Consider the following 55,044-nt stretch of genomic DNA (forward strand, 5'->3'; position numbering starts at 1 on the left):
TTTATATCATTACTATTCCATTACAAAGAGGACGGAAACTAAATAGGGACTATTATATTTTCTTTGCCTTTCCCAGAGAGTAATCATGAAAACATGTTTAGACAGATTTATTGTTGGTTGGTTTTCTTTTCCAGATAGTATTTCTAATTTTTATTAGATTAATGATGAAATGTCTATTTAGCATTTTATATATTCTTTATCTTTTTTTGTAAAGAAGTGGCAAATCGTTACGACTCCCACAAAGGGAAAAAAACGAACTACTCTTACACGTTTAATCTCTTTGGTCAATTTCAGACTTTTGAAAAGACGAGTTTTAGTTTTGTACGAAGAGTAAATGTTAAATACGAGTAATTGTACAACTTAATCGGTGTGAAACAACTGGTTAATTATTGTGTGATACCAAGTATGTATTCAGAAATAAAATAGAAGAATGTCAATAATATTGCAATGAAGGGCGAAATTAATAAAGATGAGAATGGAATATGGAATATGTCAAAGAGACAAGAACCAGATCAAAGAGTAGAAACAGTATAGGGCCACAAATGGGTCTTCAATGCAGCGAGAGAATCCCACACTAAGGTGGGTATCAGCTGGCCTCTAAATAGAACTAAACCCCAGAAACAATTTTGATTTTGCCATTTGCTTAGGGACTTTCTGTTTAGAATTTTCGGTATGTTTGTTATTTTACTTTACATTATAAGTATGTAATGTAAGAAATATGCATATACATATGAAGATTGATGGTGGAAAGAAGGACAACAAAAATTAAAAGATATAACAAAAGAAATAATATATAAAAACTTGCTTATTGAGTACATCTCAACGGTGCCCATTTGTTTTCCCTTACAAAATAAGATTAATGGTGTAACATGGAAGCCAAAAATAATAAAGAAAAAAAAGCTTAATTATGTAAGCATTAGAAAGCATTCATTCTAAGAAACAAATTATCATTTGACTTTGTACACATTTCTAAGAACAATGCGCATTAGCTTGTACGTCAATTTATAACCTTTAGACATATATACTGTTTGTCTGCGTAGTGAATAAAGCGAATATAATATGAGCAGACGTTTGTCCTTACTGAATACGATGAGTATTGACAAAAGCGAAACCCGAATCTTTATCAATTTAAGCATGTTCGCTTGTCATATTTTGGATTTTTTGTCAGATTTTAGAAACCCTCTGGTTTCATCCATTTGAATGCCTTGAAATTTTTTTCCAATTGACCCCCATTATTCTTTTGATATTTCTTAAACATTTATAATCTGTAAAAGTCTTATAAATTATTTCTTTTAATAGTTTTTGAAAACTTTAACTGGTCAATGTTAAAGCTATGCAAACTCAAGAGAGAACATTTTCCCGCCAAAATCTCAATGGCTAATATCTCGAAAGCAAGCACATTGCCCTTTATATTTTTTTTTATACTATTTGTTTCTTAATGAATCCCCTATCAATATATATTTGTGTTATGGAAAGCTTATCATTTTGAAACTGAGTAGCGAACTTCCTTAAAGATCTTCAACAAAGAATTATTTGCACATGCTATGCACTTTCATTCAGATATTCCATAAACAAGGGCATAATATATTCCCTCGTAGTTTTTCTTGTAAAATCGGTTGCTAATGCAGATTTGCAATCGTACTGTCGACATTTTTATGATAGCTCCAATTCTTATTTCCTACCCTGATTATTTTTAATTTAATATGTTCAACACATGTTTTTAACTAAAGTTGGCCTTACTGTAATTTCGTATGCTTAAATTCCGTGTTGATAACTTCAGTTCTTACTACCTAAACCTCAGTTTTCATTTATTTTACCATGCGCGAGAAATTTACGATACCTTTAATTGTCTAGAATAAAGTGCTTAGTTCCCCATTTATACCAATAATAAGTTCCTGCAGCTCAGAAATAGACTATACGGTCACCATAGTCAGAAAAGAATGAACTGTTGAGATTTCTTTCATGTCGATGAGATTAACTATTCTCTTAATTTTCAATTTTACAATGGGCAGTTCCGTTACAGGAGAGATAACCTCGGACAAAATATAACAATCGAATCAATTGTTTGTCATATTTGTCAGAGTGAAATGGAGCATGTTTTTCGTCACCTTGGGGCGTTCACTCGTTATGATAAATCGGAAGATCACAAAAGACTATATCTTAATACGATTTCGTTAATAACATTAACGGTAAAAAGCTTACAGAATCGAACGTGCATTTGTCATTAAAATGGCAGTAATGCACAACGAAAAACTATTGGGAAGTCATAACCTTTAAGGTAGCACGGTAGTATTTGCAATCCAGGTTGCTCTTTTATGTACCCTACCTTTAGTCAATGTATCTGAACAGTGTGATTAGACAAAAAGTACTGTTTCAACTGAAAACACTCTATCAAACTGAGGGATGATTCAGGCGTATAAAAATATGAAATAATTTTACATACAGATGAAAATGAATTTTTGAGATTTTTTAACATTTTGAATTCTCTGCTCGATAAAAGACCTAAATGCACAAGTGCCATTAGGTTTTTAAAAATAGCCAAACAAAGTTAACGGTCATGATACACATTCAAATTCATTCCTGAATAGTAAAACGAAAGTACTTGAGGTAACTGTGAATGTAGATTTTTTGCAGTGTTAGAAATTGGTGAAAATTCTAAAAAGGCTATCATTATCCCTGAGGGGCCAGGAAATAATACCGTGCCACCAATAAAAACGTTGAAGAGATAAGAAAGGGATAGAAAATAAAGTACAACTTGGATAAGGAACGTGTGTTTTTTCACGATAACGACATTTCCTTTAATTTAAAGATATTTCGAACTTTTATAGCAGTAATTTTGAAAATTACAATATACTCATTAATTTACCTAGCTTATTTAATGACTCACTATACGGATTACATTGATCACGGTGTCGATACATCTGATGGTCGATTCTCAGTCCGAGGGTATCGGCAGCTTTAACATGCTATCTAATTGTGTCCGTTTATAAACATTGAAATTATACAAAAAATTAAAGTTTCAATTCCCTCAGGCATAGTTGGCCTTCAGATGGACTTGGCTCTTTTGTGTGTCCTTTTTGGTTTATAGCTCTCCAACGTTTTCGGTCTTCATATATGCTTGGCGTTTAAATATTCGGCTTTGAGCGTTCTTGATGAAGGTAAATCAGAAAAAGCAATTTGAACGCATGCAATTTATAACGTGTTTTTTTTTACGTTTTCGTGTGTCGTTTGAATAAACACAAACAAATTATGAATTTATGTTGATGGATAGTTTACGACAAGTCCGTTAGATTAGACGTAGTGCAGGAAATCTTATAAGCATTACTACGGTTTTCATAACTACGATTTTTTTTAAACAATATCTGATTAACACTGCTATGATAAAAATGTAATGTTAATTGTTTTACTGTATTTTCCCCGTTGATTTATAAACCAATCAAAACACCCAATACATCAATTACGTCTAATTTCCATACTTACGCATCCGTTATCACTATGTTTACGGAAAATATTTGTGAACACCACGTTGAATTTTAACGGACGTACACGTTAACGTCACCGTTAAGTTAACGGGTCAGTTAGTTACTTGATGCTTCACATACGTCTGCATAGAACGTAATGCTTCATCGACACAAGACTGGAATATAGTAAAGAAGATATGAGTTTAATGCGATATTATTACAGTAGACATTAACAGAGATTAAGGCTGAGGTGTTATAAACTTTCTGAAAATAGACAAAACATGCGGAAAACTCAACAATCATAAAAACGGGATATAACATCAAATTTGTACGTTGGTGTATATTAAAGAGAGCTATGAATTAGATACGATCTTTGTAAAGTTATTGACACTTCGAATAAAATTGTTGTTAAGGTTGACAAAAAATAATGTGTTTTCACCTCAAATCTACTCATGAGTAGAGTACAGTCTAACATGTCAGTCAATGTAACAAAGTTTAAAGGCCTAGCATCCAATAGATATATAAAGGTTTAATGCATTTCTTCGTGATTCATATTTTTATTCCGAGCATTTTATTCCGAGCAGGAGGTGTAAAAGCTTAGTTGGAATAAATCTTTCAGATGCTCCCACTCCGGTAACAACTGTATTGAATTATATTGATTATCTTTGATTGGCATGACAATTAGACAGACAATAGATATCTTCACAACTATTGGCGAGTTAAAAAGTGTAACTGAGTCGGCAGTTTCAAATGTAATTCAGGTTGGGTTTTTAAAACCACCATGCACAAAAAACAAAATGCTCATCAAATCCAGGAATAATTTTATCTGTCTGAAACAGTAAATGCATTTAACTTTAAAATATCTAGTAGATGACCGGCCTTAAAGGAGCACTAGCTACATATATAAAAAAACCCTAATATATTATTGTTTTTGCTCAATCATTAATGAAATGAAAATAGTGAAATAATAATTTGATTTCAGCAGCCAGTATAATTCAATTTTGTCTAAATAGCATAAAAAAACATTGATTATGAATTATTCACTTGTAAGTGAATAATTCGCCCTCATTGAATCCGTATTCATGTGAACTTCAATTTAACCCCTTACCTTGGGACGAATAACACGTGAATTGTACGTGTACAGATATTTAAAGGAAAAGAATGTCAACATTGAAAGTGAAACAAAGGTAAAACATTTGATTCGATCAACAAAAAACATTCTTATATAGGTAAAAACGATGATAAACATTTATTTTTCATCTATAATATGAAATTAACAAGACCTAGAATAATCCAACAGCACGAGTTTGGTTACTCTATTTATATCTATATTTATGTTTACATTGCTTATATAGTCATCGGATGACTTAAGAGGTCAACTCGATAATTAATTATATGAGCGGTAGACTAAAATACACACGAAACGAAGCTACGTATTTCCGTGCCCGTGCCGTATTAATTGTTAATTTTAGACTTTTAATAATTTGGATAAATATTTCACACTGTTATAAATCAAATATGAATATTTGATTAAAATCGGTGAACAAGAATTTGAAAGCTAGTGCCCTTTAAAACTTTTCCAACTGCACAGGTAAGTATGTGCTCAGAGAGCACTTTTTGAGATGGAAATACAGCCAATTTTGACCATTTGTTTTGATGAACCTGTAGGGTTATCAATTTAAAACTGTAGTAAAATCTTGAACTGACAGATTGCTATAAATAAACAGGGCAATGAAATATAATTGCCATCGCACAATCTGGCAATATGGAACACTATTCTTTGGTACCATTTTCCATGTATTAAAGAAAAATTGTTCTTCGTTGGAAATTCATGGTTTACCAATACTCTAGAATTCCGCGAACATTGGTACCCATGAATAATAATGGATACACAATGGGTCGAATCAGTTAACAAACAGATAGGACGACTATCATGGGATTCAAAGATATAAAACTGCGAAAACTTGTCTCTCTTGAGTCTACCCAGAGACATATTGTGTCAGTCAACAAACTTGTGATAGTGACCGTAGTACTAACGTTGTATCGATTCTTTCTCATAGCTCTGTTGGAGCACTTTACGTAAAAAACACACCCATACTATGAGGCGGAGGATATGCTGCTACTAAAAAGTAAAATCACAAAAAAAAACTGAACTTAGAGGAAAATCTAATCGGAAAGTCCATAATCACATGGCAAAATCAACTAACAAAACTCATCAAAAAACGAGTGGACAAGAACTGTCATATTCCTGACTTGGCTAAGGTATTGAAAGTTGACAATTAAGGTTGAATTTACCTCGTTTGTCATAAATTATAGTTTATAGTCGTCCAGCTGTGTCAATATCGAGGAAAAAAAAACAAGATAAAAAGACACTTTCTGCTTTGGGTGTATATCCTCAATCTTAAATCAACGATATATGAGATGCAAAAACTCACTGAAATGTTGGTTATCGAGAGACAGGACATCATCAATATATCTGAAAGTGAAATTAAAAGCTTTGCAATATTTGTATACCTTTAGTTTCTTTGAGAAAATGTTGAATGAGTTCTGTTTCATATAAGTTCAAGAGAAAGTCGGGTTATAGGGGCACATAATTATTACCTATTCGAATAACCAATGTCTGTTTAAATGTTAACTAACTAAATATTTCATCGATCAAAAGTTTATTTGAAAATATCTGCCTTTGTTTTTCAATCATTTTCTTTCTTCACAAAATAAGATTTTTCATGAAATACAACAATCAGGTCCCCAACTTAACAAAATATATAATAATTCATAGGAATACACTGGTCTGGTTTATGACAAAACAATAAACGAAAACAAACACAAGAGACAGTGACCAATGCCAACCACTGAGAAAAGGTTCCTGACATGAGAAAGGCCAATATGAGTGGTAAAGATAAAAATGGAGTATGATTGCCAATGAGACATTTATCCACCAAAGTTCATATGAAGTTGATATATTCAATTATAGGCAAGCATACGGCCTTCAATATTAAGGAAAAAAAACCCAACTTATGAACTTCTATGAAAGACCCAGACATGAAAAATATGAAACAAGTCAATTGATAAAACTAACGACCTATTTATAACAAAGTTATTTACGAACAAAAACAAATATGACAAACATGAACCAACGACGACTGCTTAACAACTGGCTTCTGACTTGGGACATGCACCACAAGAATTCGGGAGGTTAAACATATTTGCGAGCGCTCAACTCTCCCCTTACCCAAGACAGTATTGTACAGTACAACATAAGAATTATATAAAAAACAATTGAAAAAGGCTTCACTCATCATATGGATACCAATAGAAACACATTTGACAAAGTCAATGAGTGGACATGGACGGGTACTTATACATACACACAACAAAATGACACCGAGAATAGATCTTAGAGTACTCACAGTTACTGACAGCTAGTTCTAAGCAAATAACAACTAATAAGATAATTTAGTGTCTTAGACTTACTATCGAGCATTACATCCAATGGATTTAGAGTAAACACGTCTTTAACAGTCAGTGAAAAAACATGACCTTGTGCATTGCCAAAATTAAGGCATACCGAGAAAGTACATATGTGTAATATTTAGTACGGTTTTAATTTACTGATATCAAAATCCATATTAAAAGCAATAAAACAAAATTTAAAGATATAATTACAGTGTTGAAATAGGTAACCTTTTAGAATAAGTCTATTTAAGAGATGGATAAGTTTACACAGATCGTATAGAAATTTCGGGGCTCGGTTTACAACATCACCGTAAAATTTAGAGTGTGATATGTGATATTTCGTTCAGAATAAATTTTCTACAGGTACAGCTAAACTTTAAGACAAATCTTTGTATCTCAGAACGGATTTAGTAAAAGTTTTAATTAATTCGTGGTAACGGAATAACTAATTTGATAATTTACAAATAATACATAGGTTACGCTCATTGAAATATAAAAAAAACCGACACTACAGATCCAACTCTATTCGGTAGAACTGAATCTGCATTAACTAGGTTCAGAGGAGCAACACCAAAAATTATGATTTCACAGTTATACGTCGACAAAGTTTTGACTCATCAGATTTCCAAGATGCACAAAATGGCTAATATAAATACAAAAGACACAAGGTTTCGGTTATTGAGCGTACAAGTTAATGAAAGCTAGTTCAAAGCTGGATACAACGGATAAATAAATATTGTACACTCGGACTATAAGTATCATTACACATCCACGGATTAAATGTAAAACAACAAGCGGAACCGGATATTTTGCGTACTTATACAGCCAAAACGGACGACCCCCATAAGAAGAGGTTTTATAGTTCGTTTCTGTGTGTGTTGCATCGTCGTTTGTTTTTTTGTTTCACATCAGTGTTCTGTATAGTTGATGTGTTTCGCTTGATTTGGTTTGTAACCCGGATTTGTTTTCTCTCAATCGATTTATGACGAACAGCGGTATACTACTCTAGCCTTTATTTACTGCCGGACGGGAAAGGTCCAGGGAGCATAATCATTGACTGACTGTCAAAAAACGGTCACCGCTATGATGATAGCTATGATAGCTATGATATTTCTACAAATTACAATGAACTTTATTCAACAGTGAAAAAAGGACGATAAGCGTAGTATTAAATGAATTTGAAATAAACATTAACCCTAACTCACAAAGCAGTACGAGGGATTAACTGAACCAAGGCAGTACATCGTAAACTAATGTCCCCATAAATATATACATACACCATTTCTTTAAAAATCACCTATTAATTGCATGAATCCTGAATGTTATTACTGACAAGTGGTCCCCTCAGGATTAATTTAATTAGATAATAAATTCAATTATATGGTCATTTTTTTTTATTTCCTGTTTCCTAAGGTATGATTTTTTCGAAAAAATCTAAGGCCTTTCTTATCCTAGGTGTAGATTACCTAAGCCAAATTTGGCAAAACTTTTTGGAATGCTCTTCAACTTTGTACTTGTTTGACTTTATAATTTTTTTGATCTGAGCGTCACTGATGAGTCTTATGGGAAGACGAAACGCACGACTGGCGTATTGAATTACAAGCCTGGTACCTTTGATAACTTTTTGATACATTCCTTGAAAGAAATGAATTTTATCACTCGTGTTTTATCAGTTCATATTTTCAACTTACACAACAAAAACGAAAGCAAAAATAAAACTACCCATAGGAAAACCACATTATTAAAAATACTTTTTTCGATAAATATGATCATAGGAAAAGTCACTACACTCATAATGCAATACAACTGCAATATTAAATGACCAAGGTTGCAATGAATTGTTCCTAACCACTCACCGGTTAAATGTGACGATAAAATAATTCTATTCAATGTGCTTCACGTCTTCTTTGTCAGATAGACGTCTAACAATGAAACTTATATTTTTTATTTCTATTTGTCTAAGTGGGCTAGGTTTTGCTATATCGACTATATCACTTACAGGAAATGGATACACAGACATATTGGTAACAATTGCAGATGATATTGCCGAAAATACACAACTGATTTCGATTCTTCAGGTACTTATAAAAGCTTTTTCAAATAAAACATTGAATTTATTAACTTCATATTGATAATACAACTGTACTGACTTGTACTGAAATAATGAAGAAATGGTTATTTGAAGAAATTCGAAATACATAGTTAAAAGATATTAATAAGTAAAGATTATTTAACTTTATACAGTACAGTGAAATGGTAGATCGTTGTTATCTAGAATTTTCATTAGATAAAGATAACAAAGTTATCCACTTCGTAGTTCAGGACAGCATATACCTCAATAGCATACTGAAGCCTTTTAATTATTTTAATATATGTGTAAAGGGCCACTAGTTTCGAGATATAAAATGACATTTTAAATATGACATTTTTTGTTTAATCATTTAACTAAAGTGAAATAGTGAAATGATAATCGCCAGTATGGTTCAATTTTGTCAAAATAAGCTAGAAAACATTGATGATGAATTATTCACTTGCAAGTGAACAATTTAACCTAAATGAATCCATATTTATGTGAACTTCAATTTAACCCTTTAGTTAGAGATGAAAAACGCATGAATCGTGCGTGGTGAATTATTGAAAGGAAAAGAATGTCAACATTGAAAGTAAAACGTAGGTAAATCATTTTATCCTAAAAACATCATTTTTATACAAGTAAAAACGATGATATCATATATTTTTAATCTATAATATGAAATTAAACAGACCTAGAAAAATCAAGTTACACGAGTTCTATATCTTTCTATATTTTGTATTTATATTTATGTTTATATCGCTTATTTAATCATCGGAAGTCCTCGCAGGTATAGTCGGTAGTTAATTAGATGGCGTAGAGACTAAAATACAAACGAAACGAAGCTACATATTCTAAAGCCCATGCCCTGTAAATTCTTTATTTTATACTTTTGATAATTCGGATAAGTGTTTTACATTGTTATAAATCAAATATTAGAATTTGAGTCAAATCGGTGATCCGGTGCCCCTTTAAGATAAGTTCATTGAATAAATAATTACGAATCATTAAAATATATTAGTGTTGTCAACGGTTAATCTGTCGAACGACCGAATACCGAATACACTAAAAAACACTAACCGGTTAACCGCACTTTTTTTCAATTTTGATAGATTCGATATATATTTGTATTGAAATCAATAAATAGTTATTTTTTATTTAAAAAATGGCGTCGAGGTAATTATTTTGACAGATCAGTTGTCCAGTATATTGTTGCTATTGTTAATCTTAAAAACATAAAAATTAATCAAAGCTAGAGGCAGGATATTAAAGAAACATAATTAGTACACATGTGTTTTTAACAGTAACTTTAAATCAGTAATGGGATTAAATTTTACTCATTACTTCATTATTTCATTTTTGATCTAATATTGTGTAAACCTACATCTAAATGCGCAACCTCCGTAGTGCAAGGCTTGGTCTTACATTAAACGAAATGCTAACTCAATAATTGTGAAATGCAAACCAGTGTGAATGTACCCAATGTATACGTGATAGTACGAGTTACATGCTTAAAGAAACAAGCAAACAAAGTAGAGAAACATGTCGTACGGTGACCTATAGTTTTCATTTCTGTGTCATTTTGGTCTCTTGTGGAGAATTGTCTCATTGGCAATCATACCATATCTTCTTTTTAATAATAAATAATTGAAACACTCCACATTATTTTCGGAGACAACAAGACAAGAATAGTTGGTTTCAGACATATTCAATTCTACGAGATCAAGTTTTTTTTTTTAATTTTTCAATCTAAAGTTGGTACAAACGCCCAATATAGTTGATACGGTGTATTTGATTACATTAAATGTCAAAATTCGCAAGGAATCCTCACAGGCAAGCCTTATAATGCCAAAGGACAAACTTCAATTCAATAAGCGTAAATTTATGACTTGGATGAAAGGTTGTCAAATTGACACTCATACCACATCTGATCTATGTGTAGGATACTATTGATAAGGCTTTCAAACACTAACTTAAACTACCGGTGAACCGGTTAATCGGTCGAACGATTATCTGAGTAACCGGTTAGGAAAAAGTGTACGATTTGACAACACTAAAATATATCGATATTTCTGACAATCGGATCAAAATTTAATCATATGATGGTTAAGCTTTTTGGCTTGGGCCAGGCATATCCGCAAGGTTATGTAAAGTTTTTTTCTTCTAAATTACGAGAGAGGGACGAAAGATACCAAACAGATAGTCAAACTCATAAATCGAAAAAAAAAACTGACAACGCCATGGGTAAAAATTGAAAAGACAAACAGACAAACACTAGTACACATGACACAATATAGAAAACTAAAGAATAAGCAACACCAACCCCACAAAAAACTAGGGGTGATCTCAGGTGCTCCGGAAGGGTAAGCAGATCCTGCTCTATATGTGGCACCCGTAAGATACGTCCCTGTGTGACTCATTTGTTTTGAAACTTTAATGCAATCAGTTTTCAATGCGCTTTGGCGAAAATTTTGCGTAAGCTTCTATACATTTGTAGGAATGTCATGGTTTAAGAGCAAACACACGGGGATCATGTATATTTGATATGGGGCTAGTTATTTAAATATACGTCTTAAAATTACGTCCCTTTATAAAAACAAACTTGACGTTGGTAACAAATCTGAAACATTTTGCCCAAACAAGAGATGAAGACATTGATGATGAACGACTGGAAATAAATGCAGTCAACACACCAAAGTTTACAAGTTGTTATTGTTGTTATTTTGTTTTTTTTAAATAGATCAATGAAAATATATAATTAAGAATTGATCACATTGTCACTAGTCTAAATACTACATGCTATGATAGTTGGTAAGATAAATTAGTTACACAGTGTGCTAGTGACATCATATTTCAGACCTATATACACTTTAATGCGTAGAATTTTTTTGTGTAACATATATGTACTTTAACTGACTCCATATTTATCGTATTAGGTCATTATGCTCACTGTGTAACTAAAATAATCTACCTGAATTCACAAAAAGAGGTATTATAAGAGCCTTCATTGTTTTCTTCTGACCCCTGAAAAATGCAAAAATAGTAAAACTAATCAGACATTCACTACAATGGTAATTTGATCGATAAATGAATAGGTTGGTATAATATGAACACTTTAGTGCATAAAGGAAACTTGGACGTCATGAATCATAAAAACTTCGAATACTTAAATCCGACAGACTGGTGTCGTTTATAACATTTGAATAATCTAAAGAATGTTGTGCCGTACTTTTTTTTATTTTCGAGTTCAAGATCTAATAAAGTGACCACAAAGATCTTGTAGTAACAGTCATACATGTTAACCGTTTGTTCTGCTTGTTGATATAGGACACCTACGGGTGCAGGAGTTTCATGCTACACTGAAGACCCATTGGTGGCCTTCGGCTGTTGTCTGCTCTATGGTAGGGTTGCTGTCGCTTTGACACATTCCCCATTTCCTTTCTCAATTCTATTTAACATTTGATTTGATCTAGTTTTATGGATTTCCGCTCAGATTGACTTTTGTTGCTACTTTTTATATGGTCCTGATTTTGTAGTTTTATGTTATAAATAAGGAATATGCAACATTGGATCACTAAACACTGAGAATGCTTAACAGCCGATTTCAATATTCAAATTAGAGACACTACATTACTCGACGCGAATCAATATTCCTTACAACTTATTTGATCTGTTTTTCAAAAAAATAAATAGAATTTAGAATGTCTAGAGAAAAGATTGAAATACAATTATTTCGTAACTATAGGTTAACCGACTTTTTGTATTACTCATATACATTTTGTGGACAAGCTATTTAAATAAAGTACATGATGTCACGTTTATAAAAAAATAAAAATAATTATATATATCTCTTATAGCATAATTTCATCAGCTCAGTTGTCAGTGTTTGGAAACTGACATGATTTACAATACATATATATCACTTTGTAATACTGATAATTTTGTAAATTATTCAGATAGCAAGATAAATGTAGCATATGTTCTAATAAACCTTTTATTTTTGTTAAACGACCGCAAAGTAATAAAAAGTAAAACCAAAAAAATAATGAACTCCGAGGAAAATTCAAAACGGAAAGTCCCTAATCAAATGGCAAAATCAAATGATTGGACAACAACTGTCATATTCCTGACTTGGTACAGGCATTTTCCAATGTAGAATGGTGGATTGAACGTGGATTTATAGTGCTAAATCTCTCACTTGTACGACAGTCGAATCAAATTCCATTATATTGACATCGATGCGTGAACAAAGAGTAACAAATAGGGGTACAACGACAACACGAACCCAACAAAAATGTAGGGGTGATGTCAGGTTTTCAGGAAGGGTAAGTATATCCTGTTCAACATATGGCACCCGTCGTGTTTATAAGCCATTCATAAAATATATCCTGATATGAGGATAAGAAAATGTTGTTTGATTGTCAATGAGACAACACTCAAACAGAGAGCAATGACATCTATAGACGTTAACAATTATAGGTCACCGTATGCCTACAAAAATGAGCAAAACATCTATCTATTTATTCCTATTGTTCCCACTCTTTAAACTAATGAGTAACCTTTAATGTTTATTGTCTTCACTATAGTTTGTTAAATTCTAAAAAAATGTCGATAAATTAAAATGGACCGATCCAGTAATATCTAAACAGAGTTATTTCTGTGTTTTCCATTAGCATATGACGAAACCCATCAACCATTCACCCCTAGATAACTTGAGTATATTGATATGTAATAAGTGGTCTAAATGTAGAAAATTGAGTTCAAGGTCAACTGCCAAGGTTATGTTCTAAATTTGGAAATTTGCTTGTTATCGTTTTCCTAAGCAGTAGCAGTTAACGAAAAGTTTTGAAACTTGTCGATTACGTCATAAAGCAACTTTGATACATTTGAGTGGAATTCGTTAAGTGACTTTTTATAGTCCCCCCTGTTATGTTCGAAATGAGTTTACTTGATTAACTACAGTCATAAGGTCCGTTTATATTTTTCATCATTGTATATTACATTTTTGTATTCTAGGATTGGTTAATTGAAGCATCCAGGAAACTTTACATTGCATCAAAATATCGTTTTTTCTTTAAAAAAATAATAATTCGTATCCCAGAAAAATGGTCAAACAATGGCCAATACATTGTAACAAGTGCATCAACTAATAAAGAAGGAGATATACGTATCGAGTCTCCAAAAAAAGACATGAAAAGCAATCCTCATGCATGCTGTTTGCCCGCGTGTGGCGTTGGAGGACAGTTTATACATTTTACAACAGATGTTATGATTAAAGGAGAAAATGCAGGATTTGGAAATTTAGGTAATAAAAGTAACTTTTTAAGTTTTACTATTCAATTCAATTATTTATTAACCAAATGTTTACGACATATATGTTTAAGTGACATATAAAACTTTTGTGAAAGTCACATTTCATTTCACTTTGGTATGTTGTAATTCATTGTTGCCTGGATCTTTCTTTTTCAAATGAAAAAAAAATCATTATTTCACTAATTTGTACCCAAAATTTCTTCTTGAAATCTACCTATTCGGAATTCAAATTTAGGATTCAAAGCATCGAGTGTGATACGATATTTTTCCACTCGAGACAGTTAAATATTAGAAATTTATCTGTCAAAGAGTGGATAAATTTCGCATTACATGCGATTTGGTTGTGGAATCTGTTTCTCTGATTTTCAAACGATACGCAGTCAAACGTATTCTTCTTTCGAAGTTGAGACATCAATACATAATCAAATCGTGAAGGTGACTGTAAAACTTATGTTGTTTCATTTTCAGTCATTCTTCTTCATACTCAGTTTCGTTTTAATTGTTAAAAAGTGCTCAAACCTTTAGCCTGGGATAGTGTTTTATCAGTACAAAATATTCAATTTAAAAAAAAGGCATAAAACATCAGATCGTCAAAAAGCAGAAAAGAAAACACTGTAAATAAAAAATCTTAATGAAAAAAGTTATTGAACTAAAAATGTTCAAAGTTACTGAAAGCTTATCCAAAGTCATTTATTTATATTACATAAATAATATTTACCAGACTTAATTAAATCAATCTGTACACAACCAATTGATTAAGTATGAAAAAACATAAAACAGAATGGGAAAAACATGATTCAGTCAATTTTCCATGATTTAATTTTATCACTCTTTGAAGGTACACATTTTATGTCACCTTTCCGAAGCAGTATTTGTGAGGGCATGTCCTCATTTTGAACTACCGAATAAGACTATTTACCGCATTTTTAATAACATAAGCAACACGACGGGTGCCACATGTGGATCAGGTTCTGCCTACCCTTCCGGAGCACCTGAGATCACCCCAAGTTTGTGGTTGGGTTCATGTTGCTAAGTCTTTAGTTTTCTTTGTTGTGTATTGTGTAATATTTTTTGTCTGTTTGTCTTTTTTTTAAGCCATGGCGTTGTCAGTTTATTTTCGATCTATGAGTTTGACTGTCCCTTTGGTATCTGTCGCCCCTCCTTTAAGCTGTGTTTGTAAAGTCTCTCTTCATTTATACATTAACCAAGCGACTGGGCACACATGATGGCGATGGCTATATGAATGTTATGCTTGTTTTTTTAAATTGAAAAAAGTCAGCATAGATACCAGGATTTAAATTTTATATTTACGCCAGACGCGCGTTTCGTCTACAAAAGACTCATTGGTGACGCTCGAATCAAAAAATGTTTAAAAGGCCAAACAGAGTACGAAGTTGAAGAGCATTGAGGACCAAAAGTTCCTTAAAGTTTAGCCAAATACAGCTAAGGTAATCTTTTCCTGAGGTAGCTTTATACACAGAAGCCTAAGATTTAAAAAAAAATCAAAGTTTTGTTAACAGTTAATTTATAATTATGAACATATCAATGATAACTCAAGTCAACACAGAAATGCTGACTACTGGGCTGGTGATACCCTCGGGGAAATAAATCTAATTGCGTTTCTTCCGCTGGCTTATCAGTTTAAAGATTTTGCTGACGTATCAATACAAATGCTGAGAGTAAATTTAAACGTTAGAGTCATAACATTGCAACCTCATGCAAATCACAGCATCTTATATCATTTGAGGAGAGGAAAAGCCGATGTTATAAAACATACAAGTAACTGTCTTTAAAAAAACCGTAAATGAGTAATCAATAATATTTTAAGTACTCAATACTATTTTGTCCGTTCGACCTATTTAGTATGAAATCTTTTCCCTTTTATATGATATCTAGTTTATGTTTTATACATTTATTTACACAGCTACAGTGTTGGTACATGAATGGGGACACTATAGATGGGGCCTTTTTGACGAATATCCCACTAGCAGAGATACATATACAAATAAAATCATCCAGTTCTACTCACATAATGGAGGTTGGGAACCAGTAAGGTAGCTATAGTTATTCATGTCAATACTATTAAAGTTATTGCACTAATTTTTAGGAACATTGTCGAGTAGTATATATTTAACAATCCTGCAAATGATCTTAGGAAGTGATACATGATATACAGTGTATAATATCGCTTTCGAAAATTTAATTTAAAGGGAAATGCGCATTCTTGAAGTAAAATTATTAAAGTATATCAAGACCTCATCATGGCATTTAATGATTTCTTCACCGACATAGTTTGCAAAATGTTTGGCATCGAGTGTTTTTTTGCTGGGATAAATATAGACAATTAAGACGCACACATATTTTAATTTTTTTTTCATCTAATAGCATTTGGTCGATATTCCTTTGTATAGACTATTACTCCTTGGAAATATCATCAGCTCAGTATTCACCGAGTTTAATTCGGACATGATTTTGACATGCCAATTTTTAAAACCTTTTTGTTACATTGAGAAATGATTACATTATAACTAATGCGATCAAAGTTGACCTTATGTGGATAATGCTCTTCTTTTTTTACTCTTTTGACCATATAATATATGAAGTATTCGATTATTTATACACTCTTGTCTTTCAATAAGACAGTGTTTGAATGTTTTTGGTGAATGAAAAAAGATTTTGCGGAAGAATTGAATGTATAAAGAGTCATTGTTTATCACACTATGTTCTACAAAACTACAAAAACTGTCATATTTAAGCTTTTGAAATTTTATTAATAGAATGGAACCAGTCGTATAATTAGATAGAAAAAGTCAGTGAATGTATATCCATCAGGGATGGGGTAATTAAAAATGTAATGGTAATTAAGTGTAATGCATTACAATTTTCCATGTAATTGGATGTAATGTGTAATTGAGCATTTTTTTAATTACTTGTAATGGTAATTTAATTAATTACATTGAAAAAAACATGAAATGCTCAATTACTTTTGAATTACATTTCAATTGCATGTACTGTTATGGTGTTACAGTTAAGGATTTGTGTTTAATAATATAAATTGTAAAATTATATATATTTTTCAAATATTAATATCAATGCTTTTTTAATATATAAATTCTGTAATTTATTCTGAAGTTTATATCATTTATTTGACCTACAGATTTTTTTTAATAGTCTTATAATTTAAAAAAAATGTGATAATCAGTTGTTCAGTTTTTACTAAATAGATTGATAAGTAATAAACACCTTGTTAAACAAAAACAACAAAATGTGTCATATCTTTCTGAGACAGTTCATTTAGAATTTAAAATCACTGCATACATTGTACAATCATTTTGTCAAATTTAAAAGTATACACAAAAGGATTATAGAAATAAAAATTAACAGCTGTAAAAACAAACAGCAATTAATCAGATTAAAATGTCCAGGGGCAATGCCACTATTACAGATATTTTGTCTAATTAGCAAAATATTGCTAATATTTAGACATTATACACATTGTTTGTACTAAACATTATTTTCAATATAATGTGACAAGCACACTTTTTAATATTTTTAAAGAAAAATAAAAAAAATATTTTAAATTCATTTATAATTTCTTTATTCATATTATGTTTTATTCAAATGAGTTCATTTCTGAGATGTCAAAATACCCCTTGATGTATTGGCAAGGTAATATAGGAAAAAAATCCCTCTCCTATCAATATAATGATATTCTAATCATAAAACTTCCATGTCCTGATCAAGCAATATCTTGCACAACATTAGCTCCAGTCGAAAGACTGCTTAAAATTGCTGTTTTCAGACCAGAAGATTCAGACTAATTGACAAAACATTAAAATGACTATGTTAAATGATTATCAAATGCAACGCTTAAACTATGCTTACATGAATATTTTACACATGCATTATACAAACATGTAAAAGATTGTTAAAAAATATCATGATGAAATGTAATGTGTAATTTAATTAATTACTTTAGTAAAGTAATTGTAATTTAATTAATTACATTTCAAAAACTGTGTAATGTGTAATTAGTGTAATTGACCATTTTTGCAATGTAATGTGTAATTTAATTAATTACATTCCAATGTAATTGACCCCAAGTCTGATATCCATACACAGAAAGACTACATCTTATTTCAGCTTCGTTATTTTGAAAGTTCACGATGAAGTGTGTCGGTTTTACGAAAAATGGCAGTATACACGGAAGCGTATCAGGACCATATTTTGTTCTTTTTGTTTTTCTATCTTTTGACTGGTATCTTGGATTTTAACTTTAATCTTCGAATCTTCAACTTTAATCTTGGAATTATCAACTTTAATATTTGAATTATTAATATTTCGATTTTAAGAAGTATTTATTGCATGTTATTATTCTTACATACAAAGTAGCATAACAACATAATGGTTAAAAATAAATGATGTATATCACTTTAAAATTACTCATTTAGAAAAAATTCAGGATCACCCCCATACAAATAACGATATCCAAATTTCTACAAGTATATATTGGAATTCTAATTTGTATTGGATTTTAATAAGTTGAAATGAAAATTATTAATAATAATACTTTATTTCCAACAGCAATAAGCTTATAACTTAATATACATGTTTATATAGATTGCAAGTTCGTCTGAAATATAATATAAATATTTCTGTGACTGTATGTTGCATTAATTTGTAGGATCCTTAACAATAGATATTTCAGGTGATCTGTAATAATTCCATCGTCATGCCTTATATATGATGTAATGTATTACGACGCTGGATTCAAACTGACGAGGAAAGGTAAACCCGGCCACCGAAAGCTTTATTATTTGTGAAGCCCATGTGGTCGAGTGGTCTAGCGCGTCGGATACAGTGCAGGCGATTTCGTATAACGATATCTCAGTAGCATGAGTTCGAATTACGGCGAGGGAAGAATAAACATTTGCGAAAGCAAAATTACAGATCTAACATTGTTTGGTTGATGTTTAGACGATATATATAATTCGTATATATATATATCTACAACCAGTCTTAAAGGGTACAACATCATAAAAAATAACAATAAAATTAAAATGAACAAATTTTAGATATTTGGGATAACGAATATCTGAAGGCGCTCGATTGCGTCATAAGCTGAGCATTTCGATCTATACTTATGCTATGTTTGTTTTCGCATTCACGGATACCATATCTTTTAGTAGTGATTTTGTACTTGAGAATCTACGGAAACCTAAAACAAACTGTATCCCAGTTACATTTCAAAGAAATACTATAAACTGCGTGATCGACATAACCACGCCCACTGACCGTGTTTGTAAAATAAAACACGCCCAGTGGTCTTATCCCAAATAACTAATGGTATTCCCGTAAGTTTATTAGAGGTCAAATAATCATATAGATCGTGATTTCACCATAAGGCGATACTGGAACCGAAACCAAAATAGTAGTGAGGTAAATGGTAAATGTTTATAATGTTAATTAACTTAATTTTACTCAACCCTTTAATTTTATTAAATTGTTTAAAATATTATGACACTAAATTGATTATAACTTCACTTCATCAATTTACATTGATTCCCAATCCACTATTATAAATAAATATATTTAAACTAAAAGAGATTATGTTTCATGTCCTTTGGTTACTTATCTATTTGAAGATGGTAACCGGTGACCCACACTTTGGATGATATATGGGGTCTCAACAATGATGAAGAGAGATATCCGGCTTTAGTGATTTAACAAAAAAGCTAATGATATCAATGAACACTGCCCTTTCCTGGATCTTGATATCTTTATCTTAAACGAGAAGCTTAAGGTGGTACCTAACACTACAGGGAGATAACTCTGTAAAATCACCTAAACGTTTTAATGACGTTGTGTTTTTAAGGGAATAATAAGCTTCTCAATGATCAAAATTAGTGTTTGTCAAACTGCTATTTAACCAGTGTAATTTTTTTGACAAAACGCTTGGTTCAAATTTTTTGAAATTCTTATATTTTTGTCAAAGGGTCAAAGTAAATACTTTGTAAAAATTTTGTGTAAATTAAACGAGCCGAATTAATTTTAGTGAAAGTGTTGGGTACCACCTTAATACCAAAAAATATGATAAAAGACATGATTTTTCATTTTCTATTGTTTAATATTCATTTGTAGATGGTAACATTCACTTGTCACCATCCAATGGTGTTTAAAGTTATCAATCTGTTCAAATCGCTCGAGTATGTAACATCGTATTTGATTTGTAACGTCAGAGATCCCAGGGTTTTCGACATTACCAACTAGTCACAACATTTACTTAATTTTATCAACGGTGCAAGGACATCATTCGTAAATTCAAATCAACATACATACATCTTATACGTTCAGGTATTTCACATCAAATCCTTTATTGTAATATTCTTCACAAAGCACACACATTTCGTCATTCTACTCAAAAGCTAACCAAACCTTTAAACAGACTTATTTAGAAGGATATAGTTACGAGAGTTTTATAAAGTCATTAAATATAGCATATTTTGGAATTCATATTTATTCAGTTTTTTCATCGATAATCAACACATTTATTATAAAACCATTTCTTAATATGATACGAGTTGTGTTCTCTCATATATTTTATGATGGCAAGAAACTTAACCCCAGACGGAAGGGTTTGTGATTGATTTATATATGATGGAGACATAATAAAGGCAACAGTAATATACCGCTGTTCAAACTCATAAATCCATGGACAAAAAACAAAATCGGGGTAACAAACTAAAACTGAGGGAAACGCATAAATATCAGAGGAGAACAACGAAACAACACTACAATGTAACTAACACACACATCAGATAAAATCCCACGAGAATTCAAAGAAATACTACAAACTGCGTGATCGACATAACCACGCCCACTGACCGTGTATGTAAAATAAAACACGCCCAGTGGTCTTATCCCAAATAACTAATGGTATTCCCGTAAGTTTATAAGAGGTGAAATAATCATATAGATCGTGATTTCACCATAAGGCGATACTGGAACCGAAACCAAAATAGTAGTGAGGTAAATGGTAAATGTTTATAATGTTAATTAACTTAATTTTACTCAACCCTTTAATTTTATTAAATTGTTTGAAATTTTATGACACTAAATTGATTATAACTTCACTTCACATAACTTTTCAACAGTTGAAATTAAGGTGTGAAGTTGGCATGTCAGTAACTGCTAGAAGTCCTTTGTTTATTCGAGCGTCACTGATGAGTCTTTTGTAGACGAAATGCGCGTCTTGCGCAAATAAAAAAATAAATAAATCCTGGTATCAACGATGATTTTATTATTTTATCATTGTAATTTTTATTAGTTTCTTCAGTTACCTATTCTGACATCGGATTTGGACTTTTTCAAACTGAGTCTATAATGCGTATTGCCTCGTGTTTGCTTATTCTTCATCGGCTAGATGTCTAGAGGGAAGATTAAAATTTCATAAAATTTTCTAGCCTGCCAAAACTAAGGAGCCTGTGTTTTTTTAAAAGTTTATTTAAATATTTCAGAGTTTAGTGTGACGTCTATTTTCATTGAAATTGTACACATTGCTGTTTAGATGCCAGCTGAGGTCTACCTCCGGATGAGGGATTTGTCGCTGTGTTGAAGACCAATTGATGGCCTTTTTTGTTTTCGGGTTTTTGTGTCTTTAATACATTCACTATTTCCATACTCAACGCGTTTGGAAATTGACAGTTCACATAGTTGTCAATATTTATACACCTGTAAAAAAGTTAGTAGCTTATGTGGTATTGAATATCGAATAACGAACTGGCCGCTTACTTAATATTCATTCTTTGCTGTCAATTACCTACAATGCAAAATTCTTTCATATGTTACATATTTAAGGAATAACAGTACTGTAGTTGAAGATATGCCACCGTCAAATAGGGACGAAAGATACCAGAGGGACAGTCAAACTCATAAATCGAAAATAAACTGACATCGCCATGGCTAAAAATGAAAAAAAAAGACAAACAGACAAACAATAGTACACATGGCACAACATAGAAAACTAAGGAATAAGCAACACGAACCCCGTCAAAAACTAAGGGTGATCTCAGGTGCTCCGAAAGGGTAAGCAGATCCTGCTCCACATGTGGCACCCGTCGTGTTGCTCTAGTTATAACAAATCCGTCAAATGGTCTAATTCGGTAGGTCAAAATCATGAAAGGGAAGGGGATTGTTGTTACGACATAAGGAAAATATCCGATATAATTTGAGAAACGGTTATTCCATAACGGTCAACCAACTCGTGATGGTGTCCGTAAATTAACGAAGGGATGATTTCAATTTTAACATTTGGAACTCTTGGTTTGATAGATTCCTTGTGAGCAGCAACCCTCTATCAAAAAAAAAAAATCATGATAGAAAATGCAAGCACGGGAATATCGTTTCAATTGGGAGACATATACCTCGTATGCAGGTGCTACTGGAATGTTGCTACTTAGAAATGGAAAGTTCAAAATTGGAAAGCTGGAATCATCTCTTTTGTCGCAAAGTTTTGTTTTCAACCGACCCTCATTGTCAAATTCTAGATGTAAGTCAAGATATGAGGCCGAACTGTATCGGTTGTATCCCTTATTTCTAGTTCGATGGGATAGATGCGGTCAACATAGTCACCAAATTTTGAATTATTTAGTGAAAGAACATCATCTTTATAGCGGAAAGCAGAGTTAAATGATATTGCTAACTTCTTAAATGTATAAATTTGACATTCAAAACTTCATGAATGATTTTGGTGCAAAGACGTCATGGCTGAACATGAAGTCATAAAAATGAAAACTTACAACATGGAGGTTATTACGTTAACTCTGCGATTCAAATTCGGATATCATTACATTTAAACAGCGAATTCGAGGTAGGTATGGTTTTATTTTTGATAATATTGCAGTAATCGACAATAGTTGATCCAATCAGTTCAAAATGGTGGGTCCCTCCTTAGTTACGCCTGCTCAACTGTGGATTTGACGGTAACTTTTAGCCAATGAAAAAAGTTGTTACAACTTATTGCATTAGAACCTTGAATATTCTAAATTCTTAAGAGCAAAAATTTAAGTAAAAATCTCACACCATTAATGTTGACATACGATAAGATGAAATGTATTATCAATAAAATCATATTTTTAACAGTGTGATTTTTTGTAGGTGTACAACGGAAATTGAGGGAAAGATGTTTAATTATGTTTCCAACAGAAATTGTAAACTAGATTCGAAAGGTAAACCAGAATCGGACTGTTTTTTCCAACCAAATTCTGGATCGAAAGCAATAGCATCAATGATGGGACATGCATACATCAGTTCGGTAAGTAAATATTAAAATTTAAAATTAGCAAGAATTATCAAGAAATTTAACATAAAACAATAGCCCCTAAATGTTAATTTACGTCAATTTAAACGCTTTTCCACCAATTTATAACAAAAACACATACACACTTAGAAAACGCATTTTTTTTTGTTGAATTGATGTAGCTTTTGCTAGTCGCCTGATGCCTTTCATCGTCGGGATGTCACACAGTACATACTATGATTTTACTCCATCAATTTTCTTATTTTTCTATATAAAATGACAGTCACGTACTTTATAATGGGGTGGCAGGAGGAAGTAAAAGTTCTTATCCTGATTTTCAGTTGAAATTAAATTTTTCCAGACAAAAGAGAAAAAAAAAACAAAACACGAATAGCTCGTTAAAAACTGTTGAAAAATAATCTACTTGTTTGCGATGAAAATATCATAAAAAACTGAAAAATATATAACATTCATCCCATTTCATAGACTAAGATGATACAATCAATTACACAGAGACATTATTTTGACACCGTAACAATTCAGGTGAACCTTGCTTTATACAGTTACAGTATTATTTTCAAATTGTAACTAGATTTCTAAACTTTAACTTATATCTAGATATTAGTCAGTTTTATTTCATATTGTGAATGAGCCGTAAGGTGAACGCATCAGAAAAGATTATTCCATTTGAGTGTGGTAGGTAGAACACGTATAACACATTTTAGGATTGCATACAGAAAGACATGCCTACGGTAGATCTTTACATTTTATCAATGCTGAAACCCCTCGGTGTGTTATACGATAAAAAAAACTTTAAATACTTCATTCAAAAGTCACAATATAATATTTAATTATAACATATACAGTGTAAAAGTTCCGTCTAGCCATTGGAACGCAGAAAAAATCTTTGCAAGCAATAAATTTCAGGATAAACGTAGTCGGCGCGGAGGTACTCGGGGTAAAATCCAGTGCACTGCCACTGGTTGACCATGACTACTAAATTATTCATCTGCCACAGAATTCCCCATATCAAGTTATAGTGATACATGATGTTGATTAGAACACGAACAACAAAACTGAACTGCAACAAAAAATTATCAACCGCGCCAACATATACAGAAACGGACTATTTGATAACAACTGCTATATTCCTGACTAGGTACAAAACATTAAAAAAAAATTGGTGGACTGAATCTGATGTTATGTCTAGCAAAACATCCCAATCATATGGCAATGTTTAAAAAATTGCTAAAATGACAATGCTACGGGAAAGGATTACATAACAAGCAGACAAAAGTACACTCAACACAGAGACATGCATAAATAAATAAAAACATGTAAACTGCAGAACAAAACGTAACGTATTTTTGTGACGTATTTATAATCTTGAAATTCATTAAATTATACGGAATGAGATACTAAAATTAACATTTTGCAATAGTAGTCCAAGTAAAAAATTGACCAAGTTTATAGTAAATGGCGATTGAGAAGTTGTGAAAGAACGAGAATAATGATGATGAATGTATCAAATTTTCATATATTGAAATAGAACAAGCAAGATAATGGTGTCTCCTAAATTTGTCTTTCTGAAAATGTAGCACATTTCTTTGTTGACAACCCTAACATGGAAAGTAAACTTAAAAAAAATGGCCCTCTCCGTCTACATTCATGTGTAAGCCTTCAGAAATGTAAACAATGTTGCTGTTATTCAACAATTCCCGACTTCAGAATTATCTTGATGGCAATAAAATGTAATCATTTAGTGCTCCTTATCTATAAATTATTAATTATCAAAGTGCAGAATTATCAGGTTATGGTTTTTTATTTTCTTATTTATATCAATCATCCATCAATATAAATGTCATAATGCTAAAAATAAAAGTAAGTATGTTTTTATTTAGATTTCTCAATTTTGTGATTCCGATTCAACTGGCGAAAAAACGAAGCACAACGCTGAAGCCCCAAATATGCAAAATGATAGATGCAGTGGACAGAGTTCGTGGGACATCATAAAACATCACAATGATTACAAAGGTATTATAATATACGAATGAACATAGAAGTTTTTTTTTTAACTACAGCAAACGAACTTCAAATTCTTCAAATGCAATGTCGCTTGCCTTTTAATGTCTTGCTAATTGATTAGATGATAAGCTAGCTGATAAAAATATGCTCGTTTGATACTGCTTGAAAAGAGAAGTGAAAGATACCAGAGGGACAGTCAAACTCATAGAACGAAAACAAACAGACAAATAATAGTACACATGACACAACATAACAAACTAAAGAGTCAGCAACACGAACCCCACTTTAAATGTTTGATATCATAAGGCTTAGGTATCAAAGTGAAGAAAAAACCTTATAAATTATCACAGTTCACACGACCAAGATTTTTTCAGCTTGTTTTCTTATTTTTTATACCATTACTGTAATAAAATTATATTTTCTACACAGCAACATCTCCAGGCAATCCATTAGCTAATACCAGACCTGAAATTATTCTCCAGCAAACGCAAATTAGTGGACGGTTTTGCTTATTGATAGATGTTTCAGGGAGCATGAAAGTTAGTAGTTTCTTGTACTCAATATTTAATTTAAAAAGGCATGAGATTTGTTGATAAATAATTGAAACTAATAAAACTAAGTCTGAGTAATGTAGCCAGAGAGAAGTTATCGGACTATAACTTAAAAACCTTTTGTCTACATATTCAAATATATCAGACTGAACATTACACTTGTGTCATACTTGAGTATTTGGGAGTGTTGTTTTGAATACAAGTTTGATTTTTTATAGTATTACATGATAAATGATTCTGTTTCACCGTTGTAATTAATGATCTTGAAATGTTTATCGAGCTACCGTATTTCATCTTTCTTGAATTTTGTTGATTGATTATAGCTGGAAATTTGTTATCTATATACTTGTTTATTTTCAAGAAAAATACAAAGCTATGAACATATTAGAACTTATCGTAGTTAATAGGTATCATACAATGCTTATCTTATGTTTACGATATGGATAACAACTTTGAAATCCAATTAGATTACTACATTTTTGTTACTTTAACTAAAGCATTAAAACCAGGTTTAATCCACCATTTACTACATAAGAAAATGCCTGTACCAAGTCAGGAAAATAGCAATTTTTATCCATTTGTTTGGTGTGTTTCATCTTTTGATTTTGCCGTTTGATTAAGGACTTTCCGTTTTGAATTTTTCTCGGCATTCAGTATTTTTGTGATTTTACTTTTTTTTAGACATTATACCGTTGGTGAAATTGGAAAGAATGTTTAATAAAGAACAACGATTATAACAAGCCATAAACTTTACATTCCTTACAATTTGATATGTCCTGCAAAAAATAGTAAGGTATTTATGATACTTTTTAATATGCCTCAAGCTGTTGTTTTTTTCAGAATTTTATTGACGATGCAAAAGACGCGTTGACAACTGTTATTAAAACTATACTTCCGAACGAAAGCTATGTTGGAATTGCTAGTTTCAGTGACAATGGTCACCTGCTTAAAAGAATGACAAAGATAACATCAGAATCAGATCGAAATAGTTTGGCCTATAGTTTACCGGCCACAGCGGTTGGAGGCACATCAATAGGTGCGGGCTTAGAAACATGCTATCAGGTAACTCCAATTGAATAACATTTTAATTAAATAAGTACATATATAATGAAAAGATGCGGTAACTAAATGAAAGCGCGATACTAAGTAAAGGAAACACGGGAAAACACTAATACTTATCTTAACTAAACATTGTGCCATTAAATAATTTCTAGTTAAGGAACAATCACTTAAAGCAATAGACATGGAAACTAAAAACAATATATGTTAATTTGATGAGGCATTTTGAATTTTTAGTGGCGGATTCAACTAGGATTACAATTATTTTGTTTTTAGTTGTGTATCAAAACAGCCAATTGGGTTGTTGTTTAAATAGAAACGCCATTGATAAGTATACCGGTAAAAGGTCTTTCATTTAACCTTAGCTGAAGGTCTTGAGTATTGTAGTTCATATAAAACTTAACTGTAACAATTGTATCTTTAATAAAAAAAATTCTTTTAAGTTTTTAAAATATTACTTTTGAATGTCCCTCTGGTATTCACCCCTCTTTAAACTTGAGAAAATATGATAAATGCAAGTTTCTGATTGTTTATGAAAACGATATAAAGCATTATTTTTAAATATATTTTTTTTGTTAAAATGTATTTAATTGAATATTGTTTATTATGAATGATTATAGGAGCTTTTGACTTTGAACAATGTGACTGGATCGGTCATTTATTTAGCCACTGACGGAGAGGAAAATGAACCACCATATACAGAAGAAGTCCTTCCAAATTTGACGGAAAAGGGAATCGTGATACACACGCTGGCAATTGGAAGCTCGGCTGATGAAAAATTGAATAATATTTCAAAAATTACAGGAGGCTCCAGTTATTTCTATTCAAGTGAAACAGTTGATTCAACCTCCTTAATTGATGCCTTGATTGAACCTTTTACAGAATCTTCAAAAGATAAAATTATACGTGTAAGCATTAGTCCATGTAAATAATTACGAATGGAATTGGGGAATGTGTCAAAAACAACAACCCGACCAAAGAACAGGATACAGCCGAAGGGTCTGACACACAGCGAGAAAATCCCACACCCGGAGGCGGGCCTCGGCTGTCTCCTTTACAAATATGTGTACCAGTTCAGTGAAAATGAACATCTTACTTAGTTCTAAAACATATAAAAAATAAAAATAAAATCACAAAAATACTGAACTTAGAGGAAGATCAATTGGGAAAGTCCATAATGACATGGCAAAATCAAATAACAAAACGCATCAAAAAACGAATGGACAAGAACTGTCATATTCCTGACTTGGTACAGGCATTTTCAAATGTAGAAAATGGTGGATTAAACCTGGTTCTATAGCGCTAACCCTCTCACTTTAATGACAGTCTCATCAATTTCCGATATTTTCACATTGATGCGTTAAATAAACAGACACAATAAATATAATAGTCAAAATATGGGTACATCAGTCATCATCGTTTAACAATTTAACAAAAGAAATACAAAAAGTCGCAAATACAAAACAAACCACAAAAAAATAATGAAAGCCAATACAAACACATTGACGAGATGTATAAGTACCGAGCCACGTGAAACGGATATCACATGAAACCATTCAACAGTAAAAGTAATATTAATAATAGAACAAAGACAAATGAAAGAACTATAAAACACAAGATGATAAACAACATCAGTACGAAAAATCTATACATCAAGACCATCAATTAACTTAAACTAAAAATCTCAATAGACTATCAAAAGCCAGAGACTCATGACTTGGGACAGGTACAAAAATGCAGCGGAGTTAAACATGTTTAATGAGATCTCAACCCTTACTTGTTCATTGATAGTATTACTTTTGTAGAACTTAAGCCATTATAAATCTCTATAGTGTACTGTGGATTCATTTATTTTCGTGGGTATCACTTTTCGTGGATTGAGGAAAACTTGCATTTTCGTGGATATTTGATTTCGTTGTTTTGCCTATCTATACCAAACAAAGTCCATACAAAGTTTGTTATTCGCTGAACATTTGAAATCGTGGTTCACCTGTATCAACGAACCCCATGAAAATTGGTTTCCAACGAAATATAATAAATCAACAGTACTAACTGAAGATATCGTTATTGAGAGCCAATATATCACCCAAATATCTTAAAATGTTATTACGTTTTTGTATCAGATAATGCGTCGATGGGTCTTTTTAAATTTGAATCATAATTCGTAACTCATAACAATACAGAAACAGGTCCACAATAAGTGTACAGTGAGTCTCCATTGGAATTCCGATAACTTAACAAATATGCGAATTACCATATCGAACAAAAATGTTATTTAGTAAAAATTCAAGGGCAGTTATTGTATGAAAGCAGGTCCAATTGGTATAGATTTTTTGTTTGTTGTTATTAAACATATGTGTTCTCGAGTCAATATCATTGAATATAAAATTGAGAAAGGAAATGGGGAGTGTGTCAAAGCGACAACAACCCGACCATAGAGCAGACAACAGACGAAGGCCACCAATGGGTCTTCAATGTAGCGAGAAATTCCCACACCCGTAGGCGTTCTTCATCTGGCCCCTTTAAAATATGTATACTAGTACAGTGATAATGGACGTCATACAAAAGTCCGAATTATACACAAGAAACTAAAATTAAAAATCTTACAAGACTAACAAAGGCAAGAGGCTCCTGACTTGGGACAGGCGAAAAATTGCGGCGGGGTTAAACATGTTTATGAGATCTCAACCCTCTCCATATACCTCTAGCCAATGTAGAAAAGTAAACGCATAACAATACGCACATTAAAATTCAGTTCAAGAGAAGTCCGAGTCCGATGTCAAAAAATGTAACAAAAGAAAATAAATAAAATGACAATAATACATAAATAACAACAGACTACTAGCAGTTAACTGACATGCCAGCTCCAGACCTCAATTAAACTGATTGAAAGATTATGTCTTCATCATATGAATATCAGGCACAATCCCTCCCGTTAGGGGTTTAGTATCATACTTTCATAAAATATATGAGAAGAACATAACCCGTGTCATGCCAACAACTGTTTTTTAAATAAATATGTTTAGTTCCGATGCAAAGACCCTATAAGTGAATCAATATTAAAACCAAAATATGCAATCTTTAACGACCTGACAACAGTATCGTAACTATATCCCTTCTTAATAAGTCTGTTTAAAGGTTTTGTAAGCTTTTGTGATGAATACTGACATTTTTGTGCTTTGTAAAGAATATTACCATAAAAGATTGAATGTGAAATACCTGAACGTATTAGATGTCTGCATGATGAGTTATATTTACGAATTATTTCCTTATATCGATGATAAAATTTAGTATATGTTTTGACTAGTTTGTGATATCGCTAAAATCTAATACGTTGTTACATACACGAGCGAATCGTACAAGTTGAGATATATAAACACCATAAGATGGTGACAAGGGAACGTCATCATCTAAAACTGGGTAATTAACGATAGGAAATGAAAAATGATCTCTTTTATCATAATTTTTTGTATTAAGCTTCCCGTTATTGATATAGATATCAAGATCGAGGAAAGGGCAGTGGTCATTGTTAATATTAGCTTTATTTAAAGTAAGTTCATCAGGATAAATTTCTTTAGTATACATACTGAAGTCGTTATTATTGAGAGCTAATATATCATCCAAATATCTGAAAGAATTGTTAAATTTTTGTATCAAATGTTGTTTCGATGGGTCTTTGCTAATTTTATTCATAAATTATGACTCATTACAATACAAAAACAGGTCCGCAATAAGTGGTGCACAGTTAGTCCCCATTGGAATGCCAATAACTTGACGATATATACGGAATCTCCAAAGCGAACAAAGATGTTATCAAGTAAAAATTCAAGCGCATATATAGACTAGTTTTGAAAAATTATGACTCACTGTACAATAGCCTGCCATATACATTTCTGTCTTTCTCCTGTCTTTCACTTTGGAAAAAATTGAATTTCCACCACAAGTTATTCTTTGGTACAAAACAGATTTAAATAAGATAGAAACATAGGTAAGGCAGATAAAATTTATTCGTTCATAGTGTGTTAACTTACGTTGTTTGATGAGATTAGTCTTCCAATTGATATTTTATCGTGTGTTTTTCTATGTTGTGATGTTATACTATTGTTTCAGAAAAAGGGATAATGTTTGGTACCAAAGGTTTAACTGTTTCATCCCCCTGCAAATGTTTGCACCTGTCCTAAGTAAGGAATCAGATGTACAGTAGTTGACGTTTGTATATGTTATTTATACGTGTTTCTCGTTTCTCGTTTTTTTTTATATAGATACGACCGTTGGTTTTCCCGTTTAAATGGTTTTACACTAGTAATTTTGGAGCCCTTTTTAGCTTGTTTTTCGGTTGAGCCAAGGCTCCGTGAAGAAGGCAGTACATTGAAAAATCATGGTTTCCTTTTATGAATTGTTATTTGGATGGAGAGTTCTTTCATTGGCACTCATACCACATCTTCCTATTAAAAAATCTTGTTCCATTTTTCTTCAACACATTTTTAAATAGTTGAAATGAAAATAATAAAAAAGCAGTTGCTTGCTCCTATCTAAAAAAAAAATCATAAGTAGGATTATATCCATGTAATATATATTATGAACAAAAAGCTGTTTATATTTATCACATTTCAATCTAAATCAGCTGTGGTTTGAACAGGAATACACTAATTGTCTGATTCTTGTTGATTTAATATGTGCAAAGAATTAATAGTTCATGTAGTACTGTCTGTTTATTACTCAAACTGAATATTATTATAAGAGTTTTGTCTGTATGCAACGGATAAAAATTCTGACTGAAATAATTGTATGCATCTTCAATCTAGGAAATAGTAAAACACCTGAAACGAACTATTTGTTTTAGTCAATATCTATGATTTAACTGATCTTTTATTGTTTTGTTCAATGTCTAATTAGTATTTATTTTTAGATAAAAACTGTACATGCTGACATTTCGACACACCAAGTATTTGAAACAAATTTTGTCATTGATGATACCATTGGCAGAGACACCATCGTTCAATTAACGACACATGTAGTGAGGGATGTTAATTTGACAATAAAACATTCAGAAATGACTTTTACCAAAATAGGCACTGCAGGAGATAATAGTGTGATTTACGTCAAGATTCCAGGTATCGCACAGGTATGCAACCATGATGTACACTGTACCTGTATTGTTTTCACTTAACACGTTGATTTTTTTTTATTGTTTTGTAAATAAGGTGAATATATATCTAGATAACTTAAAGTACACAATTTACTATCGTTTTTTTCAAAGACGTCAATTTCAAAATACTGTGCTACCAATGCTTTTATTTTGTAAAAATTCAGAAAAAAAAATACACCTTAGCAATTCTTAAAATATTTGTGTAATTTTTGTTTGCTTCTTGATATGTTTTTTCCTTTATCTATCAACGATGCAATGAGCATTCAAATGATATCAGAAAAATATTTACAATAATAACTATTTTTTAATTGTTTGCTACTACCATACAAGTGAGAGGTTTAGCAAGCTATACAATTAGGACTAATTCACCATGTTCTACATGTGAGCATGTCTATACCAAGTCATGAATATGGCAGTTGTTATACAATTGTTTTCCGTGTTTGAGGTTTTCATTTTGCCTTTTGATAACGGACTTCTCTTTTTAATTTTTCTGCGGATTTTTTTTTGTTATTCTACTTTTTGCATATCAATCTATACAAAAGTTACATATACAATTATTGATCTTTGAATAAAACTTACTGCTTAATATGGTTGTATGAACTGGAATATTAATCACTTAACCCTGCTTATATAACATGCATGGTAAAAAGGTCAAGGTTTATGGTTACTATGCACTGTTCAAGACTGTACTGTGACGGTTTTATTGCAAAATTCACTACATAAACCTCCATATTTTTTAGATTGGAAACTATGATGTATTTCTCTCTTCTACAACACATGATATATCTGGTACACTAAGCATCTTTTCAAAACCTGTGTCATCAAAACAAGCTGTTCTACAAGTAAACGTTTTGAATACAGAGCCAGAAATACAATACAGTGCAAGTCTCCTCTTTCCGTTATATGCAGCTGTATACAAAGGATCACTGCCAGTAACCAATGCAACAGTCATGGCTGTTATTGAGAATGAAATTGGAGATAGTTTCAATACTGTATTGAAAGACAACGCTATAGGTAACCGTATTTAAATGTGTGTATATATATGAGTGTATGTGCGTTTTAAAGTCGATCATATTAGTTTGGATGTTATAAATCAAATGAAAAAGACACCTCTCTGGTGATGACTGACACAACATCGTGATACTAAATAAATAAGATGTTGTACTATTGCAAACGATATAACTCTCTTTTCAATAAAGACCAAATGACGGAGAAGTGACTTTGATCGCAGTAAAACACAAAAATTAATAAGTGCAGCATTCTTTTTATTATATTTATTTTATTTTATCAAAACACATAATGCATAATCATGATAATATACATAGGTATATAAATTATTCTTTACAATGCAGATAATACAATGTCAGATAATTATAATTAAGCTAATTTTAACAATTCTTACAATTACTAATTCTTAAGAACAGTTTCAGTTTTCTGCTGCAACTAATTTGTCTATGTTTTGTTTTATTTCTATAGTAAAATTTTGAAGGAAAAAAAATTTGATAGAGAAAAATATATAAGAAAAAAAATCAAAAATTTGACAAAAAAACCCAACAAAAAAACCCCAAAATACAAGTTTGAAGTTTTTAGGAAAAAAAAAGAAGAATTGGCCATCTGCGGTTTGCTCTATAAATTACTGCTATTATATGGTTTCTGATTAAAAAAAGATGGAAAGTAAAGAGCCAGATTTATAGGTTAAATTATCAAATTTAAAAAACAAAAGTCTCCTGTATTTGTGTGATTGTTTTCAGTATAAACACAGAAAGAGCCAGCTATTCCATTCTCTCTCAAACTGTTCTTGGTTTTGTTTGTAAATAGCTACAGTGTTTTCAGTACAGTACAGATCATTTAACTTATGTTTGATTGCCTGAAGTGATAGAACTTTTTTCAAACATCGACTTGAATAAATATAATACTTAATACAGAGTAATATCTTATTTTGTACAGTACAGTTTCTAACATCAAAAACACCAAATACAAAAGTCTTACAATTATAGTTTAGTGTTATGTGTGCTGTAGGTGAAGTCCATCTATCAAAATTTTCTAACAAAATTTGTACAACTTCACATTCCCACAATAAGTGTATAATGGTTTCTGGTTGTATATTACAAAAAGTACAAAGAGGACTGTGTACAAGTTTTATCTTTTCCAGGAAATAATTAGTAGTCAAAACTAAGTGGTTTATCCGGTATTGGAACCACTGTGCTCTACTATTTGTAGTAGTTTTAAATGGAAGTGTATATATGAGTTTCATTTCATCATTAGTGACACCAAACTTTTCCATAATTTTCTTTTTATTTGTTGGTTCGGTAAGATTTTTTTCTCAATATGAAGTACACATCTTTAGAACCTTTTTTATGTTTAAAAAAATCTTGATAATATTAGGAATGCTTGGGTAACAGTTCTTAATTGGAGATGCAGCATTTTTAACAAATACTGTGAATACTGTTGAACACAAGAAATTCTCCAGCTTCATCTAATTAATCATTTACAATGTGTACACCTTTGTCATACCAGTCTTTGTAGAAAACAACATCATTTTCTATTTTAATTTTCTCATTAAACCATAAAGGCATATTCAAAATATATTCCCATGTATATTCAATATTTAATGCAACAACTTCTTTCCAGGCACTCAAAACATCTTTCCAAAATGGATTTGTGCATACATTCATACTTTTTTCTATGTTTTTGACACCTGTATTTTCTAATAAATCAAAATCAATTTCATAGAAAGCAAGAGTTTCCTGTAATTTGTTTTATTATTATTCAACATTCTAACCCATGTACATTTCAGTGATTTTATGAAAGGTTTCAAACTTGTCATTTTTAGACCCCCTTCAAGATAATCTTTCACTAATGTTTCTCTCTTAACTTTACAAACTGGTTTTTGCCAAACAAAACTATAAAACAAGTTATCAAGTTTTTGAATAAATCTGGAGTCTGGATTTGGCAATGATGAAAACAGATGGATAAGCTTTGGTAATGCCAATGTTTTAACCACTCTTATACGCCCAATTGGAGTTAAGTTTCTCTTGCTCCATTGCTTTAAAAGAGATTCAATCTCCAATATTTTTTTATCATAATTTAATCGTATCATCTTTAATAAATCTACATCAAAGTCTATTCCAAGGTACGAAAAATTATGTTTACCCCATGATAAGTTTAAGCTAGTACAAAGTTCATTCTGACTGTTTATCATACTGCCAATCCATAAAACCTGGGTTTTACAGTAGTTAATTTTTAAACCTGAGATTTCCCAAAAATAATAAAGGTCTTTCATGCTTTCCATTAGAGATTCCTCAGATCCATCTAAAATGATAGCAGTATCAGCAGCAAATTGAGACAATTTATTTTCAATACTAACAGATTTTAACCCTTTTATTTTCTTATTGTTGCGAAGCTTAGTAGCTAGTATTTCGGCACACAATATAAACAAATAAGGAGAAAGCGTATCGCCTTGTTCACCCCGTTCAATGTTAAATTCTCACCCAATTACGAATAGATTGTTCAAAATTGAAAAAAAATTAATACTTCTTGTAGAAAATCCCATGATAGTGAATTGGAAGCTTTTTCGAAGTCTACAAGTCCTGGTAGGTTTTTTCTTCTGCTATTTGCATCAAGTCATATAACAATCTTGTGTTTTCTCCTATAAATCGACCTAGAACAAAGCCAGTTTGATCAGGATCAATCAAATTAATCCCAAAACTTGTATAAATCGATTAGCAATAACCCCTGATGCAATTTTAAAAGAAGTATTAAGGAGAGTAATTGGTCTCCAGTTTTTAAGAAACTGTCGTAGTTTGTCTCCTTTAGGTAGACATGTAATTATACCTTGCCTCTGTGTAATGGAGAGTTGACCTTTTTCAAAACCATAATTTATGGATCTTATAACAAATGGACCAATTTCCCCCCAAAAAACTTTGAAAAATTCAGCTGTAAAACCTGATGATCCTGGACTTTTATCATTTTTCATTGCTTTTAAAACATTTGATGCCTCATGTAGACAGATTGAACCCTCTAGATTATCTGACTCCTCATTTTTTAATTTGTTAACATTGTATTTATCAAAAACAGTATCAAAATTCTTAATCTTATCTTTAACAATATTTTTTTTGAGTACAACTCTTGATAAAAAGATTTAACCTCTTTGAGAATATCTTTTTGATTATTAATCATTTCTCCATCATCTTTTTGTACTTTAGGGATAATTTTATTCGTAAAATTTCTAGATTCCAAATTACAAAAATATTTTCTAGGTTTTTCACCTTCTGAGATCCATATTGCCTTGGATCTTAGTACACTCCCTCTTTATTTTTTCCCTCTAATGTCCTTAAGCTCTTGTTTTTCCCTCAAGACTCTGGAAGTCAGTATTGCTATTAATATTTTCTTCTGCCCTTTGAATCTCTTTTGTAAAAATTTCTACTTTGTCCCTCTCTGTTCTGTTCTTGTAACAACTAAATGCTATAGTTTTACCTCTTATTTCCATTAACATGGTTTCCAAAAAAAATTTGATCATCGATACTTAACAAAAAATCGTTATTTGTTATATACACATATTGTATATTTTATGTGAAAATAGTCTATTTAAAATCAATCTAGCGTTTTAGATTAAAGATTGGTTTAAAATTAAACACAAACTATTTGTTTAAGTATAGACATGATATAATAGAAATAAAAAACAAAAAAACCCATATAATAATGATATATCATATTTAAGACAAAAATGTACTATTGAAATTTTTATACCAATAGTTTCACAGTTAAAGTTGAAGATATTTAACTTTCACCATTTTCGTTGTTCACATCTTTGGTTCTTTCATATTCAATTCTGTAGCTTGTATCATCAAAAATGTCAAAAATGATTCGGAGCCCATCGTTTGTCGTCACAAATACAGCTCCATTGTAATAGTATGCTACCTAAATGTCTTTATGGTGTCGTAGTCCCTTCAGGAGATCTCTATTTCTGATGGTAATGTCATCATACATTTCACATGGTTCTTCATTTGTTTCTTTTTTCTCATAATTGCTGTTTTTAGCTCACTATTCACCACTTTAACAATCACTGGTGGTACTTCAGGTTTGTACGACCTCAGCCTGTGTATTGCCACTATATACCTCTTTTCCAGCTTTAAATCTAGGTCATCTTTCACTGTTTTTAAAAAAGACTCTCTAAGAAGTGCAGCATTCTTTATTCTGACAGCTGCTTTTCAAATGAGGTAGGATACTAAAATCAAATATGCGTATGTATATACATTTTAACATTTTAGGTGCTGACATCTCATTGAATGATGGTATATACTCTTGTTATATTCTACCAAATGAATTGAGTGCTAACGGTCGCCTAAGTATCAAAGTTATAGCAGAAGGATACTCTGCAAAAGTTGTTGTGGAAGTAACAAGGGCACCTGGAACAAAGTTTACTGGTTTGTTGTTTTTTACTTTCCGTATTTTATTAAAACTGATACAATATGTATATTGGCAATTTCGTTCTAAGCATCATGTGTATATATATAACAGCACTTCGAGGCAAAAAATAAGCTACTTTGCATGTTTGAGTTACTTGTTTTTTTTTAACTATATATAGAGATATTATCTATTTGAAGAAACGTTTACCAGTGTATGTAAAGTGCGGATCCTAAAATATCATTTTTACTGTATATGCAATAAATGTCTGATGTAGAATGATAAATAAACAGACGAACTTTTTTTAATTTTTGAAGAAAATGAAGAAAATTAGTTAAAATGTTTATGTTCAGAAATATATAATACTAATAAAACAAAGTAAGAGATGCGAGCGGGGTTTTATCGCGCCTAAAGCCATCCAGCTGTGAAATATATACCAAAATAGGTGAATATTTAGGACATTTCACGAACAGATCGTGCAGGTGCTTTATAACTAACAGGTAAGATGTTGTTGCAGTAAAAAATATTCATTTTAATACAATTATTAAAGTTGTATAACGTAGAATATGTTTTGTCATTCAGTTTCTTCATATTTAACTAAATTCCACTATGATGATTTCGTAATGCTAGTCATGTTTACTGTCGAATAATGATACTATGCTTTCATTTTCACTGTGGAGCGAATCATTATTATTGTATATGCGGTGCATTTTCACTGTATAATTTTTTTATTTTTATCTATTACATCTCATTTCTTTAAGCATGTAGAGCAAGACTTTAGTTGACTTGCTTGCTTTTTTCATTGGATAATCATTATGATAACACCCAATTTAATTCAAATATTAAAAATACAGGTTAAACTATGCCTATTCGTTTTGTTTAAAAATGTCAATCTTATTTACAAAGTTTGTATAAACAATTATACAAACAAAGCAAGCATTCCAACCAAAGTTTTGCTTTACATGCATTAGGAAATTAGCTGTAAAGCCTTAATTTAGCCGACTTGCTCAAACAATAGATAAAGTAAGAGAAAGATTTGATAAAATTTAACTTACGGAGGAAAGTTTGGTTTTAAAACACTCTAATAAATTCAATAGAAATAACATTTATTTCAAATGTATTCCATTTAGTTTCTTATAAATCGTATAGGGATCTTTATCCTTATTTTTTTATCCATTTCCATGACACTTCACCACTAATTACGTACATCTTGATATAGATTGAACCTTTGTTTTCCCGTTTGAAAGGTTTTACACTGGAGCCCTTTATAACTTGCTGTTCGATGTTAGCCAAGACTCCATGTTGAAGACCGTATTTTGACGTATAATGGTCTACTTATATAAATTGTGACTCGGATGGAGAGTTGTCTCATTGTCACATACGAAATTCATATAAGGCTCAAAATCGCTTCACAGTATCTGAGTACCGCATACCACAGGCATCATCACATGCAAACCAATTTACAACATCTAGAAACAGGTTATATGCTATGTTGTCCAATGGAAAAGTTCTATTTGCTAAACATTTAAACAAAATAAACCACACAGCCAGCTGGTTATTCTCATGCAAATATTGTAATGCCATCGGTATGAATGGTGAAATATCTATAAGGAATTGCTTTTCAATCTTTCCGAGATTCTTTGTGTCAATAGATACTAAATCTTCATTGATATCTTCTGTTTGAGAACATTCTTCAATTGTCTTTTGTGGCTCTTGGTTTTCGTCCTTGTTCTTACTAATAGTATCTGTTTTAGATTTATTGGCCGGTAAAACCAGGTGCTCATCTAAATCAACAACGTTGATGGTTTGTTTTTCATTATTTGTGAGTACAATTTTTCCTTTCTTATGCTCCACTTCAGGTACAACCGGGAAAGTTGATCGTTTATAAACTTTTCTGTCACCATTGCGTTTCAAGATGCATATTTCTGTGTTCGCATGCGTATGTATTGCATGGTAGATAACGTCCTCAAATGTACTCGTCTCAATTTTTTTTTTTTTTTTTTTTTTTAATAAAATAATGTCTTTATTGCACTTTTCTTTGCTGTTGTAACAAATTACTCGACCTACAGCAGTTGGCCGAGTATCCCTGTGAATTAGTCACTGGATAACCAGGGAATTTATTCAGTGAATTAATATATAAGATCATAGTTTGTTAGTTTTACAGTTCATGGTTATTACATACATTTTACAAACTATATTGTTTCATAATTACGGAAAGTGTACAGTTTTGTCCGGTTTTGTTTCTAAAGATTAAAACTTTATGATCGTTGACCTTTAACCTTATTGATGAAAACCGTTGAAGCTTGTTGATCAATTGTCCGGATTAATTTATATGTTTTATTGATACACACGAACAACTTAAACTTTAGTTAAAAATTACATGTGGTAAGTTTCGACGTTGTAGTTGGAAATTCATTTGATTAAGTGATAAAGTGTGTATAAAAGTATTTTGAGACAAAATTCTGTACATTTCACAAAGCATGCTGTTTTGGTATATTACCACGTGCTCAGATATATTGTCAACTTTTGCTACACAAATTCTATACATAAAAAAATATATTGTATCTAGCTATTCATGATCATATGTATCTTTTTACATCATTTAAAAATTTGCTGTTTTTAGCATTAATATATATGTTAATTTCGTATGTGTTTAAAAATTCATTTCTGAAAACTGTATAAGCGTCTATGTCTTTTTGTTTATAATTTGATATGTGAGTGCTTTTATGAATTGAATATAATAAGACAGTAAGGAAGAGATTTATATCATTATACATAGGATCATGTATTTTATAGCCCAGTACTAAAGTTTTAAAATTAAAAATATGTGACCCAATTTTGATTTTGCTTGCAAGTACATATATTTTCTTCCAAAATTCATGAAAGAATTGACATTTGAGAAAAAAGTGTTCGTAATCTTCAGTCACATTACACAAGTCACACATACTTTTTTCTTGTATGTGCCATTGTAGTAATAATTGTTTACATGGTAGGATGAAATGGAGTAATTTCCATCTTAACATTTTATATTTGTTATTAATTAAATAGGTAAAAGTAAATTGAAGCACATTATTTATTGGAGTGATTGATTCTAGATTGAAGATGTTTTTCCATTTGGAGAACCCTAGTGGTCTCTCCTCATTTTTGTTATTTAAATAGTTATATATATCTTTGGATGACATGTTTTCAATTAGTTCTGTTTTTTTGTTAACAATCAAGGACAAGTTTAATTTTGTTTTTACAGAAGTTTTCAAAGATTTGTCAGATTTTAATGTACTAACCCATTCTTTTGGAATACAATTTTTCAATTTTAAAAGTTCTGAGATCCAATCGGTTTTTGAGGTTAGTTTCTCCAATATAAGTTTTTGTGATATGTGCCCTTTTTGGTCAATTATATCATTAATGAAAATAATACCATCTTTTATCCAATTTGGGTAAACTAAACATTTTCCTTTAAATTTTATATTTTTATTACCCCACAACATTTGCTGCCTAATATTTCTAAAATTTATGATAGGTGTATTACTTGTTGGTGTATTATATGCTTCATACCAGCTCTTTAATATGTTCAAGTAAAATGTGGGTAGAACATTACTTAAATTAGGTAATGATTTTATGTTGTCAGGCATCATATGAAATATAAGGTTGTTTTTACCAAATTTATTGAAATAATATGTTGGAATGACTTTCCAATTAGCAAATTCTTTTGCCGTTAATCGTTTAACCCATGAAATATTTAGTGCATTTAAGAAGCAATCAATGTCTGTCATTTTTAGACCTCCATTTGTGTAATCTTTGGTGAGTGTTGAACGTTTTACCTTTTCTTGTTTATTATTCCATATAAAATTATAAACAAGTTTTTTAAAATCTTTTATGTACATTTGGGGTATTGAAACAACCGAAGCCAAAAAAGTAAGATTAGGTAAAATAAGCGACTTAACAACTGTTATTCGTCCTATCATGGTTAAATTTCTTTTTTCCCAATCAAGTATAAATTTTTTTGTCTGTTTCATTGTTTTTTCAATATTTAATTTGTCACATTCACTTTTATCTAATCCAAAGTAAACACCTAGACTTTTAATTGGTTCTTTGCTCCAGTGTATATTTTCAATTTTTTCTTTACAATGTTTAAGTCTACCTAACCATATACCTTCTGTTTTAGATTTATTCAGTTTCAAACCAGAAAGTGTTCCAAATATTTCTATTAGGTTTAATGCTTGGTGTATTTCATTTTTTGAACTGAGAAAGAGTGTTGTGTCATCAGCCAATTGGGAAATTTTTAAACTGTGCGTTTTTTCATCAAGTTTAATTTGAAACCTTTTAATGTTTGAATCTTGTCTTACTCTACAGGCCAGGATTTCAACTGCCATAACAAAAATAAGAGAACTTAACGGACATCCTTGTTTTATACCACGGTGAAGACTGTAGGTTTCTGAAATCCAGCCGTTATTAGACAGGCATCCTTTAGTATCATTGTATAACGTTTTAACCCATTTTAAGAAGGAGTGTGGTATTCCAAATTTTAGTAGAGATTCATACATGAAGGGCCATTCTAAAGAATCAAAGGCTTTGGAAAAGTCTATGAACAATAAAACCCCATCTATATTAAATTTTTCTGAGAAGTCTATAATATCTTGAATCTGGCGAATGTTAAAACCTATGTACCGATTTTTTATATATCCATTCTGATCGCTATGAATAATTTTGGACAACACCATCTTTAATCTTTGCGCTAAGGCATAGGCCATAAGCTTAGTGTCTACATTTAATAAAGTGATTGGCCTGTAGTTATCTTATGATAATGGATCATTTTTTTTTATATAATAAGGAGATAACACCTATTTTTTGGAGAGTTGTCATTTCTTCTTTTTCATAACATGTATTAAATACTTTCACTGCAGATTCTTTTAGGTATGACCAAAATGTTCGATAAAATTCTACACTGAGACCATCTAGTCTAGGGGATTTATTTAGTTTCATGTTAAATATAGCATTTGTACATTCTTCTAATGTTAGGTTGCCCCCCAATAGTTCACTGTCACTAATGGATAGTGAGTGATCTATCTTTGTTTGACTTATATAATTTTTTATTTCTGAAGGGTCCGGTTTAGTACTTTTATACAAATTTTGGTAGTAATTTTTCCCTAGAATAAGAATATCCGACGCGTCTGTAACAATATTACCATGGTCATTTCTAAGGGCGGAAGTGGTTTTCTTGGTTTGTCTTGATTTTTCAAGACCCAAAAAATATTTTGTGTTTTTTTCCCCTTCCTCTGCCCATCTAACTCGGGATCTAATTTGTGCACCTCTAGTTTCTTTTACATATAAATTTTGTAAATTGTTTTCTACATTATTTATTTCTTTTTTAAGATGTTGAGAATTACTTGATTTTTCATTTAAGAATTTTAACTTATTTTCTAAATGTTTAATTTCATTTTTACTTTCAGCAGCCTTTTGTTTGCAGTATGCAATGGTTATCTCCCTTACTTCAGTTTTGAAAATGTCCCAATTTTACACAGACTGCACCTAAACTCCGCCATATCAATCTTTAAACTGCAAAAAAATATAAAAATATCTTCTAAATTTTGGTTAAAATCAAGGAGAAACGTAATCTGAAGAATACAATATGACATTTTGAGAATCGCTTTTGTTACAAGTTTGAAAAGCTATATATTTGATGAAGAATGAATGAGGAGTTTGTATTTCAATTTGAAAATACATGTATCATAAATCCTAAACTCATCATTTAAGTTTTTTCATTTGTTGCAAGTGCATTTATCACATAATTCTACAATAAAAATTCCTCGCATCTTTGGAAATTCTACATTAATAATGACTGCACTAACAGTGATAATTCATCGCATCTATAGTTAAAATGGATCGCTTTCAATAATCGATATGCTATATTATGATGCTTTTATAACACTTATTTGAACTTTAATGCTATGTTTGTATATTATAAAGACATATCACAATGCAAATATGTTAAAACTTACCTTCAAATCACTTAACTTGATATTTTCAAAACGTAAACAAATACAGTTTTCCCAAGATCCTTTATTCTACAATAGACATATCCGCATATAACAGTAAAAATGAACTAGCTGGATTCGCACTTTATATACACTGTTTACAGCATTTTGTTTTTTTATTTATAATGCAATTAAAGGGTAGAGTTTTAACAAACTTGAAACATTCAAGAAAATATTTTGTAAAAAAATATTGTATAGATCCCTGAAATGAAGTTGGCATACATCATTGTGGCAATTAATAAAATTACCAGATCTAGTAGTTTATAAACTCATCATAGATGCCATGATTGATATTTTGTATATGCGCCAGATGCGCGTTTCGACTACAAAAGACTCATCAGTGACGCTCGAATTAAAAAAAGTTCATAAGGTCGAAATGGAGGACGAAGTTGAAGAGCATTGAGGACCAAAAATTCCTAAACGTTTTGCCAAATTTCCATTACAATTGAAATGCAAAGTTTTAAGGGTATACGTGTACGGTAATACCAACAAAAACAATCTAAACATATAAAGAATTGTGGAACTGTGGAAAAGTACAGGATCTCAGAATGTTCGGTGCTAAAAAATAAAAAGAATCTTCCATTTGATTTAAAAAAAAATGGACCTGGTCTCACGGTCATAAAACTTTCGAGCAAGATTTTTGTACTCAGACTCGAGAATCAACCAATCAAAATACAGGATTTGGTGTTTCGAGCATGATTTTTGTGCTCCAAGCACTGAGAAAAGTTTTATGACTTCAACCCCTGAGATCATCCCTAGTTTTTGGTGGGGTTCGTGTTGCTTAGTCTTTAATTTTCTATTTTGTTTCTTGTGTACTATTGTTTGTCTATTTGTCCTTCTCTTTTTAGCCATGGAGATGTCAGTCTATGAGTTTGACTGTCACTCTGGTATCTTTCGCCCCTCTATTTGTGATTTTTTTGCACACCTCTCATGAAGGTCAGCAGTTTGGGTTATATGGTAAATTTTTATTGAAGCCAATTATATGAGAAAAAAATATAATTGTACCCCCGATTTAAAAAAATTGGGGTATCAAGTTTTACCTCTGTCTGTCCGTTCGTCCGGCAATCCGTCCGTCCATTCACCAATGCAGCTGTTCATCCGTTCGTCCATCGCATGAATACGTTTCGTCGCATATTTCTCAGGAACTACATCACAAATATTTTTAAAATTTGGTTTATATGAGACAACTATACGATGCGTTTTCAGATTCATCACTCAACAACTTCCTTTTTACAGAACACTTACATCATTTTACAAGTGACATTCAAGTTAACTTTCGTCACATTTTTTGCTCTGAAACTACATTACAAGGATTTTTGTGTTTATAAGAGCCAACTTAACATTGTGATGCGTTTTCAGATTCATCACTTAACAAATTCCTGTTTACCGTCAACTATTTGGACGGGGGTATCATCAGTGAGCATTAATTCGCAGTATTACTTGTTTATTTTTTTTTTTATTGCAGATGATTTTGAAGAGCAATCTATTAGTCCATTCATGAGAGTTGCTCTTGCTAGAGAAATAACTGTGAAAAATTATACACTTCTCGATAAAAATATTGATTTGATCCCACCATCCCCAATTTTAACTCTACAGTTAACCAATATCAGTAACGAAGACAACATATATACCATAACATGGTATGCAGTCGGCGACGATTTAGATAAAGGAAATGGTAAATTGTCACCAATAATATAGATTGATATAAGAAATAGTGAACATCTGTGTGTAGTATTTGTCAATGTGTATGACATACATTCGAAAGGGGATTGTAGTAATAAACTAAGATTGAGTTCACTACCATGTCCAAGTATCTTTCCTTTTTTTTTTATCAAACACCATCGTCTTCTCATTTCCTTGTTTATGACAATACATAAATACCGGGTTAACCGGGATTTTATTTGACATAGGCAACATGACAGGTGACACACTTTACCTGGTATACGCACTTTTTAACCTTTCAGAGAACATGGAATGATAGAAAAAGAATATAAACTTTCATATTATTAATAGAATTCACTTACTAATTTGTCATAAACAAAAGCAAGAACAAAGAATAAGCACCTTAAAAACTGTTCTTTATCATACGTCAAACTCACGCAACATTTATCCGCCCAGTAGCAAAACTACAATTGCATGAACTTACGAATACCCCTAGTTTTTGGAGGGGTTCGTGTTGTTTATTCTTTGGTTTTCTGTGTTGTGTCGTGTGTGCTATTGTTTTTCTGTTTGTCTTTTTCGTTTTTGGCCATGGCGTTGTCAGTTTGTTTTGGATTTGTGAGTTTGAATTTCCCTTTGGTATCTTTCGTCCCTCTTTTATACCATACAAGGATTAAAATGTTATTCGCTGGACGCGTGTTTTATCTACCAGAGACTCACCAGTGAAGCTCGAATAAATAAAGCGGAAAGAAAAATGTAGTACGACGTTGGAGAGCAAAACTATGTATAAAACATCGTGCATATCTCACTAATATTTCAACCAGGAACTGGTTATGATCCAGAATGTCTGTTTTTGGAAAACTGACGTCTATGTTGGATAATATCAACATATCATGACTGTAGCAGGCAAGCAATTTAACAAATGACGTTTTAATTTGCATGAAATATTATTGATTTATCAAGAAACAAGTCCCAGATGTCCATCAAATACTTTGTAAGAAATACCATTTTCGGAACTGTACTGCATTACACAATCAAACAGAATGAAAAAGAAAAAAGTACATGAAAAGTTGTATATATTAATTATAAGTACGTCAAATTTCATATTGAGAGACGGAAAATACCGACAGGATGATCAAGTTACATAATCGAAAAATAAATTAATATTGCCATTACAATTAACTAAAGACGACCAAAGACCATAACAGTCTACTATAAAACACACATATATCAAGATAAAGATACAGAAATACAAGAGACAATTATTCGTAATCCAAATATGTAATATGCAAATATCACTGAACAAAGTAACATGCAATTTATGAATTTTTATTTTGCAGCATCTAGTTACGACATTCGATATTCTGATAAGTTTCAAAAATTGAAAACAGACCCTGGACGCCAGCAAACCATTACTGCTGGAATAATTCCGAAAGAACCTGGTGAAACCGAGTCTTTCGTTTTTCGAATACCAAACATCCAAACAAACACAACATATTATATAGCAGTAAGAGCAGTTGATGATCAAAACAATACCGGCGATTTGTCAAATATCATAAGCGTTTCTATACTTAATGACCAATACTGGTTTGATGATGAAAACACAGACGGCCTCAGTATTGCGGTCTTGGTGGGAATAAGCATTGGAGCTGTTATCATAGTTGCTTTCTTCCTAGTCTGCGTTATAACACTCATCAAAAAGAAAAAAGTTCCTAGAATGTCAAATTATGCTATATAAAATTCAATTTTACAGCAAATTATTTTTTACGATTGTGCTGACAAATAGAACCTTTTTTTTAAATTATCATCTGGTTACACTTTATTAATCCTATATCATTGTTTGTGAAACTGTTAATTGAAACACCATGTCCAAATGAATAAATTATATATGACGTTTGTAAAGAAGCTTAAGGCTATAGAAATTGCATAAACTAACAGTAGCATCGTAATTCCAATCCATTTGTGAATATAACACAAATCATTTTGATTTCAACTTGTAAACACTTGTTTTGGGTGTGTCTATATATAGCTAGATATTTAACAAGGTTCAAAGATGATTGACAAATCAGTCTTAAAGTTTATGATGAACCACACTGGACTTTAATTTGTCCACATAGGAAAAAATAAGAGATATATGAGATATATCAAGGATTTTCTAGTATTGCCGTGACTTTCCTTTAACATGTTTTATACATGTATGTGTCTATTTCTTGTCAGGAGCCTGTAAATCAGTGGTTGAAGTTTGCTGTTGTATATCATAATTGTATTTCGTTCATGGTTTTTATTTAACATAAATAAGCTCGTAAGTTTTCTCGTTTTATTTGTTTTTACATTTGTCATTGCAATGCCATTTATAGCTGACTGGTAGGGGTTTTGTGCATTGTTGAATGCCATACGATGAACTATAGTTGTTAAATTCTATTTCATTTGATCTGGTTAAGAGTTGTCTTTTTGGCATTTATGCTACCTCTCACTTTTATATGATACATGTATTCATTAGCTAGACAGTGGTTTTGTTTTATCATGTGTAGTTTTGTATTTAATCAACAGTTAGGACTCTTCAATTGCATTCTTTTACTACTGTACGGTGTCTTGTATTGATCTGGTGTGTAAAATGTCATTGTTAAAACGTGACATACATCATCGACTCGACCACTCTTTCTTATACATTGCACTGAAGCTTTTCTATTATTCTGCTAGTTTTTATGATTTTGACAACAGAAAATAACTTTCACCAGACTATACAACAATTTCTTCTTTTTTTGTAGTCTTAAAATAAATATGACAAACAGTGTATTGACCTGTTACAAATATAAAATGATGATTAAGATAGTAATGTTCCGTGTTATGAAAGTCTGAATTATAATAATATATTATTTCAAAATAAAATTAGCACAAATTGGAGAGAAAAGTACATTTAACTATAACGCTGCAGAAACGTATGAGTACCACACACTTTTTTTTAATATATTACTCGAATACTTGTGTTATCTAATTTCTTATCCAAGTTTAAGTGAAGCAGTTGTTATAAGTCGGTCAAAGGATGTTGCTGAGTGTAATTTTACCACTCTTTGCAGGTTCTGCAAAATTGTTTGTTGGCTAGTTTAGAATAAAATAAAGTCTGCGTAATGAGCAGAAACACATAACAAAAGCAAAGCAAGATTAAAAAAACAACGATTTTAATGATGCCGAATTTATATATCTTCAAAAGAAAGCTGGCGTATTAGCCTTGTGTAAAATAATTTTATATCCAAACAAGCTAACCTCTTAAATACATGTATATAATGAAGATATTTTTACTATTCTTATATATTATACTAAATTGATACCAAAACGTCTTAAAAATACTACCTTACTTGAACGATTTTTGGTCCAATTAATTTTATCATATACTACAATTTCAATAAACGCTTTCTTACGTTAAATTTTTATCAAACTTTCGTATTCTAAATAATTCATCTCCAAGCCGAAAGATCATTTTGTCTATGAGACTTTGCACAAGTTTTTTTCTTATTCCTATATACTAGTATCTTGATAATAATGAATTGCTCATGTGTTCATTCTCTCCGTCTAAATCACAACCAAACGTTACTGGCAGACGGACACGCTTATGCCAATTTACAAAAGACTACTTTTCACATTAAATTAGAAATATATAATATAACCCAATATATATTGTAGTTGAAGATATACAACACTTAAAGAACAATAAAAATAAAAATGCTTCAGTTATCGAGCAAAGGTTTATAACGCCAACATAGGAAGAAAATAGAAGTTTGTGATGTGTAGTAAAACGTCACCTACGGTACAAAACAATTGATGAATTCATATATGCCGCAATTTTTGCGCCTGTCCCAAGTCAGGACCCTCTGGCCTTTATTAGTTTCTTGTGTATAATTTGGAGTTCACTATGGCGTTCATTTTCACTGAACTAGTATAAAATTGAAAATGGAAATGGGGAATGTGTCAAAGAGACAACAACCCGACCAAATAAAAAACAACAGCAGAAGGTCACCAAGAGGTCTTCAATGTAGCGAGAAATTCCCGCACCCGGAGGCGTCCTTCAGCTGGCCCCTAAACAAATATATACTAGTCCAGTGATAATGAACGCCATACTAATTTCCAAATGTACACAAGAAACTAAAATTAAAATAATACAAGACTAACAAAGGCCAGAGGCTCCTGACTTGGGACAGGCGCAAAAATGCGGCGGGGTTAAACATGTTTGTGAGATCTCAACCCTCCCCCTATACCTCTAACCAATGTAGAAAAGTAAACGCATAACAATACGCACATTAAAATTCAGTTCAAGAGAAGTCCGAGTCTGATGTCAGAAGATGTAACCAAAGAAAATAAACAAAATGACAATAATACATAAATAACAACGGACTACTAGCAGTTAACTGACATGCCAGCTCCAGACTTCAATTAAACTGACTGAAAGATTATGATTTCATCATATGAACATCAGGCACAATCCTTCCCGTTAGGGGTTTAGTATCATACCATCATAACATATATGAGAAGAACATAACCCGTGTCATGCCAACAACTGTTTTTAGAATAAATGTGTTTAGTTCCGATGCAAAGACCTTATCAGTGACTCAATATTAACGCCAAAATATGCAATCTTTAATGACTTGACAACAGTATCGTAATTATATCCCTTCTTAATAAGTCTATTCAAAGGTTTTGTAAGTTTCTGAGGTGAATACTGACACCTTTGTGCTTTATAAAGAATATTTCCATAAAAAATTGGATGTGAAATACCTCAACGTATTAGAAGTCTGCATGTTGAGCTATATTTACGAATGATGTCTTTATACCGATGATAAAATCTAGTAAATGTTTTGACTAGTTTGTGATATCGAAAACCCTGGTGTAATAATTTTTCAGTAATACATAAATTTCTCTCGTTAAAATCTAAAACATTGTTACATACACGAGCGAATCGTACAAGTTGAGATATATAAACACCGTAAGATGGTGACAAGGGAACTTCACCATCTAAAAACGGATAATTAACGATAGGAAATGAAAAATCATCCCTTTTATCATAAATTTTAGTATTCAGCTTTCCATTAGTTATATAGATATCAAGATCGAGAAAAGGGCAGTGGTCATTGTTAGTATTAGCTTTATTTAAAGTAAGTTCAACAGGATAAATTTCATTAATATACATACTGAAGTCGTCATTATTGAGAGCCAAAATATCATCCAAATATCTAAAAGTATTATTAAATTTGTTTATCAGATGTTGTTTCGATGGGTCTTTGCTTATTTTTGTCATAAATTGTAACTCATAACAATACAAAAACAGGTCCGCAATAAGTGGTGCACAGTTAGTCCCCATTGGAATTCCGATAATCTGACGATATACGGAATCCCCAAAGCGAACAAAAATGTTATCTAGTAAAAATTCAAGGGCATATATAGTATCAAAGCATGTCCAATTAACATAGTTTTTTTGTTTATTGCTACTAAAAAATGACCTAAAAGAGTTTGAACATACACATTCTGATTTTTTGAATGCCCATTTATAAGGTGTGTGAATTTTTTCTTAATGAGAATGTGAGGCAATGTGGTATACAGAGTAGAAAAATCAAAACTTTGAACAGATTCAAAATCACCAATATAAGCATGCAATTTATCAAGTACTTCCAACGAGTTCTTGACACTTCAAAAGTAATTTATTCCACTATTTTCGAAGGCCTTATTTGAACAATTTATTATCAGGTTTTTAATTGTTCCAAGTGTGCTGGTAAGAAGAATTGACAATTTAGTAGTTGAACAATGACTTGAAGACGAAATAAATCTATATTTGTAAGGAGTTTTATGTAGCTTCGGAAGCAAATACATAGTTTGGACTTTCATTGTATTTGGCTCTGCTTGTAAAGCGGTGGCTAAAAGTGTATGTTTGTTACAGATTTCGTTTTCTGAAAATGGAGTCAGTTGGAATGTTGGTGAATTGGTGATTTCCTTTTTCAGAACCTCAATGTAAAATTTACGTCAAACAATAATAATATTATTAGCAGCTTTATCGGCCGGAACAAAAACAAATTCCTTGGCTAGTTTTTTTAGTTTATGTTTGATACGAGAAATAGGTTTATTGTGGTTATTGTTTATAGTAAAATGTTCTTTAAAATGTTGAATACGTATATCAACTATCTTCATTACTGAATTAAAAAAAGAGTCCAAAGATTTTTTGTCAGCTTTTTTCCGTTTTATCCATTTCATACAGTAAGTATGGAGTGAGTCGTGGATGATATTACGACACTCATTCCAATTAATAATTGACGGGGGACGATATTTAGGTCCTTTACTGAGGAATGATTTTAACTATCTGTCTTGAACGATGTTAAGATCTCCTGTGATAACATGGGAAATGGGTCCATAAATATATTCGGAATTACTGCAATTACATGAAGTATGTGTATTTTCACTGATATTAATATCTTTACACAATTGACTATAATTAAACACAAATTTCCGGGTAGATTTCTTGTAAATATAACAAATAAGAGGTAGCTCAGTATTGTCAAAATATCCAGGAATTTGTTCTTTAACAGAATGGTCGTTAAATATACCGGCAATATTTACAAAATCAAAGCCTTTATTGACATACTTAATTTTAATAAAATGTTTTTTATGATCTTCAGGGCGATCAATTTTGGGAAATAATTTAGAATAACAATATGCCATAATAATTTGAACAATTTCATACTTAGGACTGCTATATGAAAATGTGTTGCAATCCTCCAAAATTTTATTTAACTTATTAACCGGTAACGAACAGAGTTTTGTTAACAGATAATGTCTGTCGTTGTTTTTTGAAATAGAAATTAGGTCCGAAATATTGGTATGATTGGCCCGAAATTTTCTTTGATTGCGATTTGTTCTACGACCGTTAGAACGTTTTTTACGAACAGTTTTAGAAACTATATCCAAAATGTTAACGGAATTGGTTCTAGAAATATTACCAATTCCCATGATATTATCATTTAGACCGAGAGGGTAAACTGTCTGTAATTTTTTAATCCAATTTAATTCAATTATTTTCCAGCGATTGATAGGAAGGTGGACGAAATTGAAAGCTTGTATACATTGTTTAGTTGTCAATCCCTAGTTTTTTTTACTTCAATGTTCGCTCTTGAAAATATGTCCCAGCAACCAATATATCTTCCTCGTGCAAAGCTTTGATTCCTTGACCGGCTTTGGCTTAAAGTTTTGGTCTTTTTTTGGGTATACATGCTTTTCATTTTTAATAAGTTTTCAAATATTGTGTCCCCAAGCATCTATTGTCGAAAACGAGTCTGGTTCCAAATATTTGGCATCGTTAATCTTACTAATATAATGTTCACCAATCCCATATGAAGGTCTGGATAGAAAGCTTCATATTCTGGATTCTATAACATTTTAGAGCATTTCTCTTTATCTTTGAAAATGACGCTCATTATAAAAAAAATCTAATGAAGTTGATTTTACCATTACATTTACCTTAATTAGGATGATTAAATTCAGCTTTAATATCTTCTGTAAGTAATACATTACCTTTGTGTTTTATTTTCCTTAATTATTCAATTACCTCTGCACGAAGTTATTCTCATTGAATACGACTTAGGTCATCTATGCCTGGACAAGTCAGAATACTCATAAATTGTTCACCATCTAATGATATAAATAATAACCAAATTACCCCTCCTATTGCCCTCTGTCCCCTGATCACCATGGGCAGGTGGCAATGGGGATTTGGAGCAAAATAAGTATTCCCCTTTCAATGTCATTTGCAAGTAAGACAATTTTTGACTTATTTTTTGCAATGTCATGAAGCTGATGGATGTGTTCACATCTTGTTAAATGTGTGCAAAACTGTGACAATTTCACGTCTCTTACTTTAAGTAAAGCATTGTAAAGCATTTTAAATCTCTGGGTTGAATGTTATTTGTTTTGCATTACTTGTAATTAGATCTTTCAATGTTGGCTAGTATACTTGAGGTTTTACCAAATATTTATATTTCGTATACTGAGCCGTTAAGTCTCTGTCTTTTTGGAAATCTACAAAATGGTTATGCTAAAAAAAGTTTTCACAATTGTCACTTGATCACTTTCAGTTAAAATCGTAGCTTTACATGATCTTTTTATAAAATAGTTTTAATGCAATGTGATTTAAATTTGTATTCTGTATGAAATGCAAAATGTGGCGAATGGTTTACCGAATCATAATATGTTTGAATGCAGCTAATGATAGTATAATTTATTGATTTATTAAAGTAAGTGGTAGAATCCATTTCTTTTCTATGCAGATAACCTAATTTCACGTCAAACAAAAAGCAACTTCACCGACATAGACAATTGTTGACTCGTACAATAAAACATTGAATTGATCGTTAAAATTACCAGAAGATAGATGAATGGTTTAGAGACCAGATTTCCTTAAACATTTATACTAATAGGTTACTATCTTATAATCTTTACCCCACATTTTTAATATAATATATGGTAGATGAAATATGATATAAAGCCTTCTTGAATATGATAGGCCAACATGACCTTAGATGGAAGTTGCTATCATTTTAATGTCAATAGTTGCCATATAGCTGATCAACTGTTTCGGTTCCTTCACATTAATGGATTTTGGCTGCAATACACATTTAAGGATTAGCTAGCTGTAAAAACCAGGTTAAATCCACCTCTTTCTTCTAAGAAAATACACGTATGAAGTCAGGAATATGACAGTTGTTCTTCATTCGTTTGATGTGTATGAGCTTATGATATTGCCATTTTATACGGACCTTTCGGATTTGCATTTACCGTAATGGATATAAGCTGACAACATAATTGACTGTTAGAGGCTAATATCTTACTTAAAACATTGATGAACACGTCGAAAATTAAATAAAGAAATGTTGCAAGCAAAGATTTATTTTCATCAAGTGTGAAAATTGTTTTGTGAATAAATTGTTTAACGTTAAAGTATATCTACATGTTGGCCCCTGTAAACAGTTGCTCAACTTAAACAATAGACAAAAAGAAAGTACAGCTTAAGATCAACCACATGTATTGCTACATGATGAATACGACACAGGGTATTATGCGTATCATGATTTTTGTGTGCGCAAGGTCACTACAAAATATTTTCCGTGAATACCTTTACATACGTTTTGTGTTTCAAAATGGATAGAGTGATGAAAGTATATGCTTTATGTAAAAAAAACGAAGAAAGGGATGTCGTTATAAGTGATTGTATTGTAATTGAACGGTTGTTTCAAACTTTAGATTTAAATAAAATGTTTATTCAGAATCTACTCAGATATATTTGATTTCTATGTGGATTACAAAGAGGATATAGTTATAGCAGCTAATAATGGCAAGTTTTATGTATGTTATATTTCAAAATGTAGTCCATGGTTTCTTTCTCAAGTTTGAATATTACTAGATGAATGAGAGAGAAAAAAAAGTTTGGCATATGAAGACCGGTTCTCGTTGAACCGTATCGAGCGCACCGCACTCAATATTACTTAAAACTTATAATTAATATGAACAGACGAAGAGATAACAATGTGC

At 31.4% G+C, this 55,044-nt stretch overlaps 1 protein-coding gene across 1 annotated transcript; it reads left to right on the forward strand.

The window, feature by feature from the left end:
• Positions 1–8,743: 8,743 nt before the first annotated feature.
• LOC139523002 (calcium-activated chloride channel regulator 4-like) lies at positions 8,744–48,371 on the forward strand. Its single transcript, XM_071316717.1, has 13 exons — positions 8,744–8,995; positions 14,005–14,293; positions 16,226–16,355; positions 23,458–23,614; positions 25,501–25,633; positions 26,054–26,163; positions 27,016–27,237; positions 27,855–28,142; positions 32,144–32,359; positions 33,124–33,397; positions 37,654–37,809; positions 45,287–45,496; positions 46,821–48,371. Exons 1-13 carry the CDS (start codon positions 8,807–8,809, stop codon positions 47,216–47,218), a joined length of 2,772 nt encoding a protein of 923 aa, XP_071172818.1. The 5' UTR covers positions 8,744–8,806; the 3' UTR covers positions 47,219–48,371.
• Positions 48,372–55,044: the final 6,673 nt, after the last annotated feature.

Source organism: Mytilus edulis, chromosome 5 (genome assembly GCF_963676685.1).
Source record: "Mytilus edulis chromosome 5, xbMytEdul2.2, whole genome shotgun sequence".
Lineage (NCBI taxonomy): Eukaryota > Metazoa > Mollusca > Bivalvia > Mytilida > Mytilidae > Mytilus > Mytilus edulis.

Coding starts and splice junctions, on each gene's coding strand:
- LOC139523002 (XM_071316717.1), top strand. CDS start 8,807: ATGTGCTTCACGTCTTCTTTGTCAGATAGACGTCTAACAATGAAACTT. Junction 33,398..37,653: donor ATTGAAAGACAACGCTATAG/GTAACCGTATTT, acceptor TTAACATTTTAG/GTGCTGACATCTCATTGAAT. Junction 45,497..46,820: donor CGATTTAGATAAAGGAAATG/GTAAATTGTCAC, acceptor TTTATTTTGCAG/CATCTAGTTACGACATTCGA.